Source organism: Oncorhynchus mykiss, chromosome 1, assembly GCF_013265735.2.
Source record: "Oncorhynchus mykiss isolate Arlee chromosome 1, USDA_OmykA_1.1, whole genome shotgun sequence".
NCBI lineage: Eukaryota > Metazoa > Chordata > Actinopteri > Salmoniformes > Salmonidae > Oncorhynchus > Oncorhynchus mykiss.
The window spans coordinates 25,428,895-25,500,646 of NC_048565.1; the positions used below are offsets into that span (position 1 = coordinate 25,428,895).

At 43.1% G+C, this 71,752-nt stretch overlaps 3 protein-coding genes, 1 long non-coding RNA gene and 1 pseudogene across 5 annotated transcripts in view; 3 read left to right on the plus strand and 2 right to left on the minus strand.

Annotated features, from left to right (window-relative positions):
* The first annotated feature begins 19,961 nt into the window (after positions 1-19,961).
* LOC110519986 (hyaluronan synthase 3) lies at positions 19,962-29,377 on the plus strand. 2 transcript variants are annotated; one of them, XM_021596928.2, is made up of 4 exons: positions 19,962-20,693; positions 25,298-25,942; positions 26,732-26,833; positions 26,961-29,377. In XM_021596928.2, the coding sequence occupies exons 2-4, from the start codon at positions 25,298-25,300 to the stop codon at positions 27,888-27,890; spliced, it is 1,677 nt and encodes a 558-aa protein (XP_021452603.2). In that variant the 5' UTR covers positions 19,962-20,693; the 3' UTR covers positions 27,891-29,377. The 2 variants fall into 2 exon arrangements, with proteins under 2 accessions (XP_021452603.2, XP_036830332.1); XM_036974437.1 differs by lacking the exon at positions 19,962-20,693 and adding an exon at positions 22,529-23,105.
* Positions 29,378-30,847: 1,470 nt separating this feature from the next.
* Positions 30,848-34,199, minus strand: LOC118959932 (annotated as a pseudogene).
* A 6-nt stretch (positions 34,200-34,205) lies between these two features.
* Positions 34,206-44,533, plus strand: LOC110519996 (U3 small nucleolar RNA-associated protein 4 homolog). Its single transcript, XM_021596940.2, has 17 exons — positions 34,206-34,344; positions 34,739-34,907; positions 35,123-35,311; positions 35,419-35,503; positions 35,668-35,757; positions 35,881-36,092; positions 36,321-36,495; positions 36,601-36,692; positions 36,866-36,962; positions 37,130-37,194; positions 37,391-37,513; positions 37,936-38,092; positions 38,254-38,360; positions 38,476-38,571; positions 38,736-38,921; positions 39,156-39,266; positions 44,186-44,533. The coding sequence occupies exons 2-17, from the start codon at positions 34,749-34,751 to the stop codon at positions 44,300-44,302; spliced, it is 2,061 nt and encodes a 686-aa protein (XP_021452615.1). The 5' UTR covers positions 34,206-34,344; positions 34,739-34,748; the 3' UTR covers positions 44,303-44,533.
* A 108-nt stretch (positions 44,534-44,641) lies between these two features.
* Positions 44,642-56,318, minus strand: LOC110520001 (WAP four-disulfide core domain protein 1). Its single transcript, XM_036974449.1, has 7 exons — positions 55,779-56,318; positions 46,590-46,788; positions 46,323-46,406; positions 46,082-46,222; positions 45,949-45,999; positions 45,792-45,857; positions 44,642-45,669 (listed from the first exon to the last, which is right to left on the minus strand). Exons 1-6 carry the CDS (start codon positions 55,887-55,889, stop codon positions 45,793-45,795), a joined length of 651 nt encoding a protein of 216 aa, XP_036830344.1. The 5' UTR covers positions 55,890-56,318; the 3' UTR covers positions 44,642-45,669; position 45,792.
* A 6,322-nt stretch (positions 56,319-62,640) lies between these two features.
* The window catches only part of LOC118945804, an 11,436-nt gene continuing 2,324 nt past the window's right edge, over positions 62,641-71,752 (plus strand). Inside the window, exon 1 of the long non-coding RNA XR_005040979.1 lies at positions 62,641-62,731. This is a non-coding gene — a long non-coding RNA (uncharacterized LOC118945804). The remainder of the gene's footprint in view (positions 62,732-71,752) is intronic.

Sequence of the window (71,752 nt, forward strand, 5' to 3'; positions counted from 1 at the left end):
AGTGCCGGCACCACGCACCAGGCCTACAGGCCTACAGTGCGCCTCGCCAGTCCAGAGCGTCCGGCAACCGTACCCAGCCCAGAGCGTCCGGCTACAGTACCCAGCCCAGAGCGTCCGGCTACATTACCCAGCCCAGAGCGTCCGGGGTCCGCTGCGAGGGTCCCCGCTCCAGAGGCGCCACCTAAGTGGGCCGAGACTGAGGTAGAGTGGGGTCCACGTCCTGCACCCGAACTGCCGCCGTGAAAAAGGCCCACCCGGACCCTCCCCTTTAGATTAGGTTTTGCAGCCGGAGTCCGCACCTTTGTGGGGGGGCACTGTCACGCCCTGACCTGAGTATTCTTTGTTTTCTTTATTGTTTTGGTTAGGTTAGGGTGTGACATGGGTGATGTATGTGTTTTTGTACTGTCTAGGGGTTTTGTAGGTTTATGGGGTTGTTTATCATCTAGGTGTTTATATATGTCTATGGTTGCCTAAATTGGTTCTCAATTAGAGGCAGGTGTTTATCGTTGTCTATGATTGGGAACCATATTTAGGCAGCCATCGTCTTTGGGAATTTCGTGGGTTATTGTCTATGTTATGTTGTATGTTTTCACAGAGTATTGATAGCGGTCACGTTCATCTTATTATTTTGTATAGTTTGTTCAGTGTACTTCGTGTTTTTCGTCATCCATTAAAATATGCATTCACACCACGCTGCGCTTTGGTCTCCTCACTACGACGATCATGGCATTATGGATAATCATGAATTAATCGTGAATATTGATGAGTGAGAAAGTTATAGAGGCACAAGGCCCTAAAAATGATAATGTCGTGAAAATTATTACACAGGGACACTCGAAGTCAATCTTAAATGAATCATTGTTTGTTGTCAGCGAGCTGGAGAGGTTCCAACCAACTCAATGCACCATTGTACACATGTCAATCAGGAGCTCTGCCAAGGCAGACCCAGCTGTTGTCTTATGTATACACAGTATAGCCATAAGTTATATTTGCATGATATAGCATAATTAATTAATCATTACTGTTTTGTTTAATCCTTGTGACAGACCAATACTGGTTTATAACATGTGACAGATCAATACCTCACAATGCTTCTTTCTTGCTAAGCTGACACCTTGAAATTGAGATATCGTTTGTTTGTTCTCAAAACAAGATCTGGGGGGGTACTGCCAAATTGCAGCTACTGATAGTGAGGATTTGTATAGCCAGCCACTTTCATGAACACAGAACTTGATTATTTAGAACAACACATGAATAGAACAGATGAGTGATAAGATTATCACAGGCATTAAAATTCCCATTACACTAACCTCCCCTTTTATTGGTAATAGTGAGAGGTTAGCATGTTTTGTTGTAGCCTCTGTAACCTTTTCGCTCATCATGATTCATTCATGATTTGATTAGATTTTTTATCATGGCATTATCAGCTTTAATTTAGAAGTGTTCAGAAACATCTTATCTACTCACTGAAAAAGAAAATGACTCCAGTCATCATTCACCATTCAGTTCTTATTGGGAAACATTTCACCCAAAACAACCCTAACAAACTGCAAATGCATCCAACGGGTTTGTAGAGTTAACAAGCTTGATGTAGTCATTGCGTGCTAGGAATAAGAGAACCAAATACAATACTTTTGACTACTTTAAAACACTAAGTGAATTTGTCAAAATACTTATTAATTCATAAAATGCTTTTCATTTCCAAACAGTAAAACAGATATCTATGAAAATACCTCAAATAAGGTGACATTCTGCACTGCGCCTCACATGAAACATTTTTATTTCAAAACCAAAATCATGGAGTATAGAACAAATGTTCTAACTTTTGCTTCACTGTCTAAATTCACATGAAGGCGAATGTATATCCTTGAGATTCTTGGTCTGAGACTGATGGAAATGTACAGTCAGTTGTTTGACTTACTGGACAAAGGAGCTAGAATGATGAAGTGAGTCAGGAATGGACAGGAGAAACTGGATGATGTACATGCCTTCTAATCCAGATAAAGTCACTCACACACCTGTTTTCTCTTTCATTAAGGCAACTATAACCGTGACCCTCCTTTGAAATGTGTCTCTGACTGAGGAGTGGCCAGCTGAACTGGTGTGTGGGGTGTATCTGTAGGGTACAGGGTGGAGGCCTCGGCAGGCTGAATGATACCTCTCATAGCATAGAATTAGGAATTACAATACAAATATAGAATACTAATTTAATAGGATCTGTGTGTCATGGTGGGTCTATCTGACTGGTCCAGCAGACTCACCTGCAGGGACTTACTGGGACACCCTGTCACCTGGTCAACTCCATTGCCCCACTCCCACTGCTTTGAGCTGTAGAATAGAGCAGGTTTAGCCCCGTCAGTGGGGGGCTGTATCCGTAAGGCAGATATACACACTCTTACACTCTCTCACACACACACACACCCTGAAAGGAATAAAGTCTATTCTCTATTTAAGCTTCTCCTCAGATTTAGCAACCGCTTTTGCAAAAAAAAACAATGACTCAGTACTTTGTGTAGATTAAAAGAACTTCACCAGCAGGACCACCGGGCAGGTAGTACTGTCATGTTCTCCTGAGGTGTGTTTGAGGACAGACATGTGAGGAGGTTTCCTCAGCACTGTCAGCAGCCAATAGTTCATTTTGCTTGTTGACTTGCTCTGTGCAGTTCTCAGGAGGTGAGAACCATTAGTAAACCTTGTCATACGGTTAAACAACTTTACACTATGGACTGTCAGTTTATTCGCCTAGTGTCTAAATGTCAGTAGGTAAGGTAGATAGTTATTATGTCTCCTTTGTCCATCAATTAATCATCTTTACATTTCCCACCCACTCATTACATAATGACTTTACTAAACCTTCTCTTAATTGTGTCACTGAGTTGGGGTCAGGGTGGGGTTCAAGTAGGGGTCAGGGGAACAGCAGGTGCTGTTCAAGGTTAAAGTCATGGTTCTCTTTCTTCAGAGGAAGATCACTAAACTGATTGTATTGTCCTACTGCCCCTGTCTTGGCCACATCCTCTGCTCATGACAGATTTCTCCCAGCTCAGCAGTATTGTTGTTGGAGCGTCCTCTCCTATAGAGCCCCTCCTTCTGCGCTGAGATCAGGCTTTTCGCAGGTGGGGGAAGGATGAGGGAGTGAGGCTGGAATCACTTCACTCAAACGCATGTCCACTCCAGGCAGAATGTGTGTGTGTGTGTCAGGGCAGCCTGTGGAAGGCCTGCCTGCATGCTGCAGTGGTCATGGCCCTAAATAAAGCTGCTGTGAGGGTTGGGGGTCTGTCAGCGAGGGCTGTGCACTGCAGACCCTGCTTCATGAATAAGCATCTCTGTCAGGCTGAGTAACAGGGATCCTTATTCAAGAGAGCCATGGCTCTCTGCTCTCTGCTACAGCCTAATCCCTCTCAGTCCATTGCAGCCTGCCGGAATGTGTGGGTGTGTCCATCCTTCCAATATGTAAATCGACCCGGTCCACTAGCGGTAACCGCAGCACTGCGAACCTTGGCAAGTTCACTGCTTCTGTATAGATCGGTTTCTGCCATTTCAGCCCCTATGAGTGTTTTTATCTGTGTATGTGTGTTTTTCATCAGTTGAGCACCTGTCTGACGGCACTAATAAAGACAGGAGGAGGCAGAGGTGTGGCGAGCTGCTGAGGTGTGGCGAGCCCTGCTGCGACAAAGCCACACAGGTACATCAATACAGCAGATACAGTATCTATACCTACACAGGTACTAGAACCAAATGGAAACGCACATTTGTTGAGCATTCACACACAAATTTGTTGAACAGTCATAAGAAGAAAAACATTGGTATGTCCTCTTACAAAATGTAATCGACTGTAGTTGACATGTGAGTGGAGATGTGTGTCTTGGTGAACAGCACCGTGTTTACATGTGGAATACTGGAGCCAGCTGGAATGGAGAGACAAAGAAGAGTGGATCTGTGATGTCCTTCTCCCTTACTTTGAACACCAGTCTGAGAACCCCAGCATCGTTGATCCCAGAATACCTATCTCCGTGTTTATCTCACTCACACAGCCTTTAATCCACACACCACACTTTACCACATGTACTAGTGTACTACAGTACACCTCCCTGAATTCTGTTATTGTGTCATGTTCAGTTATAAATATGGAGTTACTGCCAAGACAGGATACTTTTTGTTGTATTGAAATAATGATTGACCTCGGATGTATTACCGTGTGTGTACTGCACTCTGTGACCCTGAACTGGAGCAGGTACTGTACATCTGATGCAGTAGTTTGCTGCAACACTAATTGATTTCAGTGCAATTTGGCCTTCCTGGTTCTACACTCCGTAGGCGCGTCTGTTGGATGTGGTAGGTAGATAGGTATGTCACCTTGGTGCCAGAGCCACTGTGACTCACATTGGTGATTTCCTCTGCCCGGCCCCACAAACTTGGTTGTTTAAAAGAGTCCGCAGCCTACCTTTGGAGAGGCCATGGTAATACACAACTGATGATTAATGGCCAGGGATTTTCCACATTGTGTGATGAGACTGGCCACTGTTAATAAGTTGCGTGGGAAAGTGTAGACATCGAACATTTAAGCCCTTTGGGTCCTGCCATAGAGTTACATTAGAAGTGCCCTTCCAAGAAGGCTCAAGGTCATTGGCCACAGATAAAATTACGTCAAATCACATTATATGTACAGTAGCTTTGATTGGACTGATCATGTCATCATCTTACTTTCAAAATCTTAGATAGCAGTCATCGTCATGAATCAAGTCGACAGTCTCCTGGCAAATTCTTTTTAATCCTTGTCATATGGAGAGAAATAATGAAGCGAAATTATAGATAAAATGTATCGGTGCACATCTTCCATTGGACATAAACGTTCTACAACAAGTTGGAAATCACAAATTCAGCAATGAATGGTTTGGAAGGAATCAGTGGCTAACGGCAAGCATTGCAAAGCAATCACTAGCCTGCTATTCAGTGGAGTGGATGTGTTTTTTTTCTGAGTTCCCACCAAAAATCCAGAGAATGCCAGACTTTGATGACAAAGTTTGATGACAAAATTTGCCCACAAAGGACCGCCTTTTTGCCCACAACAGGACCTTCCTGTTTAATTTGAGTCCAAAAATGTCTTGTGACGTTAGGCTGCTGCATAAATGGTGTAAAATGCAAGGGAGATATGTATACTGTAGCTAAGAACATAATACTAAGTGTATGTTGTTTAGTAAGCTGTTAGTAGCCCATGTGCCTCACCCTAATAATTTGGTCTATTTTCACCAATGCGGTATTGTAAACACATCGTTTGTGTGTGCTTGTTTGCAGACTTTTTTTTGTATGGCTTTGACAGTGCTATTGAAAGAAGTGGTGGCACTTGGCTTGCATGTGCAAATTCAGCACACACAACATTCTGTAATAGAATTGTGTTATTTGACATGTCAAATTAAAAGCATATTTAATGCGTCAAACAGTGTTAATTGACGTGTATATTTTTTGACACACAAAGACCCAAATGGGGTTCGATGTGCCTCACCCTAATAATTTGGTATATTTTCACCTCTTAATTTCACCTACTGTTCTAACTTGGTGGTGCACATGTAGCCTATAACCTGTTTTAGAGAAATGTTATCATTGAATATGTAAGAGCTTTCATTATCTGCTTATATGCCCCCTTTATTTATCATACGGTTCTGACTTGGTGTACAGGGAGCACACTGTAAGAACGTGCCCATGTTCTGAATTCTGTTGCTGCACATTTTGAAAGTGCTGAACAAATAGTTATATTGACTACGTCCGTTGTCACTAGCTCATTAATGTCTTAATCAAAATTACGGATTGCCTCTTATCCGCTTGTCGTCCCCTTATGCCATAGTTTGTACATCTCAATTCTCAGTAGAATCCACATTTGTTTATTAAGCAAGTCAGCCATATCAGCTATGTTTTTTGTAAAAGCAGTAAATGAGGCTGAATGAACTGTTTCGCTGCCAGACAAGGCTCCGCTGATTGCCAGGTGTAGAAGTAGTAAGGTATTTGTATTTATTTTATTTTATTTAACCTTTATTTAACTAGGCAAGTCAGTTAAGAACACATTCTTATTTACAATGACGACTGCTGTTGGGACTCTGCTGTTGGGACAGCTTTATGTAGGCCCCGCTTGTCACCGTTATAGTGCAATTAATGTATTGTTTAGTCTTGTGTAGTGGGTTTCCTGGCATGCCCCCCCCCCCCCCCCTCTGAAAACGATATAGGTTAGTAGAGGAACCCTATCTGTGGAGGAAGGAGGGAATGTCCATATTGTCATCTCTGTGCTCTACTCAGTGCTCTACACTGGCCAGCCTACTGAAACACAAGTAGTGTGAACTGAAAACAACACTAACGGTGTTCAACAATCTGTTCAGAGCCTGTTCTTTGAAACAATTGGTTCATTAATCTTGTTAGTGTCACGTTGCTCCACAGTGTGATTACAGGCTGCTAGGAGATTCTCACCAAGAACAGGAAGGAGACCTGGTAAAAACTTCCTGTTTGGACTTGTACTTGCCCTGTAACAATCATGTTATCTGGGGAAATTCCATGTTCAACTTGGATAACATGCTCTGTCCAAACAGATAGTAAAAGAGCAGAATACAAAGAACAGCTAACTGTTGTGGCTGTCTAGGACCTGGACTGGACACAGATGTGTTGCTAAGGGTCAATACAGTCTGGACCGAGGGCCAGTTAACTTTCACCCTATTGATTTATAGATTGGTCATCGATTGGGATTGGTTTTAGCAACCCCAGTTGGTTTTCTTCAAACAATGTCATGGTCATTCAAGAATGGGTCCTTGCAGTGTAACCTATAGGTGGAAGAACGTTTACACTAACCTTCTAATCTGCAATTGCTTTTTTCAACACAACGTTTCCCATTGTTACAGCCCCAGTGCAGTCATAAGGTTTGAGGTTTCTGAGTTTTATTTACATTTCTACACTGAGGTTGGAATAATACTGTGAACTGAATTATGATGAGGCCCTTTTAGTGTAAGAGCTGTTTGAAAAGACCACCTGAAACTTCTGCCTGTTTTGGTGGGATGGAGTTTTGGCCTGCCTTGTGACATCCCCAGGTGGTAAATTTCTTAGGATGTGTTCATAAATTCACTCTGGAGTGCCAGAGTGCGCACAAAGTGTGCTCTGGGCGTTCGTACATTCAGAACGTTGTCAGATTGTCCATTGGTAAAGTGTTTCACTCTCGGAGAGTTCAGAGAGCACACAATGGATGCTCTGGCAGATGAGTAGGGTTGATCTGCTAGCTACTTCCAGATACACTGCAAAACTCACACTGGCAGAGGTGGTTAGGCTGTTTTCATAGTATCTAGACTAGAGTGTTGGTGACTAACTGTGCTGCTGGAAATAATGTTAAAAAAAATTGCCAACGTTTATGGACACCAGTCATATTGAACGGGTGTTGCGCGTTTGTAAATGTATCAATCATTCTGTGCTCTGGCACACTCAGACGAGAGTGCTCTGAAATCAGAGTAGATACCAAGACTGAATTTATGAACGCTCCCTTAATAGACTTTTAAGAGTTTCAAAGCTCTCTGCCAATAACAACTAGTTCAGGTTTCACCTCCCCACTCAGACCCCTCCCAGAGAGTCTTGGCAAAATTCTTTCTTGAAAAATTGCTCTTTGCTAACAAACATTTTTTTTGTCTTTTTGACCATTTTAATTGACAACAATCACATTAAGGTACTTAATTGTTACCCAGAAATGATTTGATTTATTTTTTATTTTTAAACGGCTGTATTGGACCTTTTTAAGTTTCTCAGACTTTTCTCAAGATCCTGTCATTTTGTTCATTGCTGTAGCTGTGTGCAGCTGCTGTGATGGTAATGGCACACAGAGTCCATGTGAAATGTCAGGTAGGTAGACCAGACATGACATCAAACCTGGTGTTAGAGGAGAAACGGCTGTTGGCTGAAGACCTGTGTCTTCCTTCTGCTCCCAGGAGCAGTGGTCACCTACCTACACCACTCATTATGGTTCTATGAGATTACTCCTGTTCAGTTTTGCATACATCCCTCTAATATGTCTCTCTCGTGCCTTTCTCTCTCTCCTTATTTGTCTCTCTTTCCCCTATCGTTCTCCCTTGTTTCTCTTCTGTCTTTCCCAGGTCCTGAGGGATGTTCAGCTGGACCTGTACCGGGCCTTGAAGTGGGTGGTGCGGTCAGACACTGTCACAGTTCTCCATGCTCAGCTGGCTCTGGAGGAATTCGATGATGTCATGAGGAGGTTCATCTTCCCTGCGCAGAAGCTGGAAAAGAGGGTGGTTTTACAATGAGATTTCATGAACATGAACACAGCACACACATCAACCAACCAGTATTAGATCATCAAGAGGACCTTGGAAGTGTCTAGGAGTAAGGGATTGTTCAAACTGGGCACGACATTCCAGCTTTTGTTCAGCTATTATATGATAGCTGAACTGTGCATGAAACATGACTTTCTCAGCAAATTGGGCGCATCTCTTTCACCGTCTGTCTGAAGTGGTGACTGTTCACTTGGTCATTTTGTCAGTGTTTGCAGTACATGGAATTACCCCCAGACAGCCTGTGTCATACTGTCTTTGTGACCAGAGGGGAAATTAAGAGTATTTTAAAACAATGACAGATCTAGGCCTTCGGCAGAGGCACCAAACTTTCCTTCTGGAAACAATATGATGATAGTCAATTCTAAATCAAAACAAATGTCACACATGGTATTTAGTATATGTAAAGACAATATTAAATCAAGAATAGTCTGATGGGTGACAATATTAGCCTATCACTTGTGAATTATATATTATCACTTGTGAATAATGCCCAGCGTATGAAACAATGCCTTTTTTTGTGACTTTTTCAGATCATAGTTGCACACCTCATGTAGCCTAGCCCATCAGCCTAATTTGTTTTAATATGATTTGTATCACAAAAAAAGTGGCTAAATAACTATTCAAAAATTAAGAATATTAATCCGCTTTACAAGGAGTGTAGAGCCTAACTGGCATACATAAGCAGCGCGTCAGTTTCAAGTTTGGAGAGATAATTTTCACCATAAAAATGCACCTTTATAATCAAATCAAATCAAATGTATTTATTTATATAGCCCTTCGTACATCAGCTAATATCTCAAAGTGCTGTACAGAATCCCAGCCTAAAACCCCAAACAGCAAGCAATGCAGGTGTTGAAGCACGTTGGCTAGGAAAAACTCTCTAGAAAGGACAAAGCCTAGGTAGAAACCTAGAGAGGAACCAGGCTATGGGGGGTGGCCAGTCCTCTTCTGGCTGTGCCGGGTGGAGATTATAACAGAACATGGCCAAGATGTTCAAATGTTCATAAATGACCAGCATGGTCAAATAATAGGTCTGGGACAGGTAGCACGTCCGGTGAACAGGTCAGGATTCCATAGCCGCAGGCAGAACAGTTGAAACTGGAGCAGCAGCACGGCCAGGTGGACTGGGGACAGCAAGGAGTCATCATGCCAGGTTGTCCTGAGGCATGGTCCTAGGGCTCAGGTCCTCCGAGAGAGAGAAAGAAAGAGAGAATTAGAGAGAGCATACTTAAATTCACACAGGACACCGGATAAGACAGGAGAAGTACTCCAGATATAACAAACTGACCCTAGCCCCCCGAACATAAACTACTGGCGGCTGAGACAGGAGGGGTCAGGAGACACTGTGGCCCCATCCGATGATACCCCCGGACAAGTGACCCCACCCACTTTGCCAAAGCACAGCCCCCACACCACTAGAGGGATATCTTCAACCACCAACTTACCATCCTGAGACAAGGCCGAGTATATCCCACAAAGATCTCCGACACGGCGCCAACCCAGACAGGAAGATCACGTCAGTGACTCAACCCACTCAAGTGACGCACCCCTCCTAGGGACGGCATGAAAGAGCACCAGCAAGCCAGTGACTCAGCCCCTGTAATAGGGTTAGAGGCAGAGAATCCCAGTGTGCTAATGCTAATAATAACATTACATGCATAATTGCATTTGCGGTCACTTTTGATAATGGTGTTTTCCGCTAATGGAACTCATAACATGAAGAAATAGCCTAATAGTTGATCCATTTTAAGGTAACTGTTCTGATCTGTGTCAGCCACAAGTTTTTTTTGATGCTAGTGGTTGTATTAATTTGGGATCTATCGCATCCCACAACAGTCCCAGACTGTCAGTCCCAGTTCATCCAATATCTTCATTATTCACCTCGGAATTGGATAAGGACGCAAGCATTTGCGTTGTGTCGGTCTTAACTTGTACAGTCGTGGTCAAAAGTTTTGAGAATGACACAAATATGAATTTTAACATAGTCTGCTACCTCAGTTTGTATGATGGCAATTTGCATATACTCCAGAATGTTATGAAGAGTGATCAGATGAATTGCAATTAATTGCAAAGTCCCTCTTTGCTATGCAAATGAACTTAATCCCCCAAAAACATTTCCACTGCATTTCAGCCCTGCCACAAAAGGACCAGCTGACACCATGTCAACGATTCTCTCGTTAACCTCTCTTGGATCGTTCGGGACGGTAGCGTTCCACCTTGCCAACAGCCAGTGAAATTGCAGGGCGCCAAATTCAAAACAACAGAAATCTCATAATTAAAATTCCTCAACCATACAAGTATTTTACACCATTTTAAAGATACACTTCTCGCTAATCCAACCACAGTGTCTGATTTCAAAAAGGCTTTTCGGCAAAAGCAGAACATATCATTATGTTAGGTCAGCAACTAGTCACAGAAAGCATTGAGCCATTTTCCAACCAAAGAGAGGTGTCACAAAAAGCAGAAATATAGATAACATTTATCACTAACCTTTGACGATCTTCATCAGATGACACTCCCAGGACTCAATGTTACACAATACATGTATGTTTTGTTCGATCAAGTTCATATTTATATCCAAAAAGTTTACATTGGCGCCATGTTCAGAAATGCCTCCAAAACATCCGGAGAAATTGCAGAGAGCCACATCAAATAACATAAATACTCATCATAAACTTTGATGAAAGACACATGTTTTACATAGAATTAAAGATAATCTTGTTCTTAATGCAACCGCTGTGTCAGATTTCAAAAAAGCTTTACGGCAAAAGCACAATATTCAATAATCTGAGAACAGCGTTCAGCCACAAAAGCAAGCCATACAGTTACCCGCCAAATTGTGGAGTCAACAAAAGTCATAAATAGCATACATCTTACCTTTGCTGATCTTCATCAGAATGCACTCCCAGGACTCCCACTTCCACAAGAAATGTTTGTTTTGTTCGATTACGTCCATATTTATGTCCAAATACCTCCGTTTTGTTTGTGCGTTTAGTACACTATTCCAAAGGCACAATGCACGAGCGCAAAATCCAGACGAAAAGTCAAAAGAGTTCCATTACAGTTTGGAGAAACATGTCAAACGATGTTTACAATCAATCCTTAGGGTCTTTTTATAATAAATCTTCAATAATATTCCAATCGGACAATAGCGTATTCATTACAGAGGAAAAAGAAAGAACGGCGCGCCCGCGTGACTGCGCAGTAAACAACCGATTGGCCTCAGCCTAGTCCACTTGTTGAAACAGCTCTTATTCGACACCCTTCCACAATAGAAGCCTCAAACACCTTTCTAAAGACTGTTGACATCTGCTGGAAGCCTTGGGAAGTGCAATCTGGCCCCATAGACTCAGCATATTGGACAGGCAATCACTTAAATGAAACTACAAACCTCTTCCCACTTCCTGGTTGGATTTGTCTCAGGTTTTCGCCTGCCATATGAGTTATGTTATACTCACAGACATCATTCAAACAGTTTTAGAAACTTCAGAGTGTTTACTATCCAATACTACAAATACTATGCATATATTAGCATCTGGGACAGAGTAGCAGGCAGTTTACTCTGGGCACCTTATTCATCCAAGCTACTCAATACTGCCCCCCTGTCACCAAGAAGTTAACGCAGGTGTGAGTATTGACGAGAACAAGGCTGGAGATCACTCTGGCATGCTGATTGAGTTCGAATAACAGACTGGAAGCTTCAAAGGAGGGTGGTGCTTGGAATCATTGTTCTTCCTCTGTCAACCATGGTTACCTGCAAGGAAACATGTGCCGCCATCATTGCTTTGCAATGAAAATCATTGCTTTGCAATGAAAATCATTGCTTTTCACAGCCAAGGATATTGCTGCCAATAAGATTGCACCTAAATCAACCATTTATCAGATCATCAATAACTTCAAGGAGAGCGGTTCAATTGTTGTGAAGAAGTCTTCAGGGCACCCAAGAAAGTCCAGCAAGCTCCAGGACCTTCTCCTAAAGTTGATTCAGCTGCGGGATCAGGGCACCACCAGTACAGAGCTTGCTCAGGAATGGCAGCAGGCAGGTGTGAGTGCATATGCACGCACAGTGAGGCGAATACTTTTGGAGGATGGCCTGGTGTCAAGAAGGGCAGCAAAGAAGCCACTTCTCTCCAGTAAAAACATCAGGGACAGACTGATATTCTGCAAAAGGTACAGGGATTGGATTCTGAGGACTGGGGTAAAGTCCTTTTCTCTGATGAATCCCCTTTCCGATTGTTTGGGGCATCCAGAAAAAAAAAGAATTCCGGAGAAGACAAGGTGAACGCTACCATCAGTTCTGTGTCATGCCAACAGTAAAGCATCCTGAGACCATTCATGTGTGGGGTTGCTTCTCAGCCAAGGGAGTGGGCTCACTCACAATTTTTCCTAAGAACACAGCCATGAATAAAGAATGGTACCAACACATCCTCCGAGAGCAACTTCTCCCAACCATCCAGGAACAGTTTGGTGACGAACAATGCCTTTTCCAGCGTGATGGAGCACCTTTCCATAAGGCAAAGGTGATAACTAATCCCATTGGGAACTTGTGGCCAATCCCCAAAAGGCGGGTGGACAAACAAAAACCCACAAATTCTGACAAACTCCAAGCATTGATTATGCAAGAATGGGCTGCCATCAGTCAGGATGTGGCCCAGAAGTTAATTGACAGCATGCCAGGGTGGATTGCAGAGGTTTTTAAAAAGAAAGGTCAACACTGCAAATATTGACTCTTTGCGTCAACTTCATGTAATTGTCAATAAAGGCCTTTGACACTTATGAAATGCTTGTAATTATACTTCATTATTCCATAGTAACATCTGACAAAAATATCTAAAGACACTGAAGCAGTAGACTTTGTGAAAATTTACATTTGTGTCATTCTCAAAACTTTTGGCCATGACTGTAGCCTGTGAGAAAGACCCGATTACGTGACAGAGAGTGATGTGAGTGAGAGACTCTTGTGCAGCAGACTCAGGGAGATGTAGCACAATGCAGCACTCCAGGCCGCAAAAGGCATGTCTTTTTTCTGGGTGCATTATGGCCACAAAGGGTTATGCCGCCATGAAATTTGAGGGATTATCAAGTGCTTGTCAAATTGTGAATGAGAGACTATTGGAGTATGTACAGCATGCTCAAAAAACAAAGCAGAGCTCATGTCTTTCAAGCGCCTTTCTTCAAATCATCATTAGAGTCTCATCATGCAGCCTTACAAAGCATTAAAAAATCCAACCATATATACCGACGTTTGTAGATGTCACGCCCTGACCTTAGAGAGACTTTTTATTTCTCTATTTGGTTAGGTCAGGGTGTGATTTGGGTGGGCATTCTAGTTTGTCTATTTCTTTGTTGGCCGGGAATGGTTTCCAGTCAGAGGCAGCTGTCTATCATTGTCTCTGATTGGGGATCATACTTAGGCAGCTCTTTTTCCCACCTTCAGTTGTGGGATCTTGTTTGTGTGTAGTTGCTTTCTGCACTGCATATAGCTTTATGTTTGTTTTGCATTTTGTTTTTTGGTGTCATTTAAAATAAAAGTATAATGTACGCCTACTACGCTGCACCTTGGTCTCCTTCTAACAATGGAGATAACAGTAGAACAACTAAAGTTACATTTATAACTGTCAATTTAGCATATTGGTGTACCTATTTCTTTGTTAACTGCTCAACACAAAATAGTTGCATGTGCGTACTCTCTCAAATAGTTTGGAGAAAATATTAATATTTTATTTGGCTTTGTAGGCGAAATTAAGAGGTGTAATAGACCAAATTATTAGGGTGAGGCACATGGGCTACTGACATCTTACTAGACAACATACACTTAGTATTACTTTCTTAGCTACAGTATACATATCTCCCTGGCATATTACATCATTTATGAAGCAGCATACAATACATTTTTGGACTCACATTGTTGTGCTAGGGTCACTTGAACAGGAAGGTGGCGCAGCGGTCCTCCGAGTTAACAGTTGTTTTGACAGCATGACCAATGTTGAATGTTTATCACTTTAAACTTGGAAAAGAGCCCCTTAATCCCAGATTTGGAATCACACAGCCATTGTTACTGATTTCTTCCAAACCACTCGTTTAATTTGCGATTTCCAACTTGTTGTGTTATGGACGATGAGCACCAATACGTTTTATCTATAATTTCTCTTCATTATTTCTATTCATATGACAAGGATTAAAAAGGATTTGCCAGTAGATTGTCGACTTGATTCATGACAATGACTGCTAGCTAATATTTTGAAAGTAAGATGATGACATGATCAGTCCAATCAAAGCTACTGTACATATAACGTGATTTGATGTAATTTTATCTGTGGCCAATGACCTTGAGCCTTCTTGGAAGGCCACTTCTATGGCAGCAGCCGAAGGGATAGAATTTTCAAGGTCTGCTCTTACACTTTGCAATGACATAAAATTCCTATGAGTGACAGAACAGTGAGCTAGTCACGATGCAACACTCCGTATTTCCACCACAGAAAGCACTGAGCTAGGCTGAAACACCTGCATTTTGGAGCTGCCTTACTCAAGAAAACAAAAAAGAGACCATGTTTGTATGTGGCTTTATTAACTCAATGATATATATTATTTTTTACATTGTTTACAAATTGATATGTGACACGCATTTATGCCAAAATAACATGCAAAACAGGCAAGCCCCCCCAAAAAATATATATAAATTTTCTTGTTATTGTTTTTTGCTAAAAATGTGGGGCTCAATGAGGGCTCTGCCCCACCTGCCCTGAATGACGGGTCAACACTGGCCATTTGGCATAGCCATATCAGGACCTAACATAAGGACAACTCGGAGTATCAGAGTATTTTATTATTTTCTTCTGAAATAGACAACGTTTTCTTCATATCATGATTCTTTAGACCTATATAAAATAAATAATGGATTTATTGTGAAGATGTAGAGGCTATATTACATGGATTTATTAGACTTTTTAAAATGGCTTGTAGGCTATGTATGGAAACCAGGTGATGCTAAATGTGTTAATGTTAAGTAATTACAGTGAAACCGACAGTTATTTGCTTGACAATCACCGGCTGACAAAATTTTGTGACCGCCGCAGCCCTAGTCCCAGCTGAAAATAGCTCTGAAGCAGGGAGTCAGAGCCACAAGGGACTAACCATGAATTCACCAGCACAGCACTTTTAGCTTCCAGAAACTATCGCATAGGGAAGTAAAGTCACAATGTACTAACACATTCATGATCATACTCAATGTCAGTTATTGTTGAACAATTTGCTAGTCATGCAATGCTTGCAGTTGTAAGTTCATTAAATTGAGGACTAAACAGCAAATACTTTTGATATTGGCATGCCATGGAAATTAATGTTTTTTATCTTTCATGTATACACTTACAGTCATATTGTCATGAAGAATTTCAGCAAAGGGCAACGTTGATCAAAATCAGTTTTAGAAACCATAAAAATATACCTTATGGAACTGCGGGGATTGTGAAGAAAAAAAACACAGGCACAGACACACATGCACATAAGACATAAACTCTACACACACGTACACGTGTTGTATTGTAAATATGTGATAGTGGAGTAGTGGCCTAAGGGAACAAACTAAATGTTTTGGGTAAAGTGTAATGAAATGTATTGTCATGTAATATTTGAAATGGTACAGTTGGAAATGTACATACACCTGAGCCAAATACATTTAAACTCAGTTTATCACAATTCCTGACATTTAATCCTAGTAAAAAAATCCCTGTTTTAAGTCAGTTAGGATCACCACTTTATTTTAAGAATGTGAAATGTCAGAATAATAGTAGAGACAATTATTTCTTTCAGCTTTTTTTTCTTTCATCACATTCCCAGTGGGTTAGAAGTTAACATACACTCAATTAGTATTTGGTAGCATTGCCTTTAAATTGTTTAACTTGGGTCAAACGTTTTTGGTAGCCTTCCACAAGCTTCCCACAATAAGTTGGGTGAATTTTGGCCCATTCCTCCTGACAGAGTTGGTGTAACGGAGTCAGGTTTGAAGGCCTCCTTGCTTGCACACACTTTTTCAGTTCTGCCCACAAATGTTCTATGGGATTGAGGTCAGGGCTTTGTGATGGCCACTACAATACCTTGGCTTTGTGATGGCCACTACAATACCTTGACTTTGTTGACCTTAAGCCATTTTGCCACAACTTTGGAAGTATGCTTGGGGTCATTGTCCATTTGGAAGACCCATTTTCGACCAAGCTTTAACTTCCTGACTGATGTCTTAAGATGGTGCTTCAACATATCCACATAATTTATTGCCTCATGAAGCCATCTATTTTGTGAAGTGCACCAGTCCCTCCTGCAGCAAAGCACCCCCACAACATGATGCTGCCACCCCCGTGCTTCACGGTTGGGATGGTGTTCTTCGGCTTGCAAGCCTCCCCCATTTTCCTTCAAACATAACGATGGTAATTATGTCCAAACAGTTCTATTTTTGTTTCATCAGACCACAGGACATTTCTCCAAAAAGTATGGTCTTTGTCCCCATGTGCAGCTGCAAACCATAATCTGGCTTTTTTATGGCGGTTTTGGAGCAGTGGCTTCTTCCTTGCTGAGCAGCCTTTCAGGTTATGTCAATATAGGACTCGTTTTACTGTGGATATAGATACATTTGTAACTCTGTCCTCCAGCATCTTCACAAGGTCCTTTGCTGTTGTTCTGGGATTGATTTGCACTTTTCGCACCAAAGTATTTTAATCTCTAGGAGACAGAACGCGTCTCCTTCCTGAGCGGTATGACGGCTGCGTGGTCCCAAGGTGTTTATATTTGGCTATTATTGTTTGTACAGACGAACGTGGTACCTTCAGGCATTTGGAAATTGCGCTCAAGGATGAACCAATTTTTTTCTGAGGTCTTGGCTGATTTCTTTTGATTTTCCCATGATGTCAAGCAAAGAGGCACTGAGTTTGAAGGTAGGCCTTGAAATACATCCACAGGTACACCTCCAATTGACTCAAATGATGTCAATTAGCCTATCTGAAGCTTCTAAAGCCATGACATAATTTCCGGGAATTTTCCAAGCTGTTTAAAGGCACAGTCAACTTACTGTATGTAAACATCTGACCCACTGGAATTGTGATACAGTGAATTATAAATTAAATAATCTGTCTGTAAACAATTGTTGGAAAAATGACTTGTGTCATGCACAAAGTAGATGTCCTAACCGACTTGCCAAAACTATAGTTTGTTAACAAGAAATTTGTGGAGTGGTTGAAAAATGAGTTTTAATGACTTCAACCTAAGTGTATGTAAACTTCCGACTTCAACTGTATATAACTGCCTTACTGTTGCTGGACTGCAGGAAGCTGCCTTAGCAGCAGCTAATGGGGATCCTTAATATATACAAATTCAAAATTGGAGAATTAGTACTATAATGAATTTGCATAACAGGGGATACAGTACCTTTATAAGAAACGTGAGGTTCAGGTGAGTTACATTAGTGAACCCAGACACAGAAATTGCGGAAATGGTGTGTGTGCCAGCCTGCCAGGAACTGTGTCTCCTCAGCTTGACTGCCAAGGACATTCTTACAGTGAGAGAGATGCTCGGACACTGTGATGCTATGCTCTGTTTCATCTTGGCTCACCACGTGACAGTTACCAACACTAACTGAAACCAACAGCCAGCAAAGTGTCATGCACAAAGTAGATGTCCTAACCGACTTGCCAAAACTATAGTTTGCTATCCATGAAATTGCTATCCATGAAATGGCTATTAATGTGTATGCTTGTGTGTGTATATTCAGTGCATTCGGAAAGTATTCAGACCCCTTCCCTTTTTCCACATTTTATTATGTTACAGCCTTATTCTAAAATTGATTAAATCCATTTTTCCCTCATCAATCTACACACAATACCCAGTAGTGACAAAGCGATAACAGGTTTCTAGAAAATACATGCTAATTTATACTTTCATAAGTATCCAGACATTTTGCTATGATGCTCAAAATTGAGCTTGGGTGCATTCTGTTTCCATTTATCATCCTTGAGACGTTTTTACAACCTGATTGGAGTCCACCTTTGATAAATTCAATTGATTGGATATGCTTTGGAAAGGTACACATCTGTCTATATAAGGTCCCACAGTTGTCAGCGCAAAAACCAAGCCATGAGGTCGAAGGAATTGTCCATAGAGCTTTGGGACAGAATTATGTTGAGGCAAATATCTGGGGAAAGGTACCAAAACATTTTTGCAGTATTGAAGATCCCCAAGAACACAGTGGCCTCCATCATTCTTGGAATCAATTTGGAACCATCAAGCGTAAAGGGTCTGAATAGTTAGTTACATGTCTGTAAATGTGATATTAGCTAACATTTCTAAAATCTGCTTTTGCTTTGTCATGATGTAATATTGTGTGTAGATTGATGAAGGGGGAAAATGATGTAATCCATTTTAGAATAAGGCTGTAATGTAACAAAATGTGGAAAAAGTGATGGGGTCTGAATATGTTACAGATGCACTGTATGTAAATATACAGTACCAGTCAAAAGTTTGGACACACATACTCATTCTAGTTATTTTTTTATTTTTACTCTTTACTACATTGTAGAATAATAGTGCAGACATCAAAAGTAGCCACCCACAGCTTTGCACACGCTTGACATTCTCTCAACAGGCTTCACTTGGAATGCTTTTCCAACAGTCTTGAAGGAGTTCCCACATATGCTGAGCACTTGTTGGCTGCTTTGCCTTCACTCTGCAGTCCAACTCATCCCAAAACCATCTCAATTGGGTTGAGGTTGGGTGATTGTGGAGGCCAGGTCATCTGATGCAGCACTCCATCACTCTCCTTCTTGGTCAAATAGCCCTTACACAGCCTGGAGGTGTGTTGGGTCATTGTCCTGTTGAAAAACAAATGATAGTCCCACTAAGCTCAAACCAGATGGGATGGTGTATTGTTGCAGAATGCTCTGATAGCCATGCTGGTTAAGTGTTTCTTGAATTCTAAATGAATCACTGACAGTGTCACCAGCATAGCACCACCACATCATCACACCTCCTCCTCCACGCTTCAAGGTGGGAACCACACATAGCGGAGATCATCCGTTCACCTACTCTGCGTCTTGGCCCAATCAAGTCTCTTCTTCTTATTGGTGTCCTTTAGTGGTGGTTTCTTTGCAGCAATTCAACCATGAAGGCCTGATTCACACAGTCTCCTCTGAACAGTTGATGTTGAGATGTGTCTGTTACTGTGTTATTTCATAGTTTTGATGTCTACATTATTATTCTACAATATAGAAAATAGTAAAAATAAAGAAATGCCCTCGAATTAGTAGGTGTGTCCAAACCTTTGAGTGGTACTGTTTATAAATATATAAATTATGTGTGTGTGTTATATGGTAATTGGTAACTTGTTGTTCAGTGTATGACTTGAGTAGTGTATTTGATTACAGCATGTATTGGTTGTGTGTCAGAGCTTGCTGCAGTTTCTTTCTTTCCCTCACTCTACCAGCCTGTGTTGGACCTGAAGGCTGTCGGCAGCACCGGGAGAGGAGGGGTGGGTAAGTAAATAAGCCCATAAAGGATGCTTTGAGCCAGGCAGTGTGGAGGAGAGAAGAGGGGGTCTGTCTGAACAGTCCTGAGTCTTGTTGGAAGCTGGCTGCGCTGCAGTGAGCTGGGACAGGGAGGGGGAGAGGACAGGAGAGGAGGGTGAGCTAGTGAGAGGGTAGAGGGCTCTTGAAGAGGAAAAGCAACGTCAGTCTGGGCAGCTATGCACCGAGCCAGGACAGTGTGACAGAGGAGAGGGGAGCAGGGATTTGGGCTGTGCTGCAGAGGGATGCAGAGAGGAGCTGCCACTGCAGTAGGAGAGAGAGACTGAGACAGAGAGGGGGACTGAAGGACAAGCACCAGCCAGGAGGCTACAGAGATCCATTCTTAGACATCCAACCTCTACCACATCGTGGCCTGGCTGCTTGCCCATGGGAGAGACCTGTGAGCAGGCATGGACTCCAGACCAGATGGGCAAGATTCTGCCAGGACCAGGGATGGGATCAGATCATCTGCTATCCTCCTGTACATTTCTCCCTGCCTAACACCCTCAACTGCTGGCTGAGATACTGGGATCTGAGGGCCTTCATGCCCCAGGACAGTCCGGGTAGATAGAGGAGAGGGAGAGGAGGTGGGTCAGGGGAGACACAGGATAAGGAGGAGGTGGTAGCTGTAGTTTTTTGATGAGGGTCTCCTAAATTAAGTGAGTTGGAATAAAGATGTAGTGTGAGTGGGAAGCAGAACAAGGAGTGAGCTGTGCTGCAGAGTGTGGTGGAGTGGAGTGGGGCAGACCGGGAGCTGGGTGGACTGACGGACACACTGCCTGAGCTGCAAGGGTAACTCCAGAGGGGAGACGGAGCCCGGGTTGTACTCTGGGTCAGGAAGGTACGGGACAATATATACTGTGTTTTATATGTGTATGTGTGCGAGAGAACATAAAATCATTCTAAAGGATGTCTTGTGTGTAGTGTTATGTGGAGCAAATTCGTTTCCTCTCTGTGCCAATGGCCAAAACAGGATATTGGTAGTAACATTTGGCTAAAACAAACCTTCTCAGAATATATTCATGGTTATTATATGTGAGTAGTAGAAATAGAGGGAGTATGTGGTGGGGTGAGAGTAAATGACATTCTGTTCATGGATAGATGAATGTGTCTATGTGAGTGTTGTGTGTCGGCTTGTGTCAGGTTAGTACGTTAAGTGTGTGGTATAGGCTTCTGTATTTCATGGCAGAGCACAGTGGTTGGTTCCCTGAGGCTGGTGCAATGTTAGAAAGACTTCACCGACAGGAACTAACGCCTCAGAATTCCATTTGAAGACGTGACCTGTGCAAGGAAAACGTTGCCTGTTTGAAGTTCCATTGGATCACTGGTTGACTCCAAATTTGAAGGCCCTGTTGGGTTTTGTCAGCAGACTAAAACAGGCCTTAAGGGAAGTGGTGCTACTCTAGCTGCTCATACATTCTATTTGACTAACAGTCAGAGTGTACAGTTACCAGCAACCTCAGAGTGCCAGAGAAGGGCTTTAGCTCTGCAACCACACGCCTCTTTGTATTGGGGAATGATGTTTTTCATGATACGAGCTAGGCCCCTTTGTTCCAGTGAAGATACGTTTTTTTATTTTACCCCTTTTTTCTCCCTAATTTCGTGATATCTAATTGGTAGTTACAGTCTTGTCCTATCGCTGCAACTCCCGTACGGACTCGGGAGAGGTGAAGGTCGAGACCCGTGCATCCTCTGAAACACAACCTCGCCAAGCCGCACTGCTTCTTGACACAAAGCTCGCTTAACCTGGACCCAGCCGCACCAATGTGTCAGAGGATACAACGTACAACTGGCGACCGTGTCAGCGTGCATGCACCCGGTCCGGAGGAGTTGCTAGAGCGCCATGGGAAAAGGACAACCCGGCCGGCCAAATCCTCACGTTGCCTCATTGTGCGCTTCCTCATTTGTCTCCCAGTCGCGGCCGGCTGCGACACAGCCTGGGATTGAACCAGGATTTGTTGTGACGCAGCTAGCACCGAGATACAGTGCCTTAGACTGATACGCCACTCGGTAGGCCCGTGAAGAGAAAGCTTAACGCTACAACATACAATGACATTCTAGACAATTCGGAGCTTCCAACTTTGTGGCAACAGTTTGGGGAAGGCCCTTTCCTGTTTCAGCATGACAATGCCCCTGTGCACAAAGCCCACACAGAAGGTCCACACAGAAGATTTGTTGAGATGGGTGTGAAAGAACTTGACTGGTCTGTACAGAGCCCTGACCTCAACCCCATCGAACACCTTTGGGTGTTCCTAATGCTCTTGTGGCTGAATGGAAGCAAGTCCCCACAGCAATGTTCCAATATCTAGTGGAAAACCCTATCAAAAGAGTGGAGGCTGTTATAACAGCAAAGGGGGGACCAACTCCGTATTAATGCCAATGATTTTGGAATGAGATTTTCTACGAGTAGGTGTCCACATACCTTTGGTCATGTAGTATATGTTGTGAGATTGAAAGAGAGCCCTCTAGAGGGGAGTAGATGTGAATTGTTATACTGAAGATTACATAATATAATATTCTTAGTCCTGGTGACAATGTTTATATTGACATACTGTAAGCAGCTGATTCTTTTTTGCATGGGAAGCAGAAAGATCTCTGAGTTTATCATTGTAATTTGCAGACACTGTGCCCTGGCTCCAGAGCTTTGATTCACAGGCTTGGTGGAAAACTATGACTCTTTAAAGAAAGGCTGTGGAAGTTACAGTTAGATTGATAAATTATCAAGTTTAAACCCAGCCAGTAGGAGACTCCACACACTTGCCCCATCGCTCTCTCCCTTCACACGGTCATCCACGCCCCCTCCTTTCCTCTTTGGTTTCTCACCCCTCCCTTCCTCCCTCCTTCCCTTCTTCTGTAGTCACTGTAAAAGTGCCTGTCCCACAGCCAAAATGCTCATTCAGTCTGCACCAGCCTGCCATTACACCTGAGAATACAGTCCATTCAATCTGCTGGAGGGAGGCATTACACCTGAGAATACCTGCCTGGGACCCACCTGGGAATAGCTACCTGTGCCTGAGCTTGGATCTCGCCTGAAAATACCTGCCAGCCTTTCCTCTGTGAATGCTGACCTGCAGCTCGCCCGAGAGCCGCTGAATTGCAAAGCAGATTCTTAATGTGAATGGGAAATCCAAGCCAGAGAAGATACATGTACTACACCAGGATATGTATGTTTAAGTAGCAGGGACAAAGCCTTGATCATGAGATGATACCCTAATCCTCCAGGTGTGAGCCAGCTATCACCTCTACCGCCACAGTGAGTACTGGGCTTTGATCATTCACTACCATGGAGACTGACTACAGTATTGTTCAGATATAGCCTTAAGTGGTGATGAAGGGTTACAGTCTGTGTTGGTTAGTGCATTGTATAGTAGTGGAATGGTCTCTCTCTCTCTCTTTCTTTTTGGGGAGATGTTAATTAGAGGGTTTAGTGCAGAAAGGTATGGTGGTTCTAGAATTGATTTTGTGATTGTTTTGGCGATGTGACATTTCAGAGGCTGGAATTCTATGGGTTTCTGCATCAGTGATCAGTGATACTGTTCATCTTCATGATGCCTTAAAAACAGCAACAACTAACGTTACTCTTCGTTTTATTTATTTATTGTTTATTCATTGGCTGTGCAGTTCAACTTGGAAGTCCTAGTTTCTACCTGAAACATGATATTTAGTCCATAGAGTTTGACATGGAGCCCCCTCTCTATTCATTTCTAATCCTGGCTGCTAACAGCCCCCCAATGAATGTGGCTCTCTAATTAGGGTCAAACAGACCCTGTCCCTGTCTGTCTGCTTGCCTGTCATCTTCTCTATGCCCAGGGGGCATTTAGAGCATGCTGGCTGCCTCGCCCCTCATATTGCCCCCCATGGTCCATGGATCATAGACTGGCCTTCAGAGGGGAATAGTTATGTGTTGTCAGTCGACACTGAATTAATCTGCACTCATTTTCCAAAAACAATTCTAGATACAATACCATGCATGGTGGAATACATTTGGAATAATGTGATATCCTGGAAATTGAGTTTGGGTAGTGTACTACTTATTCTGGTGGAGTACCATATTTACCCTAATTACAAGTTGCTTAAATAAAATCAAATCTACATGTTATTCGTCACATACACAGTTTACAGTAGGTATAAAAGGTGCAGTGAAATGCTTATGTGCTAGCTCCCTCAATACAGTACATTAATAAATATAAATAAGCATAAAAGAGTCAAGTCAAAAATAACAAGTATTAGGAGAGGTAGTATGCATAGTAATGATGGACTTTATTTACACTGTATTTACAAATATAAAGTGGGTAGTGACTTGGTCACGCAGTAGAATAAATAATATATACACCAGGGTTGACTGTGTGTGTGTGTGTTACAAGTTCCTTAGTGTATTATTACATTGAAAGCGGGTCTCATAGAAACATGATGAGAGAATGTACTGTATGTGTGACAGTGCCAGGATGTAAATCCACTTGGTGAGTAGTTATTTACATTTCTGCCAGTGTTTTCCAAAGAAGTGTATGTTATGATATGAGGGCTGTGAATGAGGGCCGTCTTTCTCCAGCCGAACCGAGAGGGGTGCACAGGGAGGTAATTTAATCAATGAAAGGGGGGGAATTGTTCTCCAGTCTGGCCACTCCTGAGTGTCTGCCAAGCCCTGCCTCGCCTTTAATTAACGTCATTAACCTGGGAGGAGAGAGAGAGTCTGACTGAGTCTGAAGACTGCTGGAGATGCCAGACAGAAGTTACTCTAGCCAGTTGTTTCTGTCTGTCAGGAAAATGAAGGCCAACTGATGAACTAGGCATCATTTCCAGAGATTGTTTAAAGGTTGTAAATGGCTATGCTGTTTCTCCGTGTTTATTCTGCATTTTTTAGGTGAGGTCTTTCACATTCTTTCATTTGGAAAAATGTGGGTATTGCTTGAATCTTAATCTTTACTTTTCGACGTAGCCAAAAATCCCATTATTTAGTGTTATGAAAAGTGGATAGCCTAGTTAGTGTATGTTTCAGAAGAGTACTGGTCGTTAAGGGTGTGACAGAAAAGACAGGAAATTACAATTACATTTACTGAAATAAGGGAGCAAATAAACATGTCTAATATGTAAACCTGTGAACTCATCATCTGCCTGTAGTTCCTAGGAGCTTATCAGGGCAAGCCTGTGTGAGCTATCCCTGGGTGTTCTCTATCATTGTATAGACAACTATTGATGTGGGCAATATAAAATAGATTCACCACTAAACAAACCCAACCACATGTATTTATACATTCAAGGCCTGGCTAAAAATGGTATTTGATGAATTCATATAAGGCATCTCAAAGTGTATTACCTGCTTTGGATTTTCTTAAACACATGTGGTTTCTTGTCTGCCTCCATCCAAACCCAGCCTGAGCTCTGTCTGTCCTCCAACATTTCTGTCTGTCCCCATTCTGACTCCTTCCCCTCTCCTTTCCCCCCCAGATGCCCTCTCGCTGTAGGACTGTGCTGCATATCGTAACCACCACCCTGTTCGCCACAGTGGTGCTGTTTGGGATCCTGCTGGCCTATGTGACTGGCTATCAGTTCATCCACACAGAGCAGCACCACCTGTCCTTCGGCCTGTACGGAGCCATCCTGTCCCTGCATCTTTTCCTCCAGAGCCTGTTTGCCTTCCTGGAGCACAGACACATGCGCAGCCCCGCCCGGCCCCAGCACCTGCGGCGCTCTGTGGCCCTGTGCATCGCAGCCTACCAGGAGGACCCAGACTACCTGAGGAAGTGCCTCTGCAGCGTGCGCCGCATCTCCTTCCCCAGCCTGAAGGTGGTGCTGGTGGTGGACGGGAACAGACCGGAGGACCACTACATGATGGACATCTTCCAGGAGGTGATGGGTGGAGTGGACCAGGCTGGCAGCGTGGTGTGGAAGGGGAACTACCACAGTGACGGGGGTGGAGGGGTGGGCAGAGGGGGGACTGGAGCAGCGTCCCTGCATGCGCAGGAGGCTGCACGTGTGGCCAGGCTAGTGAGAGGCTGTCGCTACTCCTGTATCATGCAAGAGTGGGGAGGGAAGAGAGAGGTGATGTACACAGCCTTCAAAGCCCTGGGAGACTCTGTGGACTATATCCAGGTAAGTCTCTTTGTGTTTAAATTTTGAATCTCTCAACGGGTCCTCTGTTCTGCTTGATATAAATAGGTAACCTCAACTCCTTGTGACTGAGTCTCCACAGACTTTGGCACAAGGCCCTGTATCGATGCTCTTCCATTACAGAGCAATATCTCAAAGTTGCGAACACACACACGCGCGCGCGTGCGCGCACACACACACATACGCACACAGAGGTAATCCCATTACTCAAAGGCCAGTCACGAGCAGCATTTCCCCCCCTCCCAAGTGAGTACTCTTTTATACACTCTCAAGTGTTGCATATTATAGCAACTGATTGAAATGTCTGCATTTCTCCTGGGCTTGCATACTGTATACATAGAGCAATAATACAGTATATTACTGCATTGCCAGGGTCAAAGTTCAGTTGTTCAGCTGGATCTCTTCTGTATACTTCTTGAACACCTGTGTGCTGTCAGAAGTCTCTAATTTCTTTCAGCTAACTTGAGTGGCACCTGATGAAACACAGGGGACCTGAATCACCTGCTGTGTCCCTAAGCCTTCATTCTTGGGTCTTTTGCAATCATTTATAAACACTTAACCACTCATTTATTAATGTAGACCACATCAGTGTGTATTGCACACATATCATCCCTACAGCAATCGTAGTAAGATCAATAGCTGATTGTGTGATGGGATAAGCAAATTAGATTAATCCACTGTCAAAGCCAATCCCATTACCACCAACTTGGCTCCATGTCAGTTATATTATAAGGATGGAAATAATACACCTGTGTATGTGTGGCTTTGCAGGTGTGTGATTCAGACACAGTTCTGGATCCAGCGTGCACCATAGAGATGCTGAAGATTCTAGAAGAGGATGCAAAGGTGGGCGGAGTAGGTGGAGATGTTCAGGTGAGAGACTTCTTTCTCTAAGAAGACCCTTCACATTGTTGTTATTGTCATCATTTCTAAATGTATTTACTAGTTCTACTGAATCACCAGTAACAGTTTCTCCTCACTTGTCTCTGTTTCCCTTCAGATCCTGAATAAGTATGACTCGTGGATCTCCTTCCTGAGCAGTGTTCGTTACTGGATGGCCTTCAACGTGGAGCGGGCCTGCCAGTCCTACTTTGGCTGTGTGCAGTGTATCAGTGGCCCCCTGGGCATGTACCGCAACTCCCTGCTGCAGCAGTTCCTAGAGCCCTGGTATCACCAGACCTTCCTGGGCAGCAAGTGCAGCTTTGGTGACGACCGCCACCTCACCAACCGCGTGCTGAGCTTCGGTTACAAGACCAAGTTCACGGCCCGCTCCAAGTGCCAGACTGAAACGCCAACGCGCTACCTCCGCTGGCTCAACCAGCAGACCCGCTGGAGCAAGTCCTACTTCAGAGAGTGGCTGTACAACGCCCTCTGGTTCCACAAGCACAGCCTTTGGATGACATACGAGTCTGTGGTGACGGGTTTCTTCCCCTTCTTCCTTGTTGCCACTGTGATCCACCTTTTCTACCGCGGGCGCCTGTGGAACATCCTTCTCTTCCTGTTGACAGTGCAACTGGTTGGCATGGTGAAGGCCACCTACGCCTGCTTCCTGAGGGGCAGTCTGGTCATGATCTTCATGTCTCTCTACTCCCTCCTCTACATGTCCAGCCTGCTACCAGCCAAGATCTTTGCCCTGCTCACTATCAATAAGGCTGGCTGGGGCACGTCAGGGCGGAGGAAGATTGTGGTGAACTTCATAGGGGCGGTGCCCGTCACAGTGTGGGGGGCTGTGCTGCTGGGTGGGGTTGCCTACACCATCTACTGTGAGACCCAGGAGCCCTTCAGTGAAACCGAGAAAGCGCTTCTCATCGCTGGGGTCATCCTGTACGCCTGCTACTGGCTCATTCTGCTGGTTCTCTACCTGGCTATAGTGGCCAAGCGCTGCAACAAGAGAGAGGATCAGTACCACCTGCCGTACGCAGAGGCATAAGACATGGATCCTTGTTCAGTCCCTTGTGTGCTGCTAGAACAACTGAGCCAGTCTGTGGCCCCACCACTCTGTCTCCATGGTGCTAAACCTCTGGGACCTATGGGGCATGAATGTGTTGTAGAATGACAATGGACGGACAGTTCTCACATTAACCTGGGAGACTTGGTTAAGTAGGTTACAAACCTTTTCTACAGTACAGAGTCCTCTACCAGTGGCCATGGTGCTTACCATGGATATAAAGCACATTATCACACAGCCCGTTTGGCCATGGTGGGACAAGGTGTGGCCAGGATATACCAGAGATCATAAGAGTTATGACACGGTGTGTGTCAGTATGAAGCAATGTTGATATGTTACTTGATGCACTGAGCTGAGGGCCTTCTCTGCCTCAATCAGGACACACAATGATCTACAGTTGTATTTTTGTAATACAAAAATTGATAGACAATCTAACATTTATACAAACATAACTTACAAATACATTTGGTGCTGATGAACAGGCCCAGGGTAAACTTTTAGCTCGTAAGCTAATGGCTTGCAAGACTATTGACACTCAATTGAATTAGTCAGTGAGTTTCAGTGGCCATTTTGTTCTATGGGTGCCAAATTGTATTCACATTATACTGCAGTGTTCATTACAGGATGTACTTTTCCAAGTGAGGATAATCCCACATTAATTCCATCATGTAGACTATGACCAAAGAGCACTTGTTTTTTGACATGTCGTACCATTAATACAACATAAGTACTAACTCCATTGCTGTTATTAGTTGTAAATCCATGAGAAAATAAAAACATGATCCCATTTTATCAAGGTCAGGTGGTATTAGTGTAGGTGCTACCATGTCTAAGTTGACATGTGTTTTTTGTTGTTGGAGAATGGAGATAATGTCGTGGAAGTTTCCACTTGTGTGCTATTTAAGTTGTGTTCATATTATTTTATTAAATGAGGATTGCATAACTTGAAACTTGAAAGTGCAAACAAGACACATAAAACAATGTTTGTTTACAGACTTGCTCAGCCTCTATCTACCAATGGTGCAGTGGGTCAATTTGATGGTACAGTACATTTCCAGAGGTGATATAGATGTTCAAGTACAAACTTTGTGGGCCACCAGGAATATGTTTTCAGTGTTGTCTTGGCTATGAATTAGAGTTTGCTGTTGTTGGGGCTCAGAACTGCAACCTCCACACCAGTTTCACAAGGCACAAAATTGTTTGCAATTCCTTCAAGTATTGGTGGCCATGAATTGTGACCACATTATTTTTGAGTTTTTTTATACTGAAATTGGGGTTAAACAGATAAAGAGCCCCCACAAAAATGTAGTACTTTGAAGTTATTTCCCGAGTGCAATGTCAACATAAAGTTAACACCAACATAAAGTGTCTTAATAGGGCGTTGGGCCACCACGAGCCAGAAAAGCTTCAATGCACCTTGGCATAGTTTCTACAATTGTCTGGAACTCTATTGGAGGGATGTGACACCATTCTTCCACGAGAAATTCCATAATTTGGTGTTTTGTTGATGGTGGTGAAAAACGCTGTCTCAGGCGCAGCTCCAGAATCTCCCATAAGTGTTCAATTGCGTTGAGATCTGGTGACTGAGATGGCCATGGCATGTGGCTTACATCGTTTTCATGCACAACCACTCATACCCTGTCAATGGGGGGCATTGCCATCCTATGGGGGCCAGTGGTGGAAAAAGTACCCAATTGTCATACTTGAGTAAAAGTAAAGATACTTAATAGAAAATGACTCAAGTAAAAGTGAAAGTCACCCAGTAAAATACTACTTGAGTAAAAGTCTAAAAGTATTTAGTTTTAAATATACTTTAGTATCAAAAGTAAATGTAATCGCTAAAATATACTTAAGTATCAAAAGAAAAAGTAGAAGTATAAATCATTTCAAATTCCTTATATTAAGCAAACCAGACAGCACCATTGTCTTGTTTTTATTTATTTATGGTTAGCCAGGGGCACACTCCAACATGTAGACATAATTTACAAAGGAAACGTGTGTTTAATGAGTCCGCCACATCAGAGGCAGTAGGGATGACCAGCCATGTTCTCTTGATTATCGCATGAATTGGACTATTTTCCTTTCCTTCTTAAGTACTTTACACCACTGATGGCATAGCCATGGTAGCCAAAATATTAGCCTGCCCAGCATGATGGCCCTAAGCATGATGGGATGTTAATTGTTAATTAACTCAGGAACCACACCTGCGTGGAAGCACCTGCTTTCAATATACTTTGCATCCCTCATTTGCACAAGTGTTTCATTCAGTTACTTGTGGTCATTAATGGGGTTGGTTTTAGGCAGTACATTGGAAAACATGTTGGAGTCACAAGGCCATTAAGAGACGCCAGCCAGCCAGAGAGATTATGTGTAGTGTGGGGTGGGGTGGGGTGGCCAGGCACAGAGGGGGAAATGTTGTACTGTGTGGCTGGATGAATTGGTCCCTTCAGCCATCATGGAGCAAAAATGGTGGACATCTATGGTTACACTTCTATGTGCATGCCAAGAAGGGACCTCCCATAAACAGCCACTAGGAGGCTAGGGATGCTTGCAACCCCTTTGGTCCTCTTTAAGGAATAAGTACTGAATGCTGGAACACTGAACTTAGTGTTTAGAATTGTGTACAGACATCAAACTAATCTCTATTATTCATCTGTCTTAACATGTAGATGTGGCCTACCTTTCCCTTTCTACTCCTGAGGGTGTATGTCAGGTGACTGTGTAATAAGACTCTCTATGCACATGTATGATGTGTGTAAACTAGCAGCACCATATCAGCAAGTAAAATTATGAGTATGTGTACATTTATTTGGCGAATAAAGGTGATTTGAGTCTTCTGATTTTGACATATTTGGATTATGTGAAGAAATGAGAGGCAAGGACACCATAGAGACGACTGTGACAGTGTTGTCTGACATTCGTTTGTGTGGTGTGGAGATGTCAAATACAATCTTTGTTATAGCCTATCTATCAGGCTGAACATCTGCTTTCAGTCTACAATATTGTCAGCAATTTTTGATTTCCTTGATACAGCCTGCCACTGTTTGACAACAAATCAATCGGTCTCATAATGCTGAGTGACTGTAGATGTCTAGCCATATGATGTAAGCATATCTGACATGAAAAAACCCAGTCTTATAATTGTTTTGAATATAATTATGTAACTATTCAATACGTCTGTGACTGAAAATCTATGCCAGACTTTTCTAAGGTGTCTCAATGCCGCAGAACAACTGTTGAGCCTATCGAACAAACCATGGTATCTCAGCTCATACAACATTCAATGTTACATAAAGGCAATGTTTCACAGTATATTGCAAAGTAATATATTTTGTGTATTGTATATATTCAAAGATATTTTGAAGATGTACAAGAATTATGGGTTTAAGAATAGACCTATATTTAAAAGGAACTATGGGATTTGTACATTTCCTGAAACAATAGCGTTTTACATTATTTTTACAATGTGATGTAGTTAGCACAATGATCTGTTATTCAGTGTAGTTTGGTCTCTAGTGTTCAACATTGCCACACTTGTCTTTTTGTAGATTCATGGACGAGACATCACTCATATCACCAATATCCCTATTATGATTTAGGGATGATGCTTCATGTAGATTTAGAACAGGCAGTTAGTTATAACTGTCATGTAAAAGTAGTAAACCAAGATAGTATTTCTAATACAGTAGTAGGGTACAAAAAAAATCAGAATCATTCACCAGCATATGGCTATTGCAACATAAAATACACATTTTATTGGTATGTAATAGCTGAAAATAAAGTATTGTAGCCACCTATATATTTAATTATGTTTAAATATAGAAGGCAAGACATGTTGTTGGAAAAGGTTTTGAATTTCAAATCAAAACAGTTATTTTTCCGACTTGTACAGCAGTTGAAAAAAAATGTATTTTTTATCTGAATAAAAAAATATTCTCATTCGACTGTTGTGGTGATTTCTTCCCCCCCCCATCTGAAAGTAATCACTGTACAAATGTCATGTCAAGACATTACTAAATCCTGTCATCTGATAAGTGCAATAACAAAGATATTTTAATAATACACCACAGTGTTAAGCAAATTCCAGCAGTGTAACCACTGACATAACAAAACAAATATGCACACAGCCTAGTTTCAGATGTCCCATAACCTCAAGCCAGAGGAGTGTGTCCCAAGTACAGTCTTGCAATGGGTGCTCCATACTTGTGGGTCTGGCGTCATTAAGAGTGCGGCATGTCCTTTGCTCCCATAGAGGTGACCAGGGTCAAGGTCGTTAGGCACAAAACGGAAGAAAACAGACTGCAACAGGGACTATCTGAACTTGTCCATTTTTTTCCAGTTAAAAGTGTTTTGCGACAGTGAGGCCTATAATGCATATGACCAAGCACTTCACTACAGTTTCTTGGGCACATTAGTGATGATGGGCTTTGGGCGAGTATTGAAGATGAGCTTCTTCTTGATGAGGGAGGAAATAGAGTAGGTGGTGGGGTTCTGCTGGTTGATTTCCATGGGAACCTTCTCCCCCTGTGGGAGGCCAGAGTTGTTTCATCAGGACAGCGAAGGGCTTCTCCAGTTTGACCACCTTCCCATAGAGGATGTGGAGTCCCACAATGAGCACAGGTACACCCTGGGGAGGGGACACAGGTGAGCACAGTAAAGACAAGACACAACATCTCTGAGTGGAAAGAGGTAACAGAAGAGTGTACTAGCACTGCATTATAGTGCCATGTTGTCAAGTGCCTTTTTGGTGTAGAGCAGATCTCCCACCAGGTTCCCAGCCAATCCAGAGTTCTGCCTGGACATCATTTCCCCCTGGAGTTCAACCAGCAGCCACTCAGTAGGACCAGGTCCATCCACACTGGACAGGGATGGATAGGGGAGTAAAAACAGATGTTCTCACCAAATACATAGACATCAAACATTGTCACTAAACATGATGAAATTCATCTTTCATACACTACAGCTGACTGATTGCGAGTGTCAATGCTGTCTGTCTCTCAACATATCAGACTCTGTTTATAACCATCTGACGAAATGAAATAGTTAGCTAGCTAGGGAAGTTATACTATCCTGCATGTTTTCATACTCTGCGACGAGACAGACAAAACTTCTCTGAATTGACCATGTATAAGAATTCAATTGATTGAGAAGTCTTACCTTGAAGTTTTAACAATTTGAACCATTGTGCTGCTTGCAGAAAGGTAACTGAAACACTATCCAGGGGAGGAGAAGAGAGATGCAACACAGGCAACAATGCAATATTGTTAGGTAAATATAATGACGCATTAACGCTAATTCTGTCACTGACAAGTCCTGTTTGTTTTAATTATTCATAAATATTATCCTGCCAACCACTATATGAAGAAGTTTAAGGAAAACATCAACTCAAATTGCTCCTTTTGTAATGACCACCCAGAAACAGTTGTGCATCTTTTTTTGGCATTGTATGCATGTAAGAAAACTGTGGCAAGACATCAGTAGGTTTATAATTGAACACATTTATGAAGATTTTACACTATTATGGAGAGATATACTGTTTGGATTCTTTACATACAATAGAAAGAAATAAGCGGAATCATTTTTATGTAATTAATTTCATTATTCTTTTGGCCAAATTTCATATACACAAATGTAAATTTACAAACAGAAAACCACATTTTCGTACCCTACAAAAATAAATTGAACAGTATTTTAAGACAGTTAAATGCTCTACTAACAAAAAAGCTGTTAGAATTGTAAGTATATGCATGTCCTTTAAGGTCCTTGTGTAATTGTAATGTGATATTGTACCCCTAGCTCGATTGTCTATTGTTTGTAATCTATGTATGCTTGTGTTCCCTCATGTGCTTTATGTATTGATTTGAAATTAATTTAAAAAAAAAGAAGAAAAAAAAAAAAGGCCTGTTTGTTTTAAGATGAAACATTTTTATGTAATTATTTTCATTGTTCTTTTGGCCAAATTTCATATACACAAATGTCAATTTACAAACAAAAAACACATTTTCTTACCCTACAAAAAGAAATTGAACTGTATTTTAAGACAATATTAAATACTCTACTAACAAAAATGCTGTTAGAATTATAAGTGTATGTAAGTTATGTCCCTTAAGGTCCTTGTGTAATTGTAATGTGATATTGTAGCCCCTAGGTCGATTGTCCATTGTATATAATCTATATATACTTGTGTTCACTCATGTACCTTCTGTATTGATTTGTTGTTAATAAAATAAAAAATAAAAAAAAGTCCTGTTTGTTTTCATGTTTTTCCCGCCACGAAGGTACCACCTTCATCCGGCGCACATTCGCGTCACTTGCATGTAGTGGTTTTCGTTTCCAGTTCAAAGGTGTCCAACGTGGTTGCTGTAATTCGACGTGTGGACATAGGAATTCATGTTTGGTAAAAGTGAAGAAAATACTAAAGAAAGGGACGATAAAAGTAAGCGTTTTCTTTAACTGTTTGTATGTGCATTGTAAATTGTTATATGTCAACAATATAATGATTTGCGCATAGGCAAGCGGTGTTCTTTCAGTGTCAAACGAGCAGCTAGTTTACCAGCCAAATTGTGTGCTAGCTAACGTAACGTTAGCTATCCAAGTAACGTAGCTAGTTATTTAGCTAACTAACGAGAACTAATTAGCGTGCGATTTTTTTTTTTAGTTGCTAGATAGCCATTTTGTTGCTTACATGTTTCAAATTATGACTTGCATCACATTATGACAGTTTAGTCGGTAGTTAACAAACGGCACGAGGCTAGCTAACTGCATAACAATAATGACTTCCATGCAAAACTCTTACTCCTCTTAATTTTAGCATCTAACTGTTTTCTTAGATTAGTGACAATGGGGGAGTTTAAAGTGCACCGGGTTCGATTTTTCGACTACATGCCAACTGCCATCAGAGCTATGGCATTTAATGCCCACACAGAGAGATTGGCCCTGGGACGAATGGATGGGAGTGTGGAGATTTTCAACTTCGCAGACCACTATTTCCAGGAAAAGGTTAGTAACTCGTTTTATACATGTATGGCCTATTCAGAATGAAAATACACATTATGCTTGATCCTTAGTCTACATTATAGCACACTTAAAAGGCTTTACACCTCCCTCCTTAGGACATTGTTGATGCTTATTGTTGATTAACATTGTCGACAGAAATAAACCCACGGTTGGTAGTCACACTTGCCATTAATTAACACTTGTTTTGGAATCTGCAGGTTATTCCAGGGAAGGACTCCCGGTCAATCGAGGCCCTGTGTTGGGTTGGAGGACGCCTGTTCAGTGCTGGCCTAAATGGAGAGATCACAGAATATGATCTGGAAAACCTGAGACCCAAGTACTCCCTGGAGGCATACGGGGGCCCCATTTGGACCATCACCAGCAATTCTCAGGGGGCACACTTAGCAGTCAGTCACATCTCTGTAATAGTGTCCTTTCAAAAATATTGGAATTTGTGTTTTTCATGCTGACTTTAGATGGAATTTAATGATGTATTTTTTTCTAATCATGTTAGATTGGATGTGAAGATGGGACAGTGAAGTTGTTTGAGGTACTAGAAGAGAGCATTCAGTTTGAGCGCAATCTGGACAGACAGAAAGGTGAGTGGAACAGGGTATTGATTCACTTGTCTAAACATTTGTTCCTTCCTTACATTACAACCTTTCTTGATATGTTTTGTCATCCTTGCTGTCAATGGGGTTGCAGCTGTGTTGACAACTGACCTCTTCTAGTGCAGCTTAAACTGTGTAATCCTGTCTTTCAGGTCGCATCATATCCCTCTCCTGGCACCCCTCTGGCACACAGATTGCTGCTGGCATGATGGACATGATCCGTGTCTTTGATGTCCCGACGGGTGAGTTCGGAACAGCCATGTGAAAATATTGTCAGGCAGTTAGTATGCTAACCACGGTGCATTTTTGATAGGTTTCCAATTTTGGACTTGTTTGATCCTGACCTCCAGTGTTTGTTGTTTCAGGTCGTGCTGTACAGAGGCTCCTGGTGGATCGGGGCTTTGGAGGCTCTAAGAGTCGGGAGACTGTAGTCTGGAGTGTAGTCTTCCTGTCAGACTGTACTATCATCAGCGGTGACTCTGCTGGGAAGGTCCAAGTCTGGGACGGACACACCGGTACGCTCGTCAAAACACACCTGGTGACCAAGTGGGATGTGCTGGCATTGTCTGTCTCCAAGGTGAGAGGGTGTTCAATGTGATGGACACTTGCCCTTTACCAATATTTTATCCCTCCTTCCAGATTGTTGCCCTCTGTTTATTAGGAGGTCCTAGAGAATGTAGATGTCTCTGATTGTTTGAATTCATATGTTGCAGGTGAACATGATTTGTTTGACCCAACTAATGTGAATTCGTAGGCTTGACTAGAGTGGAGCTTCCTTGTAGACTGGTTTGTGTGTGATTGACAGGATGAGAGCAGCGTGGTGGTGGGGACGTCAGAGGGTACTGTGATCCAGTTCCAGTTCATTGCTCCTACTCTGCAGCAGCAGCAGGACAAGGAGTGGGTCAGAACCAGGACCTTCAAGAACCACACGCATGATGTCAGAGCCCTGGCTGAGATCGAGACCGCCATCGTCTCTGGAGGTCAGTGCTAATGTTCAAATGGATAAGGGGGAAATGCTACTGTAGTACAACAAATGCTGCTCTATATTGACTGCATTACTAATTATGAAAACATTCTCTCCTCAGGTATGGATACCCAGCTTGTAGTGAGACCCCTCTTGGAGAAGTTTGATGAGAGGTCACATGCTTCGGCACTTCGCAAGATCCAGTTTCCCCATGTGAGTACAGAACTAGTAGAAATTACTCTGGCATCAGAGCTGTTGCAAATAATGTTAATTGCATAGATTCTGAATAGTGAATTCAACAGAATGTTCATATTAACATTGAACAGATTGTTGTAGAATTGCACAAAAAAATCTTGATTTCATCCTGTTTGTACTGTTCTTTTCAGCGGAATCTAGTATTTTGTGCAAAGAAGGCAGGGCTACTGCTCTTCCAGTTCCCTGGCCAGCTGGAGCTGTGGAGACTGGGAGAGAGTGATGGACATGGTGAGAATCTCACTCACATGGATGGAAAGAGGGAGATGGGAAAATACAGTCAATATCATGCACATTATTGTAGCAACTTTTCAAACAAAGGGGAATGATTATCACACTTGTCTAATGGGTATAGTTATTGTGTGCTGTATTTGACAACCCATCTCTCTAACTTTCAGGGAAGCCAGGAGACAGCTTGCCTCTGAAGAGGAAACCTGAGAAACTCCTCCATCTCAAGAGAAAGGTAGGCATTTCTCCTGCATACAGCTGTTTATCACCTCAGTCTGTAGAACGATCCAAAATCACCTCACCTTTGGGAGTTTCATTTTAACTGATCTAATGACAGTATGCATTGAATTTGAGTGGCATAGTCTGAGTTTATGTAATGCTGAAGAAACCCTCCAACTGTAGTTTTGTTTTTCTGTGATATTTGCCTTCAGGGTGAGGATCATATCTGCTGCAGTGCTCTGTCCTCCTGCGGAGGATGGCTAGCCTACTCCACCATGTCCAGTGTGCGTCTTTACAGGCTGCAGACGGACAATAACGACATCAGTATAACCAAGGTATAAACAAGTCTTGATTGTGTTCTCCATTATGTTAGATACACAATCAGCCTCCTCACCTACTTTATCATGTTTGCTAAAGTGGTTTGCTGATCTGCTACACAAATCCCATTTAATTTATTGACTAATTCATAAAATCCTGTTTATTCTAGTTGAATGTCATTTGAGCTTGTTGAATCTGAAAATAGATTGTGTGCTTTCACTCTCCCAAGGGACAGTCAAATGTATAATCATTCAGATAGTCCAGCTTTGACTGGGCAATAATTTCACTCTAATATTTAGACTAAGCACCCAGTAGATGGCACCATTTGTCAGTGCTTTAAAATATCAGTTTAAAATGCTAACATTGCTGGTTGAGCCCAGTCTTGTTCTCCTCGTACGTTGTTCAGTAAGATAAGTATAACAAATCTGTCTCTCCCCAGGTACCCAAGCTTCCAAAGATCCTGCGCTCTGCACACCAGCTGTGTTTCTCTTCAGACTCCTCCAAACTGTTTGCTGCTTCCAGCCAATCATCAGTCCTCGTTATTGCCCTTAGCCAATCTGAGTGCAAGTATGTGCACACCCTCAAGCCTAAGTCAGGTCAGTGGATCATCAGCAGTATTGGTTATCTGACCTGTCAACTGGCAAACTGCTTGTTGAAACTGCAATGTTGATGTTCACTTAAAAACCAAAGCTTTGTGCTGGATAACCTAATCTCTGTTTTTGGTAACATGGCCTCACTTTGCTGTTTCCTTCTCCAGGATCCAGACAGCCCATTCACTTAATGACTAACAGTGTGGATGGGAAGTGGCTGGCGACAGCAAATAGTGACTGTGAGATCCACGTCTACAATGTACAGAAACTAAAGGTGATTGGGTTTTCCACTGATCCAGTCAAGCTCTACAGCTGTTCTGTAAGACTAAACGTAGCGTAATCTGTTTCCAATGACAGCCTGTTTCCATGACCCTGTTCTTGTGTTCCAGCTCCACTGTATAGTACCTGTGTATGGTTCCTGTCCCAGTGCCATGGGGATCCACCCCACCACCAACAACCTGACCATGGTGCACGCTGACCAACAGGTAAACACCATGCCATCTCTCATACTGCCACTGCAGATATTAGTATCTCTCAAGTATACTTTTAACAGGAGTAATGTTGAAACTTGTGATTTCTGCTGTAGTTTTATGATTTAGTACTCTGACACGTGTAGATATGCTGACTGTTCTTTGGTTCATGTCTATAGATATTTGAGTACTCCATAGTGGAGAAGCAGTACACAGACTGGAGCCGAAAGCTTCAGAAGCAGGGGCTTCACAACTTGTGGTTGGACCGGGACACACCCGTCACCCACGTGACCTTCAACCCTAAAAATCCTGAACAGATCCTCTTGCACGACATGCACATGTTCTGCATCATCGACCAAAGTCTGGTAAGAAACCTGCATCTCTCCTACAGACATCCTTCTTTTTTGTTTTTCTTTAGTGTTTATCCATCAATGTCCTTGTCATAATGGCCTTTAGCAGTCCTTCTCGGTTGAGCCTTTTCATCTATTAAAGGAACAGTGTTGGTTAAGTGGCCTGTTATGGGTCATATTGACTATCATTAGAATACACCTGCTTTTACTGGCCTGTGAGGTTAACACTGTCACCCTCTTCCCTTTCAGCCCCTCCCTGACCAGAAGACCCAGTTCTACAATCAGATGACCCTCAGAAGCCTATCAGAGCAGGAGAGGCCCAGTCATCTCCATGCTTTCAAAATATGTAAAACCTTCCAGGTGAGTGTCTGGCCAGGTAGAACCCAAACTGGGACAATATCAGGATTCTGTTGGATATATCTTATATACAGTAGGATTGTAACAGTACACATATTCGTACCAAACTGTTTGATGGGGGACCTTGGCTCAGTCTCTGTGAACCCAAATGAATACATACAAATAAAAACACTATGCCTATTGTTTCAACAGAATAGCCTGAAACAATTTTTCAGCTCAGATTTACTTGAGGCATGGGTCTACAACAATAGCGTAGTAAATCTGAGCTGAAAATTTTTTTTCAGGCTATTCTGTTGAAACAACAAGAGCCTATGCATAATCAAAATTCTAATCTTAATTGGCATGTTTCAAACTGTCCTTTTGTGAGGTGCAGCCGGGAACTAATGTAGCTCTGTACGGTGGTGGGGGTGGTAAACCAGGAGGAAGATTCTCCAGTTTGGGAACATTTAGACTTCCTAGTCGATTACAAGGATGATTGACAGAGAGTTGTGGATAAAATGTTAACAGTATGTCTCCACGCTCAACAAGAATAGCCTATGCTGCTGCCAACACCTCAAATGTTGTCACATTTACATTGACATCGCCCCAGTCTTCCAGAGCAAAGAAACAACACATCATCTCCCCTCTGCATTCAAGCAGTTGATTTTGACCGGTCCAAAGAAATTACAAGATCGATAGGTAGGCTATATTTAAGCAATAAGGCACGAGGGGTGTGGTATATGGCCAATATACCACGGATACAGCCCTTAGCCGTGGTATATTGGCCATATACCTCAAACCCCCGAGGTGTCTTATTGCTATTATAAACTGGTTCCCAACGTAATCAGAGCAGTAAAAATACACGTTTTGTCATACTCGTGGTATACAGTCTGATATACCACGGCTGTAAGCCAATCAGCATTCAGGGCTCAAACCACCCAGTTTATAATTATATATATTTTTTACAGTCTTTGGTTTATAGCCACAGATATGTGCCTCTTTGTGGTTAAGAATAGGGGTTTCAGCACCTGGTAAAAGTGCTGAAGCCACGTTACCAGCTTCCCCCTTGCACCAAATTCAGCAAACCAAAGCCAACGTTTTCAAGGAATTGGCCAATGCTGTGTTTTGCTTATCATTGACCGCCCATCACATTACTCTGGAGTGGGAGATGTACCGTGCTACAGACACGCCTCCTTTTATGAGAGTCACGAGCAAATCTGGCACTGAGAAGAGGCAGTGTCATAGTGTGTTTGTAACCAAGTGGGAATTTACCACATACGACTGGGAAAAATCCACTTGGAATGGCTCTCCAACTGGTAATTATAAGTAGAGAAACTCGTTTATCATGCTGAGCACCCACTTCTCCCACTTGGTGACCTCTGATGTCACCTACTAAGGAAATTGCCTCGTAACAGCATTTTCAGCTGTTAAATGCAACAACAAAACACTATTTATAAAAGGCAATTTGTTTTTTGAACTCTTTCATTTGTTTACAAGCATGAAGCTGTACTTTTAGTTTATGGTTGATGCAGCTGGTTGGCCATTAGCCAATCAGTGTTTCTCAATGAGTTCAAATCACATGAATGCATCCAACTGGTATTTACGACTTCACAATTAGTAAATTGCCACCTGGTTGAAAATTAGGGGTCTACCGATTTATGATTTTTCAACGCCGATACCGATTATTGGAGGACCAAAATAAAACGATACCGATTAATCGCACAATTTTTATATATATACAGTGCCTTGAGAAAGTATTCGGCCCCCTTGAACTTTGCGACCTTTTGCCACATTTCAGGCTTCAAACATAAAGATATAAAACTGTATTTTTTTGTGAAGAATCAACAAGTGGGACACAATCATGAAGTGGAACGACATTTATTGGATATTTCAAACTTTTTTAACAAATCAAAACATGAAAAATTGGGCGTGCAAAATTATTCAGCCCCTTTACTTTCAGTGCAGCAAACTCTCTCCAGAAGTTCAGTGAGGATCTCTGAATGATCCAATGTTGACCTAAATGACTAATGATGATAAATACAATTCACCTGTGTGTAATCAAGTCTCCGTATAAATGTACCTGCACTGTGATAGTCTCAGAGGTCCGTTAAAAGCGCAGAGAGCATCATGAAGAACAAGGAACACACCAGGCAGGTCCGAGATACTGTTGTGAAGAAGTTTAAAGCCGGATTTGGATACAAAAAGATTTCCCAAGCTTTAAACATCCCAAGGAGCACTGTGCAAGCGATAATATTGAAATGGAAGGAGTATCAGAGCACTGCAAATCTACCAAGACCTGGCCGTCCCTCTAAACTTTCAGCTCATACAAGGAGAAGACTGATCAGAGTTGCACCCAAGAGGCCCATGATCACTCTGGATGAACTGCAGAGATCTACAGCTGAGGTGGGAGACTCTGTCCATAGGACAACAATCAGTCGTATATTGCACAAATCTGGCCTTTATGGAAGAGTGGCAAGAAGAAAGACATTTCTTAAAGATATCCATAAAAACTGTTGTTTAAAGTTTGCCACAGGCCACCTGGGAGACACACCAAACATGTGGAAGAAGGTGCTCTGGTCAGATGAAACCAAAATTTAACTTTTTGGCAACAATGCAAAATGTTATGTTTGGTGTAAAAGCAACACAGCTGAACACACCATCCCCACTGTCAAACATGGTGGTGGCAGCATAATGTTTGGGCCTGCTTTTCTTCAGCAGGGACAGGGAAGATGGTTGAAATTGATGGGAAGATGGATGGAGCCAAATACAGGACCATTCTGGAAGAACCTGATGGAGTCTGCAAAAGACCTGAGACTGGGACGGAGATTTGTCTTCCAACAAGACAATGATCCAAAACATAAAGCAAAATCTACAATGGAATGGTTCAAAAATAAACATATCCAGGTGTTAGAATGGCCAAGTCAAAGTCCAGACCTGAATCCAATCGAGAATATGTGGAAAGAACTGAAAACTGCTGTTCACAAATGCTCTCCATCCAACCTCACTGAGCTCGAGCTGTTTTGCAAGGAGGAATGGGAAAAAATGTCAGTCTCTCGATGTGCAAAACTGATAGAGACATACCCCAAGCGACTTACAGCTGTAATCGCAGCAAAAGGTGGCGCTACAAAGTATTAACTTAAGGGGGCTGAATAATTTTGCACGCCCAATTTTTCCGTTTTTGATTTGTTAAAAAAGTTTGAAATATCCAATAAATGTCGTTCCACTTCATGATTGTGTCCCACTTGTTGTTGATTCTTCACAAAAAAATACAGTTTTATATCTTTATGTTTGAAGCCTGAAATGTGGCAAAAGGTCGCAAAGTTCAAGGGGGCCGAATACTTTCGCAAGGCACTGTATATTTGTAATAATGGCAAATACAATACTGAATGAACAATGAACACTTTTATTTTAACTTAATATAATACATCAATAAAATCAATTTAGTCTCAAATAAATAATGAAACATGTTCAATTTGGTTTAAATAATACAAAAACAAAGTGTTGGAGAAGAAAGTAAAATTGCAATATGTGCCATGTAAAATGCTACCGTTTCAGTTCCTTGCTCAGAACATGAGAACATATGAAAGCTGGTGGTTCCTTTTAACATGAGTCTTCAATATTCCCAGGTAAGAAGTTTTAGGTTGTAGTTATTATAGGACTATTTCTCTCTTTACCATTTGTATTTCATATACCTTTGACTATTGGTTGTTCTAATAGTTACTTTAATATTGCCAGCCTAATCTCGGGAGTTGATAGGCTTGAAGTCATAAACAGCGCAATGCTTGAAGCATTGCGAAGAGCTGCTGACAAATGCAATAAAGTGCTGTTACGAGCCTGCTGCTGCCTACCACCGCTCAGTCAGACTGCTCTATCAAATCATAGACTTAATATAATAACATACAGAAATATGAGCCTTAGGTCATTAATATGGTCAACCCCCGGAAACCATCATTTCGAAAACAAAATGTTTATTCTTTCAGTGAAATACGGAACCGTTCCGTATTGTATCTAACGGGTGGCACCCCTAAGTCTGAACATTGCTGTTACGTTGCACAACCTTCGATGTTGTGTCATAATTACGCACAATTCTGGCAAATTAGTTCGCAACGAGTCAGGCGGCCCAAACTGTTGCATATACCCTCACTCTGCGTGCAATGAACACAAGAGAAGTGACACAATTTCCCTAGTTTAATATTGCCTGCTAACATGAATTTCTTAACTAAATATGCAGGTTAAAAAAATATATACTTCTGTGTATTGATTTTAAGAAAGGCATCGATGTTTATGGTTTGGTACACATTGGTGCAACGACAGTGCTTTTTTCACGAATGCGCTTGTTATATCACCTGTTTGGCGAAGTAGGCTGTGATTCAATGATACATTAACAGGCACCGCATCGATTATATGCAACGCCGGACAAGCTAGATTAGCTAGTAATATCATCAACCATAACTAGTGATTATGTTAAGATTGATTTGTTTTTTATGAGATACGTTTAATGCTAGCTAGCACTTTACCTTGGCTCCTTGCTGCACTCGCATAACAGGTAGTCAGCCTGCCACACAATGTAATCCACCACGATCGGTGTCCATAAATGATGATTACCAATTGTTATGAAAACGTGAAATCGGCCCTAATTAATCAGCCGTTCCGATTAATCGGTCGACCTCTATTACAAATGCAGCTTCAGAGTGGACACTTACAACATACCAGTCCTGTCACAACAGACAATACCAGGAACATTGTGAATGCTGAACAATGTGAATGGCATTTAATTTTCCTGTTGTACCGAAACCGAACCATGACACCAAAACCGCAATACGTACCGAACCGTGGGTTTGGTGAACCGTTAGACCTCTAATATACAATAATGAGGTGTTTAGATTCTATAAATGTGATAATGGGTAAAATCAGTTTCTTTATCCTCTGTGTTTCCTGTGTAGGACTTGCTGTCTGTGAGTCTGCTTGATGACCAGTCTCTGGTGATGGTGGAGCGCCCCCTCCTGGCCATCACATCCCAGCTACCTGCTCCCGTCAGACAGAAAAAGTTTGCCACATAAACAATAGGGAGAGATGTGTTTTTTTTGTTTGTTTGTGGCTGCCCTTCGATTCTCTATCCTTCTCCCCGAAGTGGGCACACATTCATTGCATTTTAAAAGATTGCGACTGCTGTGACCAGTTGCACATTTCAGGAGCAGGGAAGGGAATTGGAGCACAGCCTGTCTCTACACCCCTGACCCATGCTTTGTAAAGACTGTTTGATACAGTAATAAATAAAATATTTACTGTAATGTACAGACTTTTGTCATTTTTCGCAAGGACAGTCAATCATGCATGGTTAGGTTTCAGTGTAATGTTTGTCTCGAGTTTAAGTCTACAATAATGTAAATAGCAGACCATTCCTCAAACATACCGTTTATTTGTAATACACAAAGCAACATTACAGCACCAGTTTGACATTTGGATATTACTGTCTCCCTCATAGAAAATGGTTACATGTTGTTCATACCTCTAGCTTATTAGTTGTGGAATTCAGTCGTGTAGACCAGCTTATTGTTCTGTTAGAAGAGACAGCCTTAGAACCGAGCACCATTTGATGTACTAAAATCCAGATATGGATATTCCTAACCACTCACACCCGTCTTTCTGTCATACTAATGTTCATTTTTGGACCGACTGAGGGAATATACTGAATGTAATATGTCCTATTTCATGTACAGTCGATACAAACACTTTGAACAGCTCCTGTGTGTTGATGATGGGGTCATACTGGTATAAGGCCCAGCTTGCTCTCCCACCATGATTGACATGCTTTGACATGTAAGCAGAGTGTATGGATTGTGTTGGTAGTTCTGGGTCTGTTCCTCGTCTGTGTGTTTATGGGATCTTCATCCTGTTGGCCTGAAGGGTGAGAGGACCAACAGCAGCACATAGTCCTTATTTTCTCTTATTTCTATGAGATAAGTGTGTGTGTCTGGTTGTGGGGGGTTTCAGTGCATCTACTTTGATATTGTGAATAGAAAAAAGGCTGTTATTTTTGCGGTTTGAGACCGATCAAGAAAGGAGCTTTGTCTTGTTCATTTCTCCTTTTCAACCATAACACCATTACGTCTTACCCATGACTAAACCAAAGCATGTTTCTGTGTGTGTGTAAATCTGTCAAAGTATTGTTTAAAACCCTGCCTGCACCATTATTACAACCAAAGGAGTGTGCCAGTTTGAGAAGAGGTAGGAACTGAAGGCTTGGTTTCCTCCTTTCCCCAGGCCAGACATGGGAAGTGTAAAGCACCGTAGGGTTGTCTGGTTGTTCTGTTTTCCGTTGTCAAGAGAGGTATGATATGTGGGCTCTGATAGCTGAGGTTCTGTGTTGCGGTATCTGAAGATCTGAGGAGAGACGGCTTTGAAGAGACTACCAGCTTTTTACGATCTGTCAGATACAAATGGTTATTATAGATTGTTATATTGACCTTTGATAGCTCAGTCATAGCAAACAATATACGCTATTTTCTGTCCTCTTATTTTCCTAAATGGCATCCCAATAACACCTACCTCATCCCATGTGTTTGTGGTGTTGTTTCTCATAGGCCACTGCATTATTAGAGCTGCTTCCAATTCCTATAGTGGAGTAATGACAGGCATGTTCATGTAAAAGAGACCCTAGCAGTATAATTATGGAGTATACAGGACAGTTGATCACCACACTTACCCAAGTAATCCTTATAGTCCTTGTAGGACTTTTGCCTCATGGGACGTCCATCTAGATGAGAAATAGCACCTCTAGTTCGTGATTATGCCAGTTTTTAGAACTACATTAAATGTCTGACTGAATCGGACCTTACCAGAGTTGCCACGAGACTTGATGCACTGTCCCCGATTGGGGATGCCAGCGGCGGGATTTCCTTGGTTGATGATGTGGCACTCATAGCCTGTGGGACAGTGCAGGGGCTCGTCACCATCCTCTGTGGTGCTGCAGGCCTCCGCTGGAGAGCAGGGGACACACAGGTCAGAGGTAAACTAAACACACACACTGATGGTGTTGCTTTCAGGTCTGTTTTAATGGTGATGTTCCAGGCTACTCACCCTGCAGTACCTCATCTGGACCGTCTAGAAGCCAGCCATTCCCTCCCAGCCACCGAGGCTTGGGTTGAATCAGCCAGTCCAGCACTGGTCAACACAAACACATAATTGGTAAGTTTGATCCTAATGATATCATCAGTATTTTACTGCATATCCTAGTACCAATGGTTAGAACTATGCCCACGCTATGTATGACCATGCGTGCTGTCATATGGGTCGATAAGTGTGCTTTTTTGTGTACTGTCACCTAGATCACAGGCGCTTGCTTACCTGGTGGTGGCTGCACTGACTCCAGACAGGCGTAGATGCAGCCGTTATAGCAGCAGCGCTTGTGGCGCTCACATTCTGAGTCAGAGCGGCAGCCGGGCACCTCGCAGGCCCGCTCCGGCAGCATCTGAGGTGGGGGTGGGCAGCGGTCATTCTTCTGGTGCTGCGTGGATTGGGACTGCTGATTTGGATACTCATAGTCCTTAGAGGAGAGAACAGAATTACTTTGTTTGAACAGAAATGTGCAGTCTACTATCCTGAGGCTGAAACAGAGAGACCTGGTCAATTTCAACACAGTAGTTGATTGCTGGAATCTTTGTGTACATACAGTAGGCCAACAAAGATGAATTGTGACGTGTGCTTGTCCTAACACCTTTGACCAGCAGGTGGCGGTAATGGATTTTTGTAACATACTTGTTGCAACATTTTCCATCAGCTTCTTCTGTTTGTTATATTTTCTGTGTTAAGCTATCATGCCTGTTAGTAAACACCTTGACCACTCTAAACAAGTAGAGCGATGAAGAACTGAAGGCTAATAATTTGTTCTTAACTGCCTTGCTAGTTAAATAAATGAAATAAAAAATTCAAAGTCAAGGGGGAAACATTTTTTATTTCTTTACCTTTATTTAACTAGGCAGTTCAGTTAAGAACAGATTCTTATTTTCAATGACGGCCTAGGAACAGAATGTGAATGTGATACAGGAAAATATGATTATGTCAAACACACATTCTCCACCTGACCTGAACAGTGGTGGTCTGTGATTTTTCTCTAAAGGAGCTTGTGAAACACTTACATAATCAGTTCTGTAATACAGCCATGGCTGTACTTACTGCTTTGCTCGGTTCAATAAACTTGAACTATTTCCTTTCACCTATGGTGTGAACTACTTCTATTTCCTTTCACCTATGGTGTGAACTACTTCTATTTCCTTTCACCTATGGTGTGAACTACTTCTATTTCCTTTCACCTATGGTGTGAACTACTTCTATTTCCTTTCACCTATGGTGTGAACTACTTCTTGGAGGATTTCATACGTCAAACACTGTTTTATTCAGGTTTGTTATCACTGTATGTGATGTGCTTATAACCATGGAGCTAAGGAGGTAGTGTTTGTGGGTCTTTCCTAATATTTTCCAAGTGCTATTCCATAGAGGAGCTGCTCTGGCACAGCAACAGATACAGTGAGATCCGGTTTCCAGTTGCACCTGAGCTAGCCTACTGTACAGGGCCAGCCACACAGTCTCATTCTGAGGGGCTCACTCTGACTGCCAACACTAATCAGGATGCAAATGTTCCATGTAGTCTGGCCAATGTCAACCAAAGCCCATCTTTATCATGGAGCTCCAGACCAGACACTGTAATTTCAAGTGCACATCCTGCTGCTCTCGACGTGGATACCCTGCCGGCCCGGGTAAGGTGTCCCTGTCCCTTTCCCCCTGACAGAGAGACTGTGCCAGGGGCCCTCTGAGAGTTTTTTTTTTTTTTTTTTCCCCCTCTCACTAATTAGATAATGGGCTTGCCGACTGCACGTGATCGTTAAAACTGCACTGTTTATTTGGCAGGCTAAGTGACTGCTCTTCCAAACCAACCATAAAAACGAAAGTAACTGTTTGGCGCTGGTGTTTGACACAGAATGCATGTTTGTAATAAACACACAAATAATTTGCTCTGTCAACTGCCAGCCTGGTGGGTGGGGTGCCAGGTCTTACCATGGCTCAGTGACTGGATCAACATGTAGCGTGTGGCAACACACGAGTGCACTACTTTCTTTCCTTCCATGTCAGTGTGACTGCAGTAAAAGTAACACAGTGCTGACTTGGTTAGGTTATTGATCCTGATTTTACGCTAATTGACCATGTCTTAGTAACACTTCCAGATGTTTTATGCCCTTTACAGTGATTCTCCTTCCTCAAAATGAACCTTTAGAGCTTTTTGACCTGATCAGAGCTTGATAGAGCAACAGAGTTAAATTCAGGATGAGTTATCAGGCAACATCAGTGCTCTCTTCATTCAAAGAATTCATGCTTTTAGCAGCTGTGGTCCACATTGGCCAGATTGGATCCATCATCTGTCAGATCTTCTGACTGTCTCCTGAGGGTTTCTAGGCCGAGCTATATTAGCCTGTCCTACAGTATGTCAAAGAGAAGCCAATCACACGTCACAATGCTGTTGGGTCTACAAAAGGATTCTAATCATGTTTACAACTTTACAGGTAATGATTATGGGAGGCAAAGTAGGCCATTCACTTTCATCCTCATGTCACCCTGTATCTTTACAAATGCACTTCAGACAACTCCAGGTTTAAAGTACAAGAGTGAGGTTGATTATCCATGTGTTTGGACAACGTGAGCTACAGTGACCATGGTTCATTATCTGCCCAGTTCCCATGGTTTCTCCTCAGATCTCAGTAGCAGAGGAAGTAGAATATCCGGTTCCTGTCTATCAGTCTGAATGCCAAGCTGCCCTACCATGTCCTGTACTGTGCCGTGCTGTATGTGTCTGTTTGATGTTCAGTCCCACATTGTTTATTTACAGTCATTGGTCTCTTCCTGCTGGGCCACAGAGATGCCAGCAGACCTGTTATATTGATTACTTCCAGAGAAGTGTTTTCAAAGCTGAGCGATTCAGCATAGTGGGCTAAAGCCATCAGAGACCTTATTTGGCTGCAGACTGTGATGTAAACTGTAATCAGGCCATTGACGTCTGTACTGTATCTAGTCCTTAGATCAGACACATCCTGATTCCTAGAACTCCAGGAAGCACACCACTCAGCTTCTCCAGTGAAACGATATGCAATGTGATAGTCGTACACCCCAAATAGATGTATGGATTGCACTGATTATTTAATGATAGTCATACTTAAGTATTGACCATGTTATTTAGATCCGTATCTCTTTCTTCTGTAATACAACAGCATCCATTCTCCACCCTCCTTCCCATTCTGAGATCCCCTATGCTTAGAAAGTTTTCCAGACCAGCCTTGCTCTAGCACCAGTTCATGTTGCAAGGGTAGAGCTGCCCCGTTCAAGGTGCGGGACTCTAACCTGGAAGCTTACAAGAAATCCTACTATGCCCTGCGACGAACCATCAAACAGGCAAAGCGTCAATACAGGGCTAAGATTGAATCATACTACACCGGCTCCGACACTCGTCTTATCTGGCGCTCGTCTTGCAAACTATTACAGACTACAAAGGGAAGTAGGCTGCGGGGCCAGACGGATTACCAGGACGGACGTGTGCTCCGGGCATGTGCTGACCAACTGGCAGGTGTCTTCACTGACATTTTCAACATGTCCCTGATTGAGTCTGTAATACCAACATGTTTCAAGCAGACCACCATAGTCCCTCTGCCCAAGAGCACAAAGGCAACCTGCCTAAATGACTACAGACCTGTAGCACTCACGTCCGTAGGCATGAAATGCTTTGAAAGGTTGGTAATGGCTCACATCAACACCATTATCCCAGAAACCCTAGACCCACTCCAATTTGCATACCGCCCAAACAGATCCACAGATGATGCAATCTCTGTTGCTCTCCACACTGCAATTTCCCACCTGGACAAAAGGAACAATTATGTGAGAATGTTATTTATTCCCCCTCAGGAAACTAAAAAGATTTGGCATGGGTCTTGAGATCCTCAAAAGGTTCTACAGCTGCAACATCGAGAGCATCCTGACTGGTTGCATCACTGCCTGGTACGGCAATTGCTTGGCCTATGACCGCAAGGCACTACAGAGGGTAGAGCGTACGGCCCATTACATCACTGGGGCTAAGCTGCCTGCCATCCAGGACCTCTACACCAGGCGGTGTCAGAGGAAGGCCCTACAAATTGTCAAAGACCCCAGCCACCCCAGTGATAGACTGTTCTCTCTATTACCACATGGCAAGCGGTACCGGAGTGCCAAGTCTAGGACAACAAGGCTTCTCAACAGTTTTTACCCCCAAGCCATAAGACTCCTGAACAGGTAATCAAATGGCTACCCAGACTATTTGCATTGTGTGCCTCCACAACCCCTCTTTTTACGCTGCTGCTACTCTCTGTTTATCATATGTGCATAGTCACTTTAACTATACATTCATGTACATACTACCTCAATTGGGCCAACCAACCAGTGCTCCCACACATTGGCTAACCGGGCTATCTGCATTGTGTCACACCCACCACCCGCCAACCCCTCTTTCAGGCTACTGCTACTCTCTGTCATATATGCATAGTCACTTTAACCATATCTACATGTACATACTACCTCAAGCAGCCTGACTAACCGGTATCTGTATGTAGCCTCACTACTATATATAGCCTGTCTTTTTTACTGTTTTATTTCTTTACCTACCTACCTATTTCTTTACCTACCTAACCTAATACCTTTTTGCACTATTGGTTAGAGCCTGTAAGTAAGCATTTCACTGTAAGGTCTACAGTTGTATTGTACTGTTGTATTCAGCGCACGTGACAAATAAACTTTGATTTGATTTCCTGCCATGACATTGACTGACTGGCTGAGAGGCTGACTGAGTCACTGGCTGGCTGACTGACTAACTAATTGTCTGACAGCTGGTGAGTTTTGACCTTAATGTATAAAAGGATGGAATGTAGCCAGACATATGCTATTTTTTAATAGTTAAACTGAGACATAGCACCCATGCAGGTGACTGCCTGCTTCTGCACTAACTGTTTTACCATGGTGTTTTATCTTGATGGATGTTTGGACTATCACATGTTTATTATATCACCAGAGAGCAGTGGGGTTGCTTCTCCAGCCTGCTCTCAGCGGGGAGTTGATCATCCTGTGGGTGTGTACAGTAATGTCCAGACCATCCTCACATCATCTGACTGGGAATAACGTTCATAACTCCTATCGAAGCCTCAGTGGGCTAAGTGTATTAACTCTGACCTACACAGATGTTTACTCAAACCAAGTATGAAACAGACTTTACCACCTGTGGATTTCTTTCAGACTATTTTTACTGTATGCCAAGGCCATATTATGTTTTGTATTTGTTATGCATATTTGTATTTTTTTAATCCTATTTATATAGAGAGTGGTATTTACTGGCTATACTAGAGGGATTATAACCTATATTGAGTGCAGCCATCTTGGAATAGCCTAGTAAATTAATTTGGCTGACATACTGGAATGAGCAAAGTTAGGATGCCTCTTCCAGTCTTGTTTGTTCTGATGTCTCAGCACACAAACAGCCCAATCCCATGGGATTAATGTCTTTATTGCTACCATTGATATGGAGCTGTAGCAATTAGATGGTAAATATAGATGTGAGAATCACCTGGGGAGGAAAGAAAAGTCCTGAGAGGCCGTGGCAGATGGCCCAGAAACAGAACAGGAATGCCTCCTTGAGAATGTTGTTCATTTACAGCTCAGCGTTCAACACCACAATGCCCTCCAAGCTCGTCACTATGCTCGGGACCCTGGTAGTGAACGCCTCCCTCTGCAACTGGATCCTGGGCAATAAAGATGAAACACCAGATGTCATTTTAGATTCTGAGCTCAATTTCAATTCACATATTAGGAATGTGACCAAAATATTTTTTTACCACAGAAAGACTCATTCATGCTTTTATTACAAGCAGTCTTGACTACTGTAATGCTCTCCTGTCATTGGTAAACTACAAAACAAACAGAATGCTGCATCATGGGTACTGACCAAGACCAGATGGAGTGCACACATTACACCGGATTTAACGTCTCTGCACTGGCTGCCTGCCTTCTTCTATTGGTTTTTAAATCAATCCACTATTGTGCACCAATACGTGTCAGACATGCTTTTAAGTTATGTACCCAGTAGGTCGCTCAGGTCCTCTGGCACTGGCCAATTAACTATCCAAAAGCCTAGGACCAAGAAGTATGGAGAGGCAGCCTTTAGTAATTTTGCCCCCAGCCTCTGGAATAGCCTGCCAGAGATCCTGAGGGGGCTGAAACTGGTCATATTTAAAAGAGATCTTAAAACACCTTTTTAGCTTTGCTTTTCCTTAGGGTGTTTTTTTTCAGTTTTTGTTATTCTTTAGTTGTTTTATTCCCTTGTGTTTGTTGTATAGTAAATATTGTTGTTGTATAGTAAATATTACTCTTTTTCTTTATTATTTTTTTTTTGCGAAGCGCATTGCAATCATGTCTGAAATGTGCTATATAATTACATTTGGTTTGATGATTTGGAAATTCTGACGGGCTGCCCCCAGGTGGTGAGGGTAGGCAAAAACACATCTGCCATGCTGACCTTCAACACGGGGGCACTTCAGGGGTGCATGCTTAGTCCCCTCCTGTACTCTGTTCACCCACAGCTGTGTGGCGGCGCACGACTCCAACACCATCATTGCGTTTTCTGATGACACAACAGTGTTAGGCCTAATCACCGATGATGAGACAGCCTATAGGGAGGATGTCAGTGACTTGGCAGTGTGGTGTCAGGACACCAATCTTTCCCTCGATGTCAGCAAGACAAAGGAGCTGATCGTGGACTACAGGAAACGGAGGGCCGAGCATGCCACCATCCACATTGATTTGGCCGTAGTGGAGCGAGTCGAGAGATTCAAGTTCCTCCTCCACATCACTAAGGAATTGTTTTATAAGAACAAATTCTTATTTACAATGACGGCCTACCAAAAGGCCTCCTGCAGGGGCTGGGATTAAAAATATAGGACAAATCACACATCACGACAAGAAAGACAACACAACACCACATAAAGAGAGACCAAAGACAACAGCATGGTAGCATCACAACATGACAACATCATGGCAGCAGAACATGGTAGCAGCACAAAACAGGGTACAAACATTATTGGGCACGGACAACAGCACAAAGGGCAAGAAGGTAGAGACAACAATACATCACGCAAAGCAGCCACAACTGTCAGTAAGTGTCCATGATTGAGTCTTTGAATGAAGAGATACACTCAAACTGGACTTTTTTATGTTGGAGCTCGTTCCAGTCGCGATCTGCAGCGAACTGAAAAGACGAGCGACCCGATGTGTGTGCTTTAGGGACCTTAAACAGAATGTGACTGGCAGAACGGGTGTTGTATGTGAAGGATGATGGCTGCAACATATATCTCAGATGTGGAGGAGTGAGGCCTAAGAGGGTTTTATAAATAAGCATCAACCAGTGGGTCTTGCAATGGGTATACAGAGATGATCAGTTTAAAGAGGAGTATACAATACAGCGATGTGTCCTGTAAGGAGCATTGGTGGCAATCTGATGGCCGAATGGTAAAGAACATCTAGCCGCTCGAGAGCACCCTTACCTGCCAATCTATAAATTACGTCTCCGTAATTTAGCATGGGTACGATGGTCATCTGAATCGGGGTTAGTTTGGCAGCTGGGGTGAAAGAGGAGCGATTACGATAGAGGAAACCAAGTCTAGATTTAACCTTAGCCTGCAGATTTGATATGTGCTGAGAGAAGGACATTGTACCGTCTAGCCATACTCCAAAGTATTTGTACGAGGTGACTACCTCAAGCTCTAAACCCTCAAAGGTAATAATCACATCTGTGGGGAGAGGGGCAGTCTTCTTACCAAACCACATGACCTTTGTTTTAGAGGTGTTCGGAACGAGGTTCAGGGTAGAGAAAGCTTGTTGGACACTAAGAAAGGTTGTAGAGAGTTTAACACAAAGTCCGGGGAGGGGCCAGCTGAGTATAAGACTGTATCATCTGCATATAAATGGATAAGAGAGCTACCTACTGCCTGAGCTATGTTGTTGATGTCATTTGAGAAGAGCGTGGTTCCTAGGATTGAGCCTTGGGGTACACCCTTGGTGACGGGCAGTGGCTGAGACAGCAGATGTTCTGCAGTGACTTTATACACCCTACTCATTGAGAGAGGTAGTTAGCAAACCAGGCCAAAGACCCCTCAGAGATACCAACACTCCTTAGCCGGCCCACAAGAATGGAATGGTCTACCATATCAAAAGCTTTGGCCAAGTCAATAAAAAATAGCAGCACAACATTGCTAAGAATCAAGAATGAATTAACATGGTACACACACACCAACAGTTGTGAAAAGGCACTACAACGCCTCTTCCCCCTCAGAACCTCAACAATTTCTACAGCTGCACAATTGAGAGCATCTTCACTGGCTGCATCACCGCTTGGTACTGCAAGGCGCTACAGAGGGTAGTGCCTATGGCCCAGTACATCACTGGGGCTGAGCTCCCTAACGTCCAGGACCTCTTTACCAGGCGGTGTAAAAATGGTCAAAAACGGTTCTCTCTGCTACCGCACGACAAGTGGTACCGATGCACCAAGTCAAGGAACCAACAGGAACCCGTGAACAGCTTCTACCCCCAAGCCATAAGACTGCTAAATAGTTAATCAAATAGCTACAGAGACTATCTGCATTGACCCCCCTTTGCACTAACTCTTTTGACTCATCACAAACGCTCTTGCTACTGCTTATTATTTATCCTGTCGCCTTATCACTTTACCCCTACCTATACCATATCACTTTACCCCTACTGTACCTTTACCCTTACCACTTTACCCCTACCTAAGCTTTTCACTGTCAGCCTACACCTTTTGTTTACAAAGCATGTGACAAATAAAATTAGATTTGATGTCCAGACACATGTCAGGATCAGAGAATATCCCCCTAGATGTGATACAAAAACAGGTGTGTGTTACTAAGCAGTGGAAGCTGTGGTTATTGTAATGTTCTCCCCGTGCTAGCAGATTGTTGGCATGTTTTTGGCTGTGCTGGCCAGCTGCTCATTCTGCTTTGCTGCTCTGGAGGGAAAAAGAGAGCTCCATCCTGTGCCTCTACATCCCCTCTCTCTGCCTCCCATCTCTCTCTCCACCGCTGTCTCTGTCTGCTGCTCTTACTACAGAAACCCCTCCGTGACAATGGCCATGCTCTGTTTCTCTGTGTTCAGTCTTCTGCATGACCGTCCGTCACTCCTCCACTCCTCACACAGCCAGGACAGAGTGGGGAGGACAATACACAGGGGACTACATTCTACATCAGGGGGACTACAGGGGACTACATTCATGAAACCATGGTGCTGCTATTGCTAAAACCTCCAAACTACATCCCTCTGCCACCCTGCTAAAACAGTGTATGTACTGTATGTCCACCAGCTTTACCTTCTCCCCCCCCCCCCCCCCCCCCAGACACACACACACACACACACACACAGTATTGCTGCAGTGAATGTACTCCTATCAGGTCTAAACCCCACCTTTTGGTTAAGCCCTCTCTTTCTGATCCGCCGGGCACCTCCTGACCCACAGGACAGCACCAGCATGCAGAGCACCAACATCAGGGGTGTCCGGATGTGACAGCCAGGCATGGTCCTAACACTTCACTCCTCCTGCCCTCTTCACTCTGTTTCTTCTCTCTTCTTCTGTCACTCTCTGTATTCCTTACTGTATCCTTCTTCCTTGAAGTTTAGAAAATGTTCTCTCCTTTTCTTCAACACTGTGGTGTTCAGTCCAGTGCTTGGTATTCCTTATTGGGCCGGTGTTGAGGCAGTGGCTCCCGTGCTTGTGAAGCCAGCGATTACACAAGCTCTGCTATAGGACAATTATTTTTATCCGTCTGCGCAGGGGAAACTGCAGGGGAAATAAGAAGAGAGGAAAGGAAAGGAGGAGAAAGAATTAATAGAGCCACTGTGGAGGGAAAAGAAAGAGGGAGATAGTTAGGGGCGTCAAGGAGAGAAAGCCAGCTGTCTGTGCATTGGTCTGCTGGCACGGCAAGCACATGTCTGCCTTTCACTGAGAGAGAGGGAAGGAGAAAGCGAGCGGGAGAAGGAGGAGGGAGCTCAAAGGAGGGAGGGGAAGAGAGAGAGAAAGATTTTCAGTATACTGTAAAGGGGTTACTGAATTTAGTCAGATCTGTATTTCATATTACAGTATTAACTATGTATGCATACATTTTACATAATGACTAACTTGTGGGAATAGGAAATGCATGATATACTGTAAGAAAGTCACTGGAAGTGCCATGACTAAGCATTCCTGAATAGGCTGTATGTTGAGAGGATAATGTAGGCATTCAACCAGAAAGAATAAAAGCATGTTTCGTGATCCAGAGTAGGGGCCACTTGTCTGTGAAATAGCATGTTCCCTCTCAAACTAGGACATATCCCCTCACCCTTCTCACTCCCTAAATCCCCTCTACCCCCTGGCCCCCTCATTCCCATATCCTGCATTGAAAGGGGGAAAGAATGCTAAGCCTGTACAAATCTTTGTCATTATTAGTTTTACAGGAGCAAGGCTTATGTCACAATGGGGCCCTAGCTATAGTAACACAAAAGAGAGAGAGAGAGAGAGAGAGAGAGTAGAGCAAGGGAGAGACATGCCTGTCTGTCCCCAGCGGAGCCTGGATGAGGTATAAGTTGGGAAAAGTTGCATAAAGACATGGCTACAATCACCCCTGATGATGGAATGATGTGATGTTTCCTGCCAGGAATTGGGTACTGCATTGGCTCGATAGCACAGGTAATGTGATACAGTAGCTACAGTAATAACAGCAGAAACCAAAGACTATGGAGCTATGACCTACAACTATGGTAACATAACTCAGAGAGGCATAATGCATGCACAATTTGGAGCTCAGATCAGCACGTGATGAAACTCTTTAGAGCACATGTGAATAAAGGTCATTAATTAGTAAGAAACTCCCCTCAGGTCTTAATTGAAAGAAAAAAACAAAAACCAGCAGACACTATGCCCTCCATGGAATGAGTTTGACACCCCTGCTTTAGGGAATGGTTGTGTCATGTTGGTTGTTGGTATATGCCCATTATTACATCCCCATAATACAGCACGGGTAGAGTTGTTGAGTGGTGTTTATAGGACTGTTGATTATAGCCAGTCTATATACAGCTCAGTATTAGACGTGGCTGTGCTCCATGCAGACAGCAGTCAGTCTAATTTCTACACCGTGGGGTTAGGGGGTCACCCATCACTGTCACTGCGACCCCAGACTGCCCCACCTTCCCCACACACCCTCTCCCCCTGTGGGACAGCTGCAGCCCCCTGCACGCCTGGATGCCTGGCACTCCTTCCCCTGGAGCCAACAGCTGCATGGAGCTACAAAGCACACATCCCTGTGTCCAGTCCACCCACCAGCCTAAACCCCAGTACACCAACACACTTTGTTATGATCCTCCCATTCTACAGCAAGGACACTGAGGAACTTGACTCAGAGAAGCTTGACACGAAGCCTGGGTGCCTCTTCACATGAAACACGACCTGACTATGTTGAATGTCTCTGTGTTTGTTACAACAAGCTCTCACAGTCTCATGTCAGAATGAAACATTCATCCATGTTTCTCAAACGTCAAATCTAAAAGTGTTTAAGCAGGTTAAGTTTAGGCATTAACTCTGAATTTTTAAGGTTAGGGTAAAGTTTAGTCATGGGCATTAACTCCGAATTATTATGGTTTGGGATAGGCTTCGAACAAAAAAAAAAAAACTTCCTATCACTGGATTTGAACATTCAACCTTTGGGACCAGAGCTAGATGCTTACACCCATCTACCATCAGTGGTGTAAAGTAGAGGAGTAAAAATACTTTAAAGCACTACTACAGTAGTTTTTTGGGGTATCTGTACTTCACTTTACTATTTATATTTTTGACAACTTGTCCTTTTTACTCCATACATTTTGAATGCTTAGCAGGACGGAAAACGGACCAATTCACACACTTATCTGGATAACATCCCTGGTCATCCCCACTGCCTCTCATCTGTCACTTTTAGACTCACTAAACACAAATGCTTTGTTTGTAAATTATGTCTGAGTGTTGGAGTGTGCCCCTGGCTATCCTTAAATAAAAAAAACAAGAAAATTGTGCCATCTGGTTTTCTTAATATAAGGATTTGTTTTATTACTGTACTTTAACTTTTGATACTTAAGTATATTTTAGCAATTACATTTACTTTTGATACTTCAGTATATTTAAAACCAAATAATTTTAGACAAGTAGTATTTTACTGGGTGGCTTTCACTTTTACTTGAGTCATTTTCTACTTTTACTCAAGTATTACAATTGGGTACTTTTTCCACCACTGGCTACCGTCCCTGTCAACAACACCCTAGCAAAACAGAAACCTACTTAAAGGTAACAGCACTCACTGTTGCCCCTGGTGTCCGGTTTCCATGTCATCTCCCGACATCCTCAGACATGAACGACGAATACGGACTTGTATCATGGTGACCTGGCTGATTGTTATAAATTCTTATAGCATCTTGTTGCACACTATGATTGTAGCCTATATGTCCTTTGGGGCAGTGGGGTGTTTGAATGTAGTGTGCCCATATTGGTTTTCCTAACACCAGTCTTTCCCACGCAGTATAGAGAGATACTGCAAACAGATTCGGTCACGCACACGCACACGCACACACACACACACACACACACCTGACCTGTACCTTCTATTTTGGAGTCTGGTGAGAGTTTTTTTAAAATCCAAGCATCACATTCCTTTGATCTGAGGCAGTGTTCTCTGGAGATTGGGAAGTTTCTGTTAGAGGAGAGAGGGCTTTCTGCACACATCACATGCTTCTTTCCAACCATGGTGGATAGCAGATTTCAGCTGCTCTAATGCAGGCCAGCTGGACAGTGGAGGCTCCTCAGAGGAGGAAAGGGAGGACCACCCTTTTTAGATAAAACTCTACTAAATATATTCACGTTACCAAATAATTGAATAAAACACACTGTTTTGCAATGAAGGTCTACAGTAGCCTCAGTAGCACTCTGCAGGGTAGCACCATGGTGTAGCTGTAGGACAGATAGCTTCTGTCCTCCTCTGGTACATTGACTTCAGTACAAAACCTAGGAGGTTCATGGTTCTCAACCCCTTCCATAGACTTACACAGTAATTATGACAACTTCAGAGGACTTCCTCCAACCTATCAGAGCTCTTGCAGCATGAACTGACATGTTGTCCACCCAATCAAAGGATCAGATAACTAATCTAGTACTGAAAGCATAGGCTGCAGCTATCTAGCACTGCAGTGCATAAAATGTGGTGAGTAGTTGACTCAAAGAGAGAGAAAGACAATAGTTGAACAATTTTTCCATTATTAAAGTGGCTAGAGTTGAGTCAGTATGTTGGCAGCAGCCACTTAATGTTAGTGATGGCTGTTTAACAGTCTGATAGCCTTGAGATAGAAGCTGTTTTTCAGTCTCTGTCCCCGCTCTGATGCACCTGTACCGACCTCGCCTTCTGGATAATAGCAGGGTGAACAGGCAGTGGCTCGGGTGGTTGTTGTCCTTAGTGATATTTTTGGTCTTCCTGTGTGTTACGGATACAGGTATCCTGTGTGTGTGTGTGTGTGTGTGTATGTATCCTGTGTTCTTTTCTCTCCTTCTCCCCTCACAGGTGAAAATCATCACTCCCCAATCAGTCACCAATCAATCATCAATCAGAAGACATACCTCCTGTTTCCTACCCAATCACAGTTCCTTTCCCTTGGTTTAAAAACCCTGTCAGTTGTTTGCTCTGAGCTCAATCTCTCTGTAAATGCCATATGTCTGTAGATCTCTCTGTTTCACTCTCGCCTACTATGTCGCTATCTCTCGCTCTTTATGTATTGAGCTATCTTTTGTTTGAGTACCTCCATACCTCCATATCACTTTGTCCTCACCTGTGAGTTTTGGTTATGGTGTTTGAGTGTTTGTTTGCTGGTGGGAAAAGGGGGAACCAAGACAAGTCACCCATGGGCATACACTACCCGTCGGTAAACGTTGTTAAATACACTAGTTAGACCTGGGCGGACCACCCACTGTATTTTTGGTTAGTTAGCTGTTGTTGAACTAGGCTATTCTAGCTTAGGGGTGTTTTTGGATGCTTATTGTTTCTTTCCTTGGGTCCAGCTCAGCCCCTTTTCCTGCTCCCCCCATTACCGTGTGTTTTCTAATAAACCATGTGTTTGACGGTAATTTAGTTGTCTGTGGTTATTTCGTTCTCACTTTTACTTTTTCACTATTATAACTTGCATGAGTTATGTTACGGGTCTCGTTACCTCCGGTGATGTGTTGTGCAGGCGTCACTACCCTCTGGAGAGCCTTACGGTTATGGGCGGAGCAGTTGCCGTACCAGGCGGTGATACAGCCCGACAGGATGCTCTCGATTGTGCATCTGTAAAAGTTTTTGGTGACAAGCCGAATTTCTTCAGCCTCCTGAGGGTGAAGAGGTGCTGCTGCGCCTTCTTCACCACACTGTCTGTGTGGGTGGACCAATTCAGTTTTTTCCGTGATGTGTACGCCGAGGAACTTAACTTTCCACCTTCTCCACTACTGTCCCGTCGATGTGGATGGGGCGGGTGCTCCCTCTGCTGTTTCCTGAACTCCACAATCATCTCCTTTGTTGTTGACATTTAGTGTGAAGTTATTTTACTGACACAACACTCCGAGGGCCCTCACCTCCTCCCTGTAGGCCGTCTCGCCGTTGTTGGTAATTATGCCTACCACTATAGTGTCGTCTGCAAACTTGATGATTGAGTTGGAGGCGTGCATGGCCATGCAGTCATGGTTGAACAGGGAGTACAGGAGAGGGCTGAGAACACACCCGTGTGGGGCTCCAGTTTTGAGGATCAGCGGGGTGAAGAAGTTGTTACCTACCCTCACCACCTGGGGGGGCGGCCCATCAGGAAGTCCAGGACCCAGTTGCACAGGTCGGGGTCGAGACCCAGGGTTTCCTGGGGTAACAATGTAAAAAAAAATAACACATAAAAAAACAAAATACTGCATAGTTTCCTAGGAACGCGAAGTGAGGCGGCCATCTCTGTCGGCGCCGGAATGTTTATGATGAAGGGAGGATGTTAAATCAGACCCTAGTGCATTTGCCCGAGTGCATTTGCCCATCAGAGCAACATTTCATCACATAATACCATCTGGGAAAGTGGATTCAATGTGTGGGACATGTGTGCATTTTGTCTGTGTGTGTGGCAAGATGTGTATGTTTTTTCACTTAATGTGTAACATCAGCCAGGTCTGGCATGCTGTGACCCTCCATGGTGTCAGTGGGGCAGCAGGGGTCAGGAAGTAGTCTCATTAATGTTCCCCAAATTGGAGACCCAATCAGGGCCGTCCTCACTGGGTCAGAGATCAACAATGACAAACTGGTAAACCAATCAACTTCCATTATAGTCCCTTACATTAACTGTACTGTTTTCACATGGGCTTTTAAGTTGTGCACAAATCTCTTACTCTCCTCCAGATATTGGGCTACCGAGTGGCGCAGCGGTCTAAGGCACTGCATCTCAGTGCTAGAGGCGTTACTACAGACTCTGGTTTGATTCCAGGCTGTATCACTACCGGCCATGATTGGGAGTCCCATAGGCTGGCGCACAATTGGCCCAGTGTCATCCGGGTTAGGATTTGGCTGGAGTAAATAAGAATTTGTTCTTAACTGACTTGACTAGTTAAATAAAAATACAGATGTGTGGTTTATAGTATACTTTATTGTGTGCTTATGTTAAAGGTTATGGGCATACACAAGTGTTTGTTTGTCTAAGGATGTTTTAATTTCTGTGGATGTGTGTGAGTGAGTATGTGGGGATGGTATATACATGTGACTGTATGCGTGTGTGTGGGGGGTGGTCTCGGAAACACAAAAGCACTGATGAGCCTGAGTAGTGCAGCTGTTTGAAGCTGCAGACTGGCACTGGCTGAGAGAAAGGAAGGTGCAGATTAGTGAGATAGGAGGGGAGGGAGGCAGGTGTGGACAAGGTGTGGCGCTCAGAGACTAAACACATCTGTTTGGCTCCTGTCTCTCTGCAATCACTGCTCCAAGAGGTAGCTTGAGATTTTCCAGATAGACAAAACACTGAGAACCTGGGAGAATGTTCCAAAGCCAAGCAACTATCCTGCACCATTCCCGGAAAGTTGTGCGAAGGTTGTATGAAAAATTGCCATGGGACAACCACGCTCTCATCTAGGTTCTCGGTTGTGCTAGTTGGGAAATCTCAAGCTGCGTCTTGAAGCAGGGCTTGCAGCGAGACAGGCACTCCTTGTCTGTCCACACCTGCCCCAATCCCCTTCTATCTCACTAATTTGCACCTTTGTTTCTCTCAGCCAGTGCCAGGGTCACCCAGAACAGGCAAAATGTTCACTTCCGTTCTCAGAATGTTTAAAAAAACGTTCAGTTTTACTGCTCAGGACGAATGGGGAAACCTAAAAGGTGAGTTCCAACAACTTCCAAGAAACAAAATGTGCTACCTGGGTTTGAACTTGAGCTAGAATAAATATATATTCCACTGAAACAATGATTTACGGACTGGAATGGTTGTACATCAGGGGTAAACTCAAATAATTGTTTTTCAACTTGAAAGATTTGCTTTCGGTTGACCACACTGGCCAAGAACTTGGCTTTAAAGATTTAAGTTTTCAGTCTTTATTCACTTTGAGTCTAGGATTTTGAACTTGTACACTTTTGAGTTTTACTTTTGATTTAAATTGGATAAAATTACAATCATGTTCACTTTACACTTTCCCTCCCGTTTAGAACTTTTCCCCCAAGTTCACTAATGAAAGACGCTATATCAAATTTATTTATATAGCTCTTCGTACATCAGCTGATATCTCAAAGTGCTGTACAGAAAACCAGCCTAAAACCCCAAACAGCAAGCGATGCAGGTGTAGAAGCACTGTGGCTAGGAAAAACTCCTTAGAAAAGCCGAAACCTAGAGAGGAACCAGGCTATGAGGGGTGGCCAGTCCCCTTCTGTCTGTGCCGGGTGGAGATTATAACAGAACAACCTGCTATAGCAGGTCTTAACTGCTCGTCTGGGAGGCTCTTCGTGCTTGTAGCTGCTCATTATCCTAACCCCCTGCAGCTGGCCCAATCACAACTCATTAAGGCCATTTTTTCCCTGATCTCCCCCAGTCAGTGCCGCTCTGCCACCCCTAGGAACTAGAGGGAGCCATTCACACTGGGCTGGGGGATTATCCTGTCCCCCCTTTAACCTAGACCTCTATCTACCGTTTTCACCCTCCACCTCCCTTTCTGCCCCCCTATTTCCCTCCATCATTTCCCCCTTTTCTCTCGTCTCCCTCCACTTACCAACTTCTCTCTGTGACTTTACTTCTTTGTCTGTTCCTTACTTTTCCCTCATTCCTCAAGCCTCACTTGGACCCTCCTTTTCCTTCCGTCTCTCTCTCTGTCTCCAGCTGTCCCTCTCTCCCCTTACGCATATAGCCGGGGGCCCTTTGAACTCAGGTAGCTGCCTGGAATTCTACAAGGTGAACCCTGAAAGCAAGGTCAAAGCAAACATTTAAACCTGCTGTTAGTATAGTGACCATCTGCCCAGGTGTCCAACAGTGAGGTCAAAGTGAAGGGGGGTTGGGGGTGTGGTAGGGACTGGGGGAGAACGTGAGGGAGGTGGATCTGGAAGTTTTTTAGGACATCAAAGGATTTCCTGTCTTCCTGCTTTATAAGAGTTTAAGTCTGAGGTCACATGTCCCACTTTCCCAACATATTATTATCTCCTGTCTCTCTGTAAAGACGTCTTGTAGGTGAGAACTTTATTTTCCTACTTTTTACTGTCCCTGCATTGTAACTTGAAGGATATGTGCTACGCTATGTCTTTCAGTGGCTGTGTACACTCAAGCGGGATTCCCACAGTTATCTTAATTTTCCGTATACTGTACCATTTGTTCCAGTATAGCACTGAGGGCTTGTGTATTTGAATGGAGGAAATATGATGCTCAGAAAGGTTTTAACATGTGGGACCTTAAAGAATGTTAGCCATATATCAACATGTATTTTTTTTTACAATGCATACAATATGCTCAAACAAGTAAGAGAGATGTGGGTTTAGATCAAAAGATGAAACATCCACTTACAACAGAGAATAGGAGTTTTAGTTCCATGGGACGGAAATCCTGTGGTAATTTGTTTCTTTGATCTGGTAGTCCTCTGTAAGATAACAGGTGGGCTCTTCCCTTGGGAGCCAACCATCTTACACAGACGGGGCTCTCAGTGTGTGTGTGTATGCATGCATGCATGCGTGTTTGTGTGCACTCATGCATGTGTGTGCGCACGTGGGTGTGTGCGCGTGTGTGTATGTGAATGTGTTTGTGTGGGCCAGTGTTTATGGAACAGCTTACTTTGGCTATACCTCAGTTTATAGTTTATTATTCCAGAGCTATGGAAGGTGACATGTTTATTAATGCTTATTTGTGTTATTATTTTTATCAGGCCACCTTTGTTATTGCAGGTCTGTAGAGTTTGCTTATCTTTGATGCATATTTTGCACAAAACATTCCAGAGCTGAGAAAACAGACCCCTTTTTTCTCTCTGGCATTCCCAATGATCAAGATCAATTTAATTTCTTACCTTTTGTGAGCAATGTTTCACAGTAGCCTACACAATCTAATTTCCCCTTATGATGGCAGTGAGTTAATGTGTTTTTAATGTGTATTTGTTCAGCTGTAGCTTTTACTACTGCAAACGTTATTCCCTCTATTACTAATGATCCACAAAATGATTTACAAGTGATAAACTCATTATCTAAATCATGTGAGTTAGTGCCAACTCCAGCAATAAATATATTCTGACATGATTCCACTGAGTTTAGCCATAGACTCTGTTTTAAAATACCTCTAAGCTCCACTAGAGGGAGTAAGTGTTGGCATTATCAATCCTGTCCCAGCTATTTGAATGTGTGGGTATCAGATGCACTGCACATGTCCTTCAAAGCATTATTGTGGAGGAATTAACCTTACTTTGGTCATTATCCCATTTTATTTTTAGGAGTGAATCAAAAGTGAATCACTGCATAGTTGTTGTGATACTTCAAGCCACCTGGAAGAGTTTAGGGGCTATTTCCTTATTAGCTCATTTAAACTCTGGGCAGAACAGAGGTGACTGCCAGTGCTGTAAGGCAGTAATTTCAGCAGAAACAGTTTTAGAACATAAATCTTGAATGTGATTGTCACTATTCTGTTGAGGTTCTTGACTGGTGTGGCCTTTCCTCTCCTGTCTCTTCAGCACTTTTGGGCTCAGGAAGTTCCTTAGGACTTAGCCCCACCTGTCTCCTCTCCATCTCATTTTTCCACCTACAGTTACAAATTCTCTAGGGTTTCCTCGTTTGGGCAAAAGTCCGTCCTCCATCCTCTTTTCTCTCTGCCCTCTCTTCTCCGTGACCCGGAAATCGATAAGTGGTGGTGGTGGAGTGTGTCAATTCATTAGTCTGCAAACAGAAGATTGTTGTCCCCTCCTTGATAGCCACCTTTCATCAAGGATACTCGTGCATCCTACCGAAGAAGAGTTTGAAATCTGCCACACCGATGAATCAGCATTTGTTTTCTCAGAGGAGAAATACATGTATACGTTTTAAAAACAATATACTACTTACTGTTTTTTCTATAAATGTCTTTCACAACTAACTTCATTTATTTGGACCACTTTACACACTTATTTTGGGATCCACCCTGAAAACAAAATTTGCCTAATGACAAAACCGTCTCATTCCAAGCAAGCGCATTTCACTCTCCTCGCTGACTCTCCTCGATTGACTTTGACCTTTTTCAAAAGGAGACGAGGTGAACAAATCTAACAGTTATTTTCACAATTTATGTGATCTAAGTATTTTGTTCCCCTCACTTCAAGGATTGCCTACTATTTCCAGACACTAAGCTGTTTAAGAACAACACAAGCCAACCCATATCTTGCTTACAATCAACATGAAACTTATCTTTAGCACAATATCCTTTATGTTAATGGCCTTTTAAATGAACTTGAAACAGAATTTGGTGATAAGATATTTTGAAACCGCCCCCTCTGTTCTCTCTCGCTCTCTCAGCAGTAGTGTTTAATCAGAGGCAAGAGTAATGGTGAGAGAGAGACTTTCTGGAAAAGCTATAGCCACAATGAAAGTCATGTTTTTACTTTGGTTTTTCCACTTGACAAGCCTTGATTTGGCAGGCTATATTTACTGCTATTGTTTAGACCGAGAGGGGCAAAATGTTACCAGCTCAGTAAACAACCCCAAATGCCATGGTTATCAGAGATATTCTGTGGGTGGTGGGGCACATCTATTGTACTGTTGGTATTCTTCCACAAGGTTGTTTTCTATTTGTTTTGGACCTGAGTTAACTTTTAAGAATGCCTTTGCTGTTATTATTTTTACCCAATGCTGTGAGTGCAGTTGTTCACAAGGTCTGTGAAGAATCATAGTCTATGACACATCATTTTACATTCAGACAAAGAGCTGGAGCGAAGCGTGTGTGTTAGAAGAGGAAGTCAATGGAGAGGAAACCCACCCCAGAAAAATACATTTATCATGAGACCAATAGCCCATGAAATTAACCCAACTGTAAAGCATAATGAAATATATTTGTGACCTTCTATGAATATGGTATCTCTGTATATGAATGTTAGTTAAAGCCCCAATCTACAGGATGATGACCTTTCATGGAAGACATAAAATCCCCCGGTGGTTAGCTACACAAGGGGATGTTCAGTTAAAATCAGAACATGGTTACAGTAATCACACAAGGTTCATTACTCAAGGTTACATGTTCTGTAAGCTAATGCCTTTTGCAATTATAGAGACAATGTCCTAGAGAATACCCTTGAGCTAATGGCAGAGGGGCTCACCTGCGATGGGTGGCCCCAAGAGGCCCCCACTGCTGCGGGTGAGCACGAAGAAAAAGAGGGCGGTCCCCAGCCGCTGCACGCCCACCACATTAGCCAGCACAGTGATATGGATCGAGACGCTGGCTCCGAACACCAGGCCATAGGCTCCACTCAGGGAAGGAGGAGGCTAGGGGACACAGCAGCAGGACTATACCCAGCAGGATCCAGGCTGTATCACAACCGGCCGTGATTGGGAGTCCCATAGGGCGTCGCACAATCGGCCCAGCGTCGTCTGGGTTAGGGTTTGGTGGGCTGTCATTGTGAATAAGAATTTGTTCTCAACTGACTTGTCTAGTTAAATAAAGGGTAAATAAAAAATAGCTGGCTATAATTTTGCATTGCTTTACCTTCAAATTCACGTCATTGTCATGCCTCCCTTGGAGGTCTGGAGCATTTTGTATTGTAAAAACTGTTTGAATGGCTGGCTCCCAGCAGCAAGATTTTGATTTGATGTTACATTTCAAGAATCAACGCCACACGCTTGTTGAAGGGGTCCTGTTTGTTATGCTAGTTCCAATTGTTGGTTTTCAAGTTCCCAGGTGTGGCCGACAGTCTGCGATGTACATTTATTTCAAACTCAACTGAGCTGCTAGCTAGCTAACTTTACACACTGTTTAACTAAATGAATTGTTCTTTTTGATTCATATAAAAAGGTGTATGCATTGTTGAGTATTTTTATGTGTGGTATGATTGCTAGTTAGCCTTGTGCAGATCTGGACAAACGATCCACCTACGACTATTATTAAGAACGGGGGGTGCTGCAGCACCCTCAGCACCCCAACTAACCATGGCTATGCTACTATTGTCACTATGAATGGTGGATAGAGGGCAGGATAGACCATTGGACTGGTAGACTATACTGACCTGTAGGTACAGTAAAAGTTAGCACATGGAAAAGGATAGTGTATAAGGGAAGTACCAAAACACCTTGATATAGATGCATGCAAGCATATGAGGAAATTTGGCCAGGATGGAAGAAATTATATGGTAAAACCATCAGAAGAGTGAATGTAAACCATGGCAAAAAACGCACTATCCTCCCCTGTGGCCCAATAAAAAAAACACACAAGAATCCTCAAAGGAAAACCTGACTCAATAGGGGAAGGTCCGGGTGGGCATCTAACGTTGGGGACGGCTCCGGTGCGGGGCGAAGTACCCACTCCGTTGTGGATATGGAGCCGGGTAGAACGCCATGCCCGGTCCAGGACCGGACTGGACATCGGTGTAGAGGGCCCCGGCCATGGAACTGGGTTGTATGCCGCACCCGGACTGGACACCGGCGCCAAAGAAGGCTCCGGCCATGGAGCGGGACTGGACGCCGTGCCTGGACTGGGCATCGCCGCAGAGAAGGACTCCTGCCATAAAGCGGGACTGGATGCCGTGCTCGGACTGGGCCTCGGCGCAGAGGAAGGCTCCTGCCCTGGAGCTGGAGGTTCCGGACCGTTTACCGTCGCCAGAGGCTCCGGACCGTGGACCATCACCGGAAGCTCCAGACCGGGGACCGTCGCCGGAAGCTCCGGACCGGGGACCGTCGCCGGAAGCTCTGGACTGGGGAGGCGCACTGGAGGCCTGATGCACAGATGGCGCCAGACTGGTGACACGCACTTCAGGGCGAGTGCGGGGAGCAGGCACAGGACGCACCTGACTGGGAACACGCACTTGAGGAAGACGTACTGGGCTGTGGAGACGTACTGGAGACCTGGTGCATATAGCCGGCATCAATGGTACCAGAACTTTAACATACTTCGCACGGAAAATGCGAGGAGCTGGCACAGGACGCACCGGGCTGTGGAGGCGCACTGGAGACACGGTGCGTAGAACCTGCACAGGACTTAATGGGCCGTGGAGGCGCACTGGAGGTCTGGAGTGTAAAGCTGGCACAACGTGTCCTGGACAGATGACTACCTTCGCACGGCAAGTGCGGGGAGCTGGCACAGGACGTACCGGGCTGTGGAGGCGCACTGGTGACGCGGTGCGTAGAACCAGCACACATTGTACCGGAACAATGACACTGTCCTCAATGCAAGTACGGAGAGCTGGCACAGGTGGCATCGGACGGCTAACACGCTCTTCAGGGTGACTGTCTTGCCTCTCCAGCCAAACCAACAGCTCTCTCTCATCAACTTTCGCCAACCACTCCTCGCTCAATCTATCCCAATATTACTCCTTGGTCTCTGACTCACCCCTCAGCATCGCCGACCACCCCGTGCGCACCCCCCAAAACTTTTTTGGGGGCTGTCTTTTGGGCTTTTATCTCCTCCCAAGCCCAGGATACATTCTCTTCCCAGGCACGCTGCTTGGTGGTGGGATCTTCTGTCACGTTCGTTAGAATAAATATCGGACCAAGGCGCAGCGTACGTAGAGTTCGATATGTTTATGAAATGAAACTCACAAAAACAATAAAGAAGAATAAACAATACGTGACTCTCAAGCAGTGCTCACAGGCAACTACACAGAAACAAGATTCCACAAAACACAGTGGGGGAAATGGCTGCCTAAATATGATCCCCAATCAGAGACAACGATAAACAGATGTCTCTGATTGGGAACCATACCAGGCCAACAGACTTACAATAACCTAGATAACCCACCCTAGTCACACGCCGACCTAACCACCATAGAGAATAAAAGGCTCTCTATGGTCAGGGCGTGACAGCTGGAGGAAGTAGGCTATGCATTTTGAAAAGATGTGCTTAGTTATTTGAAACTTTAACGTTTTAATACACATCATAAGGCATGTCTTACCTTGCTTCAAAGTAGCCTATTAGATCTCCTCTCTTTCTAAGTTCTAACAGATATTTCTGTCTCTATCCCATGAAACCGCTGGCATGTGAGGTGCCCTTTTGACAACTGTGTTTTCCGCTAATTGCTTTATGGAACGAACATTCGAGCATAGCCTACTGTCTGAAGAAATAGTTTATCAACGTTCTGATCTGTTGCATCAGACTCATTGCTTTTTAATGTTTATTTTTTATGAGCCACATTTTCCTAAGGGAAACCCTGCATGTTATACAGTATGTGTAGGCCTAACTATGTTAGCAAATGATGAATACACAACTACAGTTAAACATCACACACAATGTATAAACCTATTACAATTGGAGTAGGCCGATCCTGCTGGATGTCTGCTGGGTTCTGTAACACACCAGATTCTAAATCTAATGAGTGTGCGAAAGCTGGGCTGGAATAGAAGAGTCTGCTCACCCAGTAGATCAGGACCAGTGGATCAATGTTGGCCACCACTGTATGGAGGTTGTTGTTGTTAATAGCCTACTTGATATTACTCAATTATCTATTGTTGTTTAGACTAAGATGTCTAATCTTTACACAGTAGTTAGTTTATTTGTACATTTTGAAGTGATTAAGTGTTGTTCTATGAAATTAAGTGTTTACATTTGTTTTAATTGTTAAACTATTACTCAAATGAACTAGTGTCAATGTTGGTGAATCACTTATCACAATCCTGCAATAAAGATGTATGTTGTAACCTTTACCCCCACACATTGACTCGGTACCGGTACACCCTGTATACAGCCCCGTTATTGTTATGTACATTTATTGTGTTCTTTTTTGTACTTTTTTACATTTTATTTAGTAAATATTTTATTAACTATTTCTGGAACTGAATTGTTGGCTAAGGGCTTGTAAGTAAGCATTTCATGGTAAGGTTAAGGCTACACCACGGTAAGGCTACACCTGTTGTAGTCGGCGCATGTGACAAATAACATTTTATTTGATTTGATTCGATTTATTCTCAAATGAAGATTTCCTTTTTGTCTGGTTGATCTCCAATCTGTTTGGTTTGATTGTCACTCTCTCACTATATCAGCTATGTGAATACATTTTGTAATGTATCATATGGTTTGCATCGCCAATGCAGCCATAAGCCTAGAGTATGGCGTTACTGGCGTTATGGGCATCTGTCATCTGAAGCAGAGAATAGCTAAACTCACACATTGTTTACATGTTCAGCTATATGTTCTCAATTTAATATGATACCAGTAGACAATGTACAGTTGAAGTCGGAGGTTTACATTTTGCATACAGGTTGGAGTCATTAAAACTCGTTTTTCAAACACTCCACAAATTTCTTGCTAACAAACTATAGTTTTGGCAAGTCGGTTAGGACATCTACTTTGTGCATGACACAAGTCATTTTTCCAACAATTGTTTACAGATTATTTCACTTATAATATACTGTATCACAATTCCAGTGGGTCAGAAGTTTACATACACTAAGTTGACTGTGCCTTTAAACAGCTAGGAAAATCCCCGAAAATTATGTAATGGCTTTAGAAGCTTCTGATAGGCTTATTGACATCATTTGAGTCAATTGGAGGTGTACCAGTGGATGTATTTCAAGGCATTTGTCAAACTCAGTGCCTCTTTGCTAGACATCATGGGTAAATCAAAAATCAGCCAAGACCTCAGAAAAAATTGTAGACCTCCACAAGTCTGGTTCATCCTTGGAAGCAATTTCCAAATGCCTGAAGGTACCACATTCATTTGTACAAACAATAGTACATAAGTATAAACACCTTGGGACCACGCAGCCATCATA

Bases quoted from the DNA above. Each gene is read 5' to 3' on its own strand.
- LOC110519986 (XM_021596928.2), top strand. From the start codon at position 25,298: ATGCCCTCTCGCTGTAGGACTGTGCTGCATATCGTAACCACCACCCTG. The intron at 25,943-26,731 runs GTAAGTCTCTTT...GTGGCTTTGCAG, and splicing joins ACTCTGTGGACTATATCCAG to GTGTGTGATTCAGACACAGT. The intron at 26,834-26,960 runs GTGAGAGACTTC...GTTTCCCTTCAG, and splicing joins GAGTAGGTGGAGATGTTCAG to ATCCTGAATAAGTATGACTC.
- LOC110519996 (XM_021596940.2), top strand. From the start codon at position 34,749: ATGGGGGAGTTTAAAGTGCACCGGGTTCGATTTTTCGACTACATGCCA. The intron at 34,908-35,122 runs GTTAGTAACTCG...TGGAATCTGCAG, and splicing joins ACCACTATTTCCAGGAAAAG to GTTATTCCAGGGAAGGACTC. The intron at 38,093-38,253 runs GTCAGTGGATCA...TTCCTTCTCCAG, and splicing joins CACCCTCAAGCCTAAGTCAG to GATCCAGACAGCCCATTCAC.
- LOC110520001 (XM_036974449.1), bottom strand. From the start codon at position 55,889: ATGCCTGGCTGTCACATCCGGACACCCCTGATGTTGGTGCTCTGCATG. The intron at 46,789-55,778 runs GTGGGGTTTAGA...CTCTCCTCTAAG, and splicing joins AGAGAGGGCTTAACCAAAAG to GACTATGAGTATCCAAATCA. The intron at 46,407-46,589 runs GTAAGCAAGCGC...TGTGTTGACCAG, and splicing joins GTCAGTGCAGCCACCACCAG to TGCTGGACTGGCTGATTCAA.